Source organism: Rana temporaria, chromosome 9 (assembly GCF_905171775.1).
Source record: "Rana temporaria chromosome 9, aRanTem1.1, whole genome shotgun sequence".
Lineage (NCBI taxonomy): Eukaryota > Metazoa > Chordata > Amphibia > Anura > Ranidae > Rana > Rana temporaria.
Window position 1 is genome coordinate 40,111,889 of NC_053497.1, and position 72,089 is coordinate 40,183,977.

General features: G+C 43.6%; 2 protein-coding genes and 1 long non-coding RNA gene across 5 annotated transcripts in view; all 3 read left to right on the forward strand.

Annotated features, from left to right (window-relative positions):
* LOC120913373 (olfactomedin) overlaps nt 1-14,086 on the forward strand; it is a 27,307-nt gene extending 13,221 nt beyond the window's left edge. The window contains exons 2-5 of the mRNA XM_040323253.1: nt 7,018-7,170; nt 10,274-10,489; nt 10,610-10,760; nt 13,122-14,086. Of these exons, the coding sequence (XP_040179187.1) occupies nt 7,018-7,170; nt 10,274-10,489; nt 10,610-10,760; nt 13,122-13,945 (1,344 nt within the window). The 3' untranslated portion in view covers nt 13,946-14,086. The remainder of the gene's footprint in view (nt 1-7,017; nt 7,171-10,273; nt 10,490-10,609; nt 10,761-13,121) is intronic.
* Nucleotides 14,087-26,783: 12,697 nt separating this feature from the next.
* HNRNPUL1 (heterogeneous nuclear ribonucleoprotein U like 1) lies at nt 26,784-58,667 on the forward strand. Of its 3 annotated transcripts, none has more exons than XM_040323255.1 (15): nt 26,784-26,975; nt 35,004-35,144; nt 39,202-39,346; nt 40,110-40,201; nt 41,453-41,592; nt 41,709-41,808; nt 43,010-43,122; nt 51,057-51,323; nt 51,415-51,537; nt 52,272-52,400; nt 52,500-52,668; nt 53,644-53,961; nt 54,620-54,801; nt 54,891-55,448; nt 57,769-58,667. In XM_040323255.1, exons 1-15 carry the CDS (start codon nt 26,906-26,908, stop codon nt 57,946-57,948), a joined length of 2,727 nt encoding a protein of 908 aa, XP_040179189.1. In that variant the 5' UTR covers nt 26,784-26,905; the 3' UTR covers nt 57,949-58,667. The 3 variants fall into 3 exon arrangements, with proteins under 3 accessions (XP_040179189.1, XP_040179188.1, XP_040179190.1); XM_040323254.1 differs by having other exon boundaries at nt 26,785-26,975; nt 54,888-55,448; XM_040323256.1 differs by having other exon boundaries at nt 26,785-26,975; nt 35,004-35,138; nt 54,888-55,448.
* Nucleotides 43,129-50,190, forward strand: LOC120913376. The gene is made up of 2 exons (XR_005743507.1): nt 43,129-44,207; nt 49,954-50,190. It is a non-coding gene; the product is annotated as an uncharacterized LOC120913376 (long non-coding RNA).
* Nucleotides 58,668-72,089: the final 13,422 nt, after the last annotated feature.

Consider the following 72,089-nt stretch of genomic DNA (forward strand, 5'->3'; position numbering starts at 1 on the left):
TTATTGATGAAAGGATGGCGTCACCATGCCATAAAAGACCAAGAGGAGTCTGGCTCTGGACAAGACATTGAGATGTCCGGTGATGAAGATATTCCAGTGATGAAGGAATGTGTGTGGCTGGTGAGAAGACCATCCTACAGTAGAAGGGATCTGGTTCTGTCTTCTGCTGTGTTGTGTCCATGTTCTGTTCAACTGAGTGTACAAAAGTCAAGAATTTCTCTTTGAAGATTGAATACAGTGCAAATTTTCTATGCAATATAAAATAATGCCTGTTGTACAAACGCACTTAAAAAGAAGTCCAAAAATGCTTAAGAAAGCTCAAGCATGAACCTAGAAGTAAGGGAGAGGTGGCACTATGTCTAATTGTTGCAGTTTTGCCAGCCAGCTGACATCATGTTAATAGCACATGTACAACACTCTCATAACAGAGGTTGATTTACTAAAGCTGGAGAGTGCAAAATCTGGTGCAGCTGTGAATGGTAGCCAATCGGCTTATAACTTCATCTTGTTCAATAAAAGGGGTTGTAAAGGTAAAAAAAAAAATCCCTAAATAGCTTCCTTTACCTCAATGCAGTCCTCCTTCACTTACCTCATCCTTCCATTTTACTTTTAAATGTCCTTATTTCTTCTGATGGTGTGGAGAAAGCCTCTTGAGGGGGCGAGCAGGAGAGTCAGGACACTCTCTACTTTGCAGATAAAGAAAGGAGCTGTGTGTTAGTGGGGCGTCCTGACCCTCCTGCTAGCCCCCTCCCCCCTCAAGAGGCTTTCTCCACACCAGGGAGAAAGCCTTGCATTACGGTGTTGAGTTACAGACAGAAGAACAGGAAGTGAGGATTTTTCAGAAGAAATAAGGACATTTAAAAGCAAAATCGAAGGATGAGGTAAGTAAAGGAGGACTGCGCTAAGGTAAAGGAAAAAGTTTACCTTCACAACCCCTTTAAGCTTTGACAAAAAAGATGGAAGCTGATTGGTTTCTATGTAGAGCTGCACCAGATTTTGCACTCTCCAGTTTTAATAAATCAACCCCACAGAGTATGTAGTTGATATGTATGTAACCAACTATACGGCTCTGTGTTCCCACTGTTATGGTTACTTAAAAGTTGGAAGGCACCACGTGTTATCAACAGTACATTGGTCTGCAAACATCAGATCACAGCGGGGTCTTCAACCTCTTAGCTCCAAGATCTAATGCCTCGTACACAGGGTGAGATAATTGAATGAAAATAGCCGCATTCAAAGCGATTATTTGATAATCTATTCGTTAGTACATAGCTTACAACAGCTGATCACGACAGTTCAGACAAAAGTTTCCGAAGGGACATGATTTAAAAATGTTCTCATTAGATAACAGAATTGACAATTTGTGTGTAATTGGTATAGTATTCATACATAAAAATTTAAGTGATCAATACCAAGCATGATCGGAAACAAAAGAACGACCCGGAAGAAAAAAAAGGGCAATGAAAACAAATGCTCTCAAACATGAGAAAAACCATACTCTGTATATCATTTTACCTTCTAATAAAGGTTGATACCTCCTTGGAACATGTATCGCTCTAGGCGTGGCTAGAATAGGGATCACGCGTACATTATAGCACTTCCAATTCCATGCTGCAACGTAGCCACGTATGCGGGAAGTTGTTATGCTGTCGTATGAGAATTTTCATGCATTTAGTAACCCTCTCAATTTCGATATGAGACAGGCATGCAAAAAAAAAAGAAAGGACAATCTTTTGTCTGATTTTCTCATCGTGTGTACTAGGCATAAGCTCTAAAAGCCATTCTAAGTGAAAAAACAAAGTTAGCAGTTATAGGTAATCCTGCATGATCATAATAATGCCATACTACTACTACTATTTTGATTACTAGAGCTGACCATAGGGTAGATAATGATTAATTGTCTTAACAAAATCAGGTTGTAAGCAAGCAGGCTCAGATTACCTGAATGTGGGTGTTCATGTCTTTGGAATCAGGAGGAGGAGAGTAGCACCCAGGCTTAGTTCCTGAGTTACCCCTGAAAAATGTTACGTGACCCATTGGAAATTGTCTTCCAAACCTGGCTAAATTAAGTCACCATTACTTAGGGAGCTTACAGTGGCAGTTTTAACTGAGCCCAGGCACAGTTCATCCTCTTGGTCTAGTTCAGTTGTGTAGTGTGAGTTCTCTGAACCATGCCCAGGAATGGTTAAGTGTTCAGTGCCCCAGACCACTTGGAAGTGGTGGTTCCAGGCATGGTTGACTTGTGGTCCAGTGTGGTTCTCTTTAATGTGAGTGCAAACCGTGCCTGAACACAGAACTCTCTATAGATGACTTAGCACGGAATCAGGGGTCACTGTGGTCTGGTTGGTAGAAGAGATGCAGTAAGTATGCCCGGGAACACTTGCTTATGACACAGTGAGAGGTCTGACCACTGAGGGAAGTGGGGGGGCAATCGAACTCAGTCATGGTTTAGTTCAACCGTGCCCAGCATTAATTCCGCCCCAATGTTCATGTGTATACTTACTAACTGTAGCACAATTTCTGTATAGCATGGATAAAAAATGTATGATGAGCAACTTACAAAGTAAGAATTTATGTTTTTATAATTACCATTGTTACATGTGTTTGCATTTTGCTGTGTCTTTGTGTTGTGTCTCACACATGTGTAAGCACAATTAAAATGACGACCAATAAAGTGTACAGTATGATTATTTCCTACCAGTAGTGCATGCTAATTTTTATTACATTTTTGGTGATTTTGAAGTTCTTGGCTTATCCTAGACTGAAGATGTTTGTGGTTTATCCAAGCCACTTCTTCAGTTCCGATGAATATCAGGAAGATACCCCAGCACTTAAATCCAAACCTTAACGCACCTTAAAGTGATTGTAAAGGTAATATAAAATAAAAAAAAACATGTCTATACTTGCCTGCTGTGTGCAATGGAGTTGCACAGAGTGGCAGCGAACCTTCTCTTTTCGGGTCCCCCGCCGATGCTCCTGGCCCCTGACTTAGAGACTGCTCTATCATCCACAAAAATGCCACCGTAATGTAGGACTTGCCTGACCTTCAAAAGACGCCACATCAACTATCTGCATTATGAATGTTTTGTCCTTTGCATCTAGAAATCAATGTTATTTGCAGGGTCTTTTAGACCACTTTTACACTGAGGCGCTTTTCAGACGCTTTCACGCTAAAAAAATTGCTCACGAAAACCTATTTCCATTAAAATCAATGAATGCTTTCACACTGGGGCAGTTTGCTGGCAGGGTGGTGAAAAAAACTCCCCTCTCCATTGAAATGAATGGAAATCTCTTCAAAAGCGCCTGAAAAGCTCTTCAAAAGCGCTCAGTGTTTTTACAGGCAGTTTAGACGCGCCTCGGTTTGAAATGGGCCTTATAGAGTAGTCTGCTACCTATGATGATCAGAAAGCAAAATAACACTTAATGCTACGTTTGTTAACAAGGTAATGTTTATGAGTGGAATGTTAATCATACAATAGACAAATTTGTGTCAATCTCAATTATAAGCAGGTTTCAATTTTGAAAAGAATCAAACTACTTAGGGCAATGTACCACTAGCCAGTAATAGAAGTTTTCCCATCTCCATTTGGTTGGCAATGCAATTTAAAACCCCAAAACTAAAAGGTAAAAAAATAATGCTACACCTCACCTCTTGAACCTGGCTATGGGTCTTAGGCCTCGTACACACGACCGTTTTCCTCGACAAAATCCATCAAGAAACTTGGTGGCAGAGCTTTTTTGCCGGTCATGTGTATGTTTTTCGTCGGGAAAACTGTTGTGGATCTTGACGAGAAAAAAAGAGTTCTCTTTTTTCTCGTCGGGAGTCTCAATTTCCTCGTCGTGTTTCTCGTCGGGAAACATGTTTGTGTGTATGCTTAGAAACCTGCACATGCTCAGAATAAAGTATGAGACGGGAGCGCACCTTCGGTAAAAGTAGCGTTCGTAATGGAGATAGCACATTCGTCACGCTGTAACAGACTGAAAATCGCGAATCGTCTCTTACCAAACTCTTACTTAACACGCAGTAACATGAGATTAGTAAAAGCAGCCCCAATGGTGGAGCCAGTGGAATCAAACTTCCCCTTTATAGTGCCGTCGTACGTGTTGTACGTCACCGCGTTTGAGAACGACGAGATTTTGTCTTGACAGTGTGTACGCAAAGAAAGCTTGACAAGATTCTCCACAAGCCTGACAAGGAACTCGTCGAGGAAAACGATGTTTCTTTTACGGCGAGTTTCTCGATCGTGTGTACGAGGCCTAATACTTAGTCTTTGGAAAAGTGAGATATATCCTACCATTTTAGATTGGAAGTGGATAAGATTAGGGAGGCAGAATGGTGAGTTTATAAATGTAAAGGAGAAGAGGAAAAATATAAAATATGATACACATGTCTTTCTTACTTCCCTTGGATTTATTCATAGGGGCATTATACAGGAGGTGTATGTATTCTTGTATAGAGGAGGAATCCTATATTTAAAGTTACAGGGCTCTTGTTAAGGAATGAAGGCCTAAATTATTTTACTGTATGATATTCCCTTTTTTTAATTTAAGGGAATATTTATGAAAATCCTGAGCCCCATAATATGAATAACATTATATGAATATTTATAACTGTCATGCTATAAAAATATTAGTTACATTATTATTTTTACTTTTTATTATTTTTCTTTTTTTTATTATTTTTGTTTATGTTATATCTTTAAGGATAAAGCACCAGTGCTGATATCACAGTAGAAGTTATAAAATACATTATATAATACTTGGAGCTATCCATTGTTAGGATTTGATATTTGAAAGAGGTTGCACTATGGCTGTGTTATTTTTTTTTTAATTATTATTATTATTATTATTATTATTATTATTATTATTAGATTTTAAATAATATTAAAATAAAATAAACAATAATTACAAAAAGAATACAAAATCATCAATAAAACCCCAAAACTGCATAATGGCGAACAGTGCTACAAAAGTACCCAAGTGTATTTTACCTGTAGCCATTGTGAGATGTATGGTCGGACATCAGTCAGCAGTTATTGTTACATGCATTCGATTGTTTGCTGTAAATTACGCATAGCAAAATGCATTTGGCTAAAATGTCTCCTCCACATTCTTTAGTGAATTAAAGTAATTGGTAAATCAGACCTATAAGAAGTAATTTTTATTTTCTATTTTTATTTTCTATTTTATTATAAAGTCTCAAATTAATGCAGCTCTGAAAGCACTTATAAATCATCATCATTATACATCATTAAATATATTTTTAAAGCAAGCATTTTAAGTACTTGAATGTGACTTAGTATTATATTATATAGTGGAAAGAAAATGCTACAGTGCTCATGTACTAATAAGAAACATGCTGATAAGAGGAGAGAGCAAAGTGACAAAGAGATGAGCTCATCAGTCTGCTGCTTCGCTTTTCACTGTCCAATCACAGGCAGAGGGAGGGACAAAACCCTTATGTGTTACTTGAATGCAGCTGGGAAAAGTTAGGTCTCCTGACCTGCCAGACAGGACTATGCTGTGTAGTACAGTCATGTCAATTTGTGAAATAAAAATCCTTTGCCAGGTAAATAAAGTCATATAAATGTATATCATTACTGTCTTTATCAGTTTTCCTGGAGTTAAAGTGATATTAAAGGCTTGTTTTGCACAAAGTAGTTTGGATCCTCCTCTGCTCGGGTTCCCTGCCGGCTCTTCAGGCCCCTCCCTCCTGCCAAGTGCCCCCAGAGCAAGTAGCTTTCTGTGGGGCACCCAAGTAGAGCCACTGTTTTGCTCGTCTATTCACAAACATTGGCTGACTGGCTGTAAATTACTTAACCAATGAGAAATGGGTATCCCCAGAGAGCTGAGGCTGTTGTGCACATAGCTGGATCAATAGGGGGCTCAGGTAAGTATAATATGGGGCTGCTGCACAGAGAAGGTTTTTTACCTTCATGCATAGAATACATGAAGTTAAAGCGGTGTTCCGCCCAAAAAAATAAATAATGAAAAGTCAGCAGCTACACATACTGCAGCTGCTGGCTTTTAATAATAGGACACTTACCTGTCCTGGAGTCCAGCGATGTCGGCACCCGCAGCTGATGTTTCCATCAGCTGTCGAGTGCTGCTGCCACCATTGCGGGTAAGGGAACCCGGTAGTGTAGCCTTTCGGCAAGGCCCGCTTCTGGCCTGGGGGCATCACTGCCATCACTGCCATCTCCTACAGGCCCGGACTCCTGGAAGTGGGACAGGTATCATGCCCCCCCCCCCCCCGAAAGGTGCTAATTGTGGCACCGGAAGGGGTGAGGAATCAGATGAGCGGAAGTTCCACTTTTGGGTGGAACTCCATTTTAAAAAAAACTTGAGCCTTTATGACTGTTTTAAGCGTTAATAAATTACTTTTGATTGAGGCAAAGAAAAACATAGGAGTACACACCAATCAACATAAGGCTAGAAAATTATACTTTCTTGTAAGTGTGATCATGCCCGAGTGGGCTATACTAGGTGTAAGATAAATGCATTGTATTGGTTGTTTGGCCAAGACCAGCTTTTTAACTTGGAGAACCCCTTGAAATAACTTTCCAGGCTCAGGGAACCCCTGCTAATATACAATATCTGCTGTTCACTGCAGTGTGATGGTCACTGGGAAAAATGCTCCTTACATTGGTGGCCATTGGTAAGAATCCTCCTCCTTTTATTGATAGCTAAAAAGGTGACTGGTGTTGGTGGTTACTCAGCTGAGAGGCAGAAGTTGTTCAATGCTCTAGGAACCCCTAGAAAACCCTGGAAGAACTCTACGGTTCCATGGAACCTGGTTGAGAAAGGCTGGAATAAACAAATGCACTTCATTGTAGAAGAGCCTAGATCGCTTTCAATAGCAGACTTTATTGGAGAAGAGTGCTCAATGGTGTGATAAAACAAGACTGAAAGAAAATTGTATTTTTGCATCATATTGTGATCTTCCCATGCTATATCATGATGTGAGGAACAAGACAAGTGTGCAGTGCTTCTAAAACTGTCTCTCTCCTTTTACAGGTGGCCCAAAATGCTACTGGCAAGCTAGCTGGGAAAGATCATTGTGTCTGCGAGGTGCTTCTGCCAGACAGTTCCTTCCCTGCCAAGCGGGTGGGGGCTCTGGAGGATGAAACTATCCGGCTGAGCAACAGAGTTGAAGATGAAATGCAGAAGGTTATCTTATTTAGGCTTATATTAAAACATTGCTTAAAGACTAATGATGTATAGTAGATAGGAGGGCCTTTATAGAACAAAGGTTTGTGTGCAGAGCAAGGTTATTATCAACAGAAGTCCCTGCTGTTATACCTGCAAGTCAGTTGTCATTACTGGACCGATCAGCTGTGGGCGGGAGATTCCCTGCCCCAAAGCTGCATGCATACACAGGGGCTGATGGTCGTGACATCTTTACCTAATACGACCTAATATCTGAGAGTATTGGATGCCTGGTTCCCAATCTAGGGTTGTGGTCCCTTCCACAAACCTCTACGTCCCTACAGGATACAGGGCCACCGGAAAGAAACCACAGCGCTTGGTCAAATAATAGACATTGAGTCTTAGGCTCGGTTTCCATTAGTGCGACTAGTAATGCGACTTGGGACTGCAAAGTCGCATGACAAGTCGTACACCATGATCTCCAATGAGTACCGTTCATATCTGTGCGACTTCAAGTCGCAGCAACTTCAAAGAAGTCCCTGCACTACTTTGGTCCCACTTTAATGCAACTTGAGGTCCATAGACCTCAAGAATACACAGGCATTGCTTCAAGTCACATCAAAATTGTGGCAAAAAATTGTGGTAAAATCGCGGCAAAATCGCGCAACTTTGGGGTTGCAATAGTGGAAACCTAGCCTTAAAATGGTTGTAAACCGCTGGTGGTAAAAAAGAATTCCTGCAAGGCAATGTGATAATGTGCTAGTATGCATTGCATACTAGCACATTATGAGAAACGTACCTTAGAACAAAGTCCTCCAGCACTGCGATGTCAGCGATGAGAAGGCTGAAATCTTCCCCGGACTTCCTTCCGGGTTCACGGCCTCTGGCTTCATAAGTGGCTGCGGTGTAATGATGGGAGCCGCCGTTTTCAGTGCATGAGCTGATAATGTGCAAGTTTAGGAGATATTCATAGTACCTACAGGTAAGCCTTATTATAGGCTTGCCTGTAGGTACAAGTGTAACAGAGGTTTAAATAGTTCTACTGTGCTAAGGCGCATGAAGGGTTTAGGATAAATTTCATTTTGAAGTCCTTGCTGCAGGACACCTTTTGCTGCACTATGTTCTGGTTACACATGGTGCGTTGGTGACTATAGCACAAGGCACTTTATTGAGACTGGTATGCACGCTGCAATTCATTGGAGTGATCTTATTATGGACACACCATAGAACACAACAAATGGGGAACAATGTTTCCACAAATATATCTTGAGTTCTTCCAGGCCAGCTTACAACAGCTGTAGTTTAATGTAAAACTAGCAACTAAACTGTTGGAAAAGCGGCTACAGATATGACTATTACCAGTCAAGGAGCTGGACACAAGGCGTTCCAGGAAATTACATCATAACTAGTGTTGCTCACGAATATTCGCATTGCGAATATTCGACTCGAATATAGCATATTCGAGAAATCGCGCTATATTTCGAATTTCGCAGTGAATATTCGCAATTCCGAATATTCGCATTTTTTCAATTTGATTTTTAAAACAGATCACATCCTATCGACGTCTAAAAGCATTGCTGGTATGATTAGAGACCCTGGGCCGAGTAGCTAAGCTGAGGCGATCCTTTTATGTTGCCAAATTAAAAAAAAAAAAATTGCGATTTTTCGCTATTGCGAATGCGAAAATGATTGCGAATTTTCGATAACTGTGGTAGGAGAACTCTGATTGTCTCTGATGCAAAAGGGGGGGGCTTTGTGTATGTTTCTGTTATGAATATTTGTATGTTTGATATTATTTTTTTTTGTAAGAAGGAAAAAATTGCGCATACCTTAAAAAAAGGGGAGAATACAGCAGCAACTCAAAAATGTTATACAACATAATTTAATACAAGACAGAAAATGGAGTCGCTCTACAAGAATAAAAAATATGTCTAGTGACAAGACATGTGGGCAAATTATAAAATAAGCAAGCGCAAATAACTTGTGAAATACACAGTGAAACAAATATATAAAGAAATATAGTCCCAATAATAGAAAAATAATCTTTCATAAAAATGTCTTTGATATGTGAAGTGAAAAAAAGTCCAAAGCATGCAGCATGAACGTGTTCAATCTTCAAGGTGTTTGATTGACAAATGGCTGTGACAGATGGATAGAGTAAAGAATCACCACCAATGCAAAACACTTTTTATTTTCTATTGTAAAATATCAAGAATATTCTGAGCCAATCAGAGTGCTCCTTCTGCATTTGCCGAATATTCGCAATTATTTTGTATTGTAAAATATCAAGAATATTCTGAGCCAATCAGAGTGCTCCTTCTGCATTTGCCGAATATTCGCAATTATTTTGTATTGTAAAATATCAAGAATATTCTGAGCCAATCAGAGTGCTCCTTCCGCATTTGCCGAATATTCGCAATTATTTTGTATTGTAAAATATCAAGAATATTCTGAGCCAATCAGAGTGCTCCTTCCGCATTTGCCGAATATTCGCAATTATTTTGTATTGTAAAATATCACGAATATTCTGAGCCAATCAGAGTGCTCCTACAGCATTTGTCGAAATTGCGCAGTAAATATCGCATTCGCATGTTGCGATATTTCGATAAAATATCACGAATATTCTGAGCCAATCAGAGCGCTCCTCCAGCATTTCTCGAAATTGCGCAATAAATATCGCATTCGCATGTTGCGATATTTCGATAAAATATCACGAATATTCTGAGCCAATCAGAGTGCTCCTACCGCAGTTATCAAAAAATCGCAATTATTTTCGCATTCGCAATAGCGAAAAATCGCAATCATTTAATTTCGATAAAATATCACGAATATTCGAATTTAGCGAATATATCTCGAATATTCGAATATATATTCGAGATATATCGCGAAATCGAATATGGCATATTCTGCTCAACACTAATCATAACCACATAGTTAACCGTGTAGCTCCACAAAAGGGAACAATACATTACACATAATACTGACACCTAGTGCTACAACTAGCAATCGACATTATATTATATGAGAATGGTTGTTGTACCTATGTTTGTATAAACAGCATGCTTACATAAACCACTGTACCTGTGTCACTTTTTACCTAAAACTTGCACCATTTTTCCAACAGTTAGAAGAACAGGACATCATACTGGACACATACTTGGAAAAAATTAATAATCTGACCAGAAGAGTGGAAAATCTGGAGAAGTTGCGTCCTGAAAGCTTAATGGAAATAAGCTTTGAAGTTCTGAAAAGGGAGATCAGGGAACTGGAAACGTACATCTCAGCAATGAGGGTCAAACCTAATGGAAACACTGTACAGGTGGAAACCCTTTATAATGAGGTATGTCCGTTCAAATATCAAAAAGAGACTTTTAGTTAGGACAGCAACAGGCATATGGAAAACCTAATACCAGCCTATATGCAGCCATACTCCAAGATTTAATAAATCTTATGTCCTTAGGTCAAGAATATGTCTAAGACTGTCGGACAACTAGAAACTCTTGACAAGAACAATGTTCTAAAAGCAAAGAGAGAAATTGTGAATTTGAAGAAACGTCTTGTGGACTGTGAAAAGAATATCAAACCAAAACCTTCAACGATGGTGCCCTTAGGTAAGGTATCTGGGAAGTCAGAAATATCTTTACAATAAAATGTAGACAGTATAGACAGCCACAAGCACATGCAATGATATACACTATTACAAGAAAAAAAGATTGCCAAGGAACCCAACTTGGAGCTTTAAAGCTGATCTCCGGGTTTGTATCTGGTTTCAAAAAATCTAAATGCCCATCTTATTTACCTAAAACTACAATCACGTGACACTGCTGGCCCAATTCTCTCTTCTTATATTTACTTCCTGTGGGGTCCTCCTTTAGGTGTCCATGTCACTGCCTGCATGACGTGAACATTTCCTATTGGTTGTCCACTGGCAGGGTCCTCTCATAACCGAAAGGAGACTGGTGTCATCTGTGAGGTGATGGCAGGGCACTGGTGGTCTCAGTCAAGTATGTAGCACTGGATCAATGGTCTCAAGCACCTGGAAACAGTGGTGGCAAGGGACCTGGACGGGGGACTATAGTATGAGTATGGGGGACTATAGCGTCAGTATCTCTTACTTCACCAGTTAAGAAAAGTAAAAAGCCTAGCAGGATTGATTACAGGGGGTAGGGAGGAAGGAATGGAAAGGGTCATATTTATTTCAGCATGGGGCTTTAATCGTACCCAAGGAAGACATTTTTTCACAATGTAATTTTCAGCATCATACATAATTTAAGAGTCAATCACTGTAACCTACGATCTGGATATGTTTTAAAGAAACAAGAAATAGCAAAAAAAAAGTTAAGCAGCAACAAGGCTGCGACCATGATTAAACGTAGAAAGAGGACCTCAATAGAGGTATATTAATTCATCTTTAGGTGATTATATTTACAGGTGTAGTGTTACCCCTGAAGGAGTTGCTTGGTATGATGGGCCCCCTGTTCTCTTCCTCGACTCCTAAAACCACTCGGTCCCAACCAACACACCTGGTTACTCATACCTGTGTAGCTTAAGCGTTAATATTCTACTGCTCTATGATAGTACGCAGTAAATACACCCCAAGCAAATTGAGGATTGTTAAGATGAATGTATTATTGAAGGGTTAGGAAATGCAATGCATAGAACAAATAAATAGGACAATAGAATACGTTAGATTAACTGATTGGCAGTTTAGCCTCACCTACATCCATTAACTAAGAATAAGCCCCATTACACTAGTTTACACTGTATCAGTAAGAATAGCGTCAACTGTGAAAGCATGAATGGCACAAAAAGAGACCTCACAGTAACTCTCAGGAATAGCTACCCAAAAAGTCTCCTTGAGTGCACTCTGCACACACAGTCCCAATAATGAGTGGGTGTATGCGTTACTGGCAAAGAGGTATCCCTGGTTGTGGCTAAAGTAGATGTTGCCTAACTGTCAGTGTTGGAGGTTTTTATTTTGGCCCTTCTGTAGGTGGTGCACATGTAGCTGTCCTGTTAAGACTGCACACAGGGGATGGTTGATGGGCTTTTAAGTAAGAGACATTCTCAGTTGGCATTAACTGTGGGCAAAAAGGGGTTAAACTAAATGGTGCCGCTCACCACACCCGGTATGCAATGGATCAGATCTAGTGTGCTTGGGGATCAGTTGTCCCAAAAATCCTCATGATCAGGTCTTCACAAGGCTCAGTCTTTTACTGGTGTAGCAACAAGTCTCTCCAGCTCCGGTCTCAGTTCAGGGAAAGGCTCTCTCTTTCTCAGGTCCAGTCTCTTAGCTCGACAGAGCACAGACCCCAAGAGGAAAACTTCACTGTCCTGTTCCCTGTGCTGGTCTGCCTCGATCTCCCCAAATTTGCCTGGGAAAACACTTTATCTCCCCTCCTTTGTGGTGCAAGGAATATTGGTCCTTGTAGTTTGTGGCTTTATTCCCTTCTGTAGAGCAGAGCTCCCCATGGCTACAATTCCCAGGTTACATTGTGGCTGCATTATCAGTCCTCTTGTTTCGGGGAGAAAAAAAGCCAGTAGCTATGTTACAGTTCAGCATAATAGGAATGTGAGAGGAGAGAGGCCTGTTGGAAACTACGCAGCCTGGCACACCTTTTAGAAGCAATACAGTGGCAAGCTTTTTTTGCATAGCAGACTCTCCAGCCAGCAAAGCAGCACCCAGCTACACAGGGTAAAAAAGACATAAGCATGGGTGATTCACTGCATCTGTGACTTGGCATGAAAAGTTCCAGTCCAGAGAATTTGTAAACGTCTTTTTGTTAAGAAGATAGATTTCTTGTTTACGTAATATGGTGAGCAATGTGCAATGTTACATTGCATATCAAATCATACATTTAAGCATTTATGGATTTTTCATAAAGGGATATACCTTCAATATCTTTATAATATATGTTAATATATAATTGTAATGTTTAAATGCTAAATATTTTTTATAAATCTTTCTACAGGATCTTGTCAGCACCAAGGCTTAGCCCATATCAGTAAACCCAACCTTCTGCAACTCAACTGGAAAGGAAATGCATACAAGTCAGGAGCATGGGGCAAAGATGCAGCATGGAACACCACCAAGAAGTCACTGTACTGGGTGGCTCCTCTAAATACTGACGGACGAGTTCTGGAGTCCATACGCATTTACCCTACCATGTCTGACCTGCAGATGTATAAGAATCCCATAGATCTACCCCTTTCTATGCTCATCAAAAACAAATGGAACCATACCTTCGCTGGCCAAGGTGCTGGAATGGTTGTACACAACAACAACTTGTACTACAACTGCTTCAACAGCCATGATATGTGCAGAGTCAGTTTGACCAGTGGAGTCTACCAAAAAAAGCCTCTTCCTAATGCATTTTTTAACAACCACTCCTCTTATGCTGGAACAATGTTCCAAGACATGGACTTTTCTACAGATGAGAAGGGTCTCTGGGTTCTGTTTACCACTGAGGAAAGTGCTGGCAAAATTGTGGTGGGTAAGATCAACGTTGCCACTTTCACAGTTGATAATATCTGGATTACCACACAGAAAAAAACTGATGCAAGCAATGCTTTCATGATCTGTGGAGTCCTCTATGTCACTCATTCACTCGGTCCAAAAATGGAAGAAGTCTTCTACATGTTTGACACGAAAACAGGAAAAGAGGGTCATCTAAGCATCATGATGGAAAAGATGTCTGAGAAAGTGCATAGTCTTAGTTACAATTCAAATGAACGCAAGCTTTACATGTATAGTGATGGTTACCTGTTACATTATGATATTGCTTTGAAACCTTGAGGTTTCCTATCTACCTACATTTTCTCTTATTAGGGCCTTTATATTTTCTACTGTCTGTCCCTGTTACCTACATGGCCTAAATGCCCATCACTGTTCAATCATAATAAAACCCTCAGAATAGATTGCAGATATTTAGATGTATACTCTGTTTTATATTTTCTTAGTATGTGTTCTATACCATCTTACATAAACTTGTCAAGTGATGAAGCTGACAAAGCTGATATCGAAACTCAATGGCCTGGATTCACGTAACACTTACGCGGTGTATCTCGAGATACGCCGCGTAAGTGTCAATGTGCGCCGTCGTATCTATGCGCCGTGCCCATAGAACTAGATACGCCTGAAAATAGGCTTCCTCCGACCGACGTAACTTTCCTACGCCGGCGTATCTTGGGCGCATATTTACGCTGGCCGCCTCATTGCAAATATGCAAATGAGGAAGATACGGCGATTCAAAAACGTGGTTGCGCCCGGCGCATCATACACGCGGTTTGCGTAAGGCTTACGTCCGGCGTAAAGTTAAGCCTCATAAAGCAGGTGTAAGTCATGTTAAGGTATGGACCGACGTGATTCTGAGCATGCGCATTGGGAAGCGTCCACGGGACGGCGCATGTTCGTTCGGCCCATCATTTGCATGGGGTCACGGTTCATTTAAATGGATCACGCCCACCTCCACCTACTTTGAATTAGGCCGGCTTACGCCAAAGAATTTACGTTACGCTGACGCAACGTTGGGAGCAAGTGCTTTGTGAATACTGTGCTCGCCGCTCTTTGCTACGTCAGCGTAGCGTATATTCGATACGCTACGCCGGCATAACTATGCGCCGAGGTACGTGAATCCAGGCCAATGAGTGCAAAAGCATGTTTCTTTTTATATGTTCCTGATCAGATAGGTCGGTTGCACACATAATCCTTATTCATCATTCTCTGATTTCCATGCATTTTGTTATCTATTTTACCTTACTTCATCAATTAATCTGGACATTTTGAGGAAGAGGGGTGTTAATTAACCTTGATATGTTCAAATACAAATTACCTAGGATTGAATTTAACAAAATCAAATTGTGAATTCAAGTGAAAAATAAAGTAACTAAAATGTAAATGATGTGTTTGGTCATTAGGTGTGAATAGACTTTTGTGTGGGTAATAATTCCGTGCTGCCCTAATTGTAAGCAGCTAACACAAGTGAAGCACTACCCCCGAAGGAGCTGCTGGTTAGTTTTGGGCGGCATGTTACCTCTATTCCTCCGCCGTCTAGGGTACACGATGAGAGCTGAGAAGAAACTGCAATGTCCACACTTTACATGTCTTTTTCTGTGCTTTATTACCCAACGGGGTAAAATGATAAAAGTGGTAGTAGTTGAAGAAGTAGAAGGGATAGTAAGTAGTAGGTTCAGGCATATAACTTGGATTGGAAACAATTCTGCTTTCAGTGATAAACTCTCGTCGCTACTCTAGCCAGAGTGGGTATAGTGCACCTGGATAGGCCTCTCTCACCAGCCTAGCAGCCAGAGTGTCACACGGAACTTTAGTAAAGTCTCTGCTACAGACCTTCCCAAAGATGGAGATATTCTCGGTCCAGAATCTTTCTCAACACAGGATTAAGCACCCGAATCTCTCTTAAATAAACTTTAGTAAATTCAGGACTGACAGGCGACTATCATCCAGCCTCTCAGTAATGGTGCGTAATTCGATGAAGTCTAAGGCCTCTCCTGAGATACCAGCCTCGTGCTCGGTACTCCCCCAGACAGGTTCTTCATCGGGCAGCTTCCTCCCTCAGGACGGACAGCACAGGACCACTCTGCAACTGTAGACCCAGTCTACAAGGTAGAATACAACTCTGGACCAACGTGGTCCCAGAGCCTGGAACGCTTGAACACTCACCCGCGGCCATGAGGGCCACACACGGGGGGTGGTGGGACGACAGCCACCGACGGCTTCAACACAACGTCGACCCAGAACTAATGACCTCTCCCTCAGCATGCACAGTGGGGCGACCAACCCCCACTGATTGGCTGCTGAGGAAAAACACCCAATACACCCTGACCTGACTGCTGCCACCCTTGGACTGGGGTGGTACAGGCACCCCAGGCAACAATAGTGGTCACTCACAGTACAGCCATGGCTGGAACAGAGGCCCAAATTTGTCCAAAATAACATTGTCAGAGGTAACTAAATCTCTGACTATCCTCTAAATTTAAAGCAGCACCAGCTATGAAAGTAGCAGGGCGCTACACAAGCAAATAGACAAATAGCAGAAACAAGTTTTTTTTCATCACATAAAGTGATGGTGTGTACGCGGCATGAGGAAAAAGTGATCCCACCACCACATAAATTGCTCGCTCACCTCCTTAAAGTGACCCCAAAAAGGGTCAAACACGCCTTACACTCCGTGCGTACATCCCCTACAAGGGATCGTCAGAAAAAAGGGGGAATCAACAGCAGGTAAGTACTCCTTCCGCAATAATGACTCCAAACTTTAGATCCACAGTGACTATCGGCAATGCAGCAATACATGTAAAATACGAGAAAAAAGTGCCTTCTATAGTGCAGTATCCAAGGGATTACCAATAAACAAATCTATTTATGGCAACCTCCCACAACACAAACTTCAGGCTGTTTTGAATAGAGATAAGAAATCACTGCAGATATACTGTATGTGCCCAGCTTAAATATCATGAATTGGGTTTACATCCACTACAGAGCATACCTCCCCACTTTTGAACTTCAGAATAAGAGACATTTAAAGCAGGAGCTGACCTGCGAGGCGCCACAGTAAAATGTGGGTGTGGCCAAGGTCTTACCACTGAGAGTAGCTTAAGGGGCGTGGTTAAACAAAACAAAGTTGAGAGGTGTGCTACATACAGAGTGCAGGATTGAAGTGGACGCTACAAACAGCATACAGGGTTGAGGAGTGTACTACATACAGATTGCAAAGTTGGGGTTGTGCTGTGTACAGAGTGCAGTCTTGAGGAGTGCTCTACACACAAAATACAGGGTTAAGGAGCATGCTACATACAGAGTGCGGGGTTGAGGAGCATGTTGTGTACAGAGTGGAGGGTTGTTTTTTTTCTTTGGCTAGAGTGCAGAGTAGGGTTGCCACTTTTTCTTCAAGTCAAACCCGAACACTTTAGCGGCACAAAGCAACATTTTTTATAGAATAAACTATACATAAATTTTGCTATTAAATAACATTCCTAATCATATGAAGTTAATAACAAGAGTTCACCTTTACATCAGAGTCCACAGAGTTCCTCTTTTACATCTGACCTCGCAGAGTTCCCCTTTTACATCTGACCTCGCAGAGTTCCCTTACACTGTAAGGGGGGACTCTGCAGACTCTCATGTAAGGGAGAACTCTGGGGACTCTGACATAAGGGATGCTCTGGGAACCCTTTAAGGGAGAACACTGAGAACTCTGATGTACGGAGAAGACTCTGATGTAAGGGGGAACACTGGCCTCTGGTGTTAAGAGGAACTCTGATGTAAGGGGTGCTCTGAGGACCCTAATTTACCTTGGTGTACTCACTCAGAGGCAGGAGAGAGAGGGGGGGGAAACTTCAGTCATAGACAGGGATGGATGGATAGTGAGCTCACTTACCCCTTGGCAGTCAGCACCTCTCATGCAGATGTATCTGAGACTGCTAGACTTCAAATTTCCGGTCCCCATATTCCTTTTCTGAGGCACAGCGCCAGGGATTGGAGTGTGGGCAGACACAGAGCGGTAGGGGGGAGGAATACACTCTCAGCTTAGACAACTGCAGCCAGCAACCCTGCTTGGAAGCCATATTCCAGTCTGAATAATGTGTCCGGGTTTCAGGCAGTCTGAAACCCGGACACATGATTCCAAACCTGAACTGTCCGGGTGAATCCTGGACAGGTGGCAACCCTAGTTCAGAGGGATTAGAACACATGTCAGTTTTTATTGCTGTCTGTGTCCCCATTAGGGAGAGTCACCCTCTCTATTTGTCCTGTTTACCATTCTCATCAGGGGTCAAGTCCTGGGAAAAAAAGTGTGGGAACTCCCACCCAAGATCCACTCCACCGCCAAAAAACAAAAATGATACGCTCATATGCATAAAAATGGGGGGGGGGAACTAATGCGTAAAACCAACCTACCAAGGGCACATGAAACTAAATAAAATAACAATAACTCAGCAGCAGTTGATTTGATTATTGGTTTAATTATTGGAACAATATCTTTATGCTAACCCAGTTTTACCTCACCAACATTGTGCTGCTATTGGCACGTTTGTTCACCTGATTTTATTATTTATTATTTATTCACTCTCATTATCCTCCACATTATGTCATTAATGCTGGGTGGTATTCTTGGCTAAAACCCAGAGTGGAACATATCTAGATCATCAACAGGGGACGGAGTTATTCACAGTTGATTTCTGGATATTTAATAGTATTGCTATAGTCACTTTTATATTTGCAAGCGCCATTACACCCCCCCATTCTTTAGCTTATATGCATAATTACTAAACCACATGTTTTTTTTTTTTTTTGATCCACTGTACCTTAGTATTTTTTTATGTTACTGGCCGCTTCCTGTATATGGATTAATCGGGTAGTGTGCGGGTATTCCGTCACTTCCTCGATGCCGCAATGTCTCCTGGGAACTTGCTTAAAGTTCTTTCTAAATCCCGCGATAACTCGCGGCAGACCTCCGCAATGTCTTCTGGGAACAATGACAAAAGCTCCCAGGAGACATTGCGGCATCGAGGAAGTGACGGAATATCCGCACACTACCCGATGAATCCATATACAGGAAGCGGCCAGTAACATAAAGGATTACTAAGGTTCGCCTGCCCTTGACAGCGACTCGAGCTGGGCATCGCTGCTTACTGAAGGATTGGCACGGGCGGCTCGGCTGCTCTAGTCCTGCAAAGGGAACTGAGTTCCTGCTGTGAAAAAAGTGCAGGAACTCCGCTCCCACGCGTTCCCGCAGGACTTGAGCCCTGATTATCATTGAAAGTGAAAGTAAAAGACAATCCCAAATGTTGGGTTGTGCCCAGAAAAGTATTAGAGGGAAATCTTCCAATGGAGACACTGGTTCTGGTGACCTGGGGTCTCCAAGGAAGTCCCTTAATTTGTAGGAATTTCCTCTCACATCCCCTGTTAGCTATGGGACAGGAAGGGAAGATTAATCTCCCCAATGGTGCTACAATGTAAAAAAATAACCCCACAGGGTTATAACTTTCCTATACGCTATCCAAAATGAAAAAAAGAAAAATTGAAAATTGTATCATACTTACAATAATTTTCCTTTCCTGGTGAAATTAATTTAAGGAAAAGGAAAAATGGCGCTGTTCATTAGTAAGGTGCCTCCAGGGAAAGGACACCCCGTATGTGCAAATAAAGGAATATATATGTGTAATATACAATCTATAATTAGTTAAGTATACTCATGAGTGTTCACAAATGGTTAATTCAAAATAAAGTGACGTGTGCCTTCAAATAAATATTAGTAGCAAACATGATACAGTTTGTAAAACAATCCCAAAAATTTAATTAACTCGACTATAAAAAAGTCCATAAGAAATCCAAAGTGACAAGTGCTTCATCCAAGTATTTCTGTGACAGTCTATGCAAACATTTGTGACAGAAAAAACTGCTTGTAGTGACTTTACGTGCTCCCCTTATGTGCTCCCACTCACCAGAGTGCTTCACCCCTGCAGGGGTAAGAAGCATTAACAGAAATCCACTCCACCACGTAGAGCTCCACGCATATGATATCCTCCTCACAACCAGGTAAGCAAATGCATCCACGTGTAATGATGCGGCGTGTACTTTGGTCAGGTTTCCACATCTCAGATGACGTCTGGATGACAAAACCTGTGAGGCGGGACCAATTTTTTACGTTATACGTCACTTCCAGGTTTTTGGTTTCGGTTACACCAGCTGTGGAGCGCACGCTCTAAACACAGTGAGCGCGGCTTCCGTCTGTTGTATTACCAGTCGAGCATTGGAGCTCCCCTGGTTTTTTAATTTTAACTTTTTTAATAAATCATAGCCTGTTTCAATATTACGCTATAGAGAACTTTTTACATTAATTTGTATGTGGAAACCTGACCGAAGTACACGCCGCAGAGAAAGAAAAGTGTGTTTTCTCACATCATTACACGTGAATGGATTTGCCTTATGGCACCTTACTAATGAACAGCGCCATTTTTCCCTTTCCTTAAATTCATTTTATTGGTCTTCACTTAGGTGATATCCTCGATAGGAAGGCATCAGTTCAACCATCCTGAGCGCGGATCTGTATACATATATATTTCCTTTCCTGGTGCCTATCTATGGCAGCATACCTGTGATAAGCTCTGCTCCGGACTCCTCCCCATGGGGTAGTGAATATTATAAAAATAAACACAAAACCCCCTAGACCATTCTCTGTTATATTGAATACTGAGGGAGGGCATGTATGCTGCCATGGATAAGCATCAGGAAAGGAAAATGATGGTAAGTATGATACAATTTTCAGTTTTCCTGGTGCCTCCATGGCAGCATACCTGTGATAAATAACTAGCTAAAAACTGGGTGGGTTTATTTAGTAAATGCAAAAGCTGATTCAATTGCCATTCTCCCAAACTCTATCGAAGTGAGTGCTCCTAGATCAATTCTATAATGCTGCATGAAAGTGTTAGGGGAAGACCAAGTACCTGCTCTACAAATTGTTTCCAGTGACAACTTTGGCCTTGCTGCCCAGAATGAGGAAACTGTCCTGGTTGAATGAGCTTTGACTGCTGGAGGAACTATTCCCTTAATTTACAAATCCACAAGGCAATCGTTCTTGAGGCCACTTCCTTCCCTTTATTCTTTCCCCAAGGGAAAACTAATAGTCTGTTTGAATTCCTGAAAGAAGCTGTAGCTTGCAGGTAACATCTTAACACTTTGGAGATGTCCAATTCATGCAAGGACCCCGACTCTGGATCTGGGAAGGTAGGCAGTGCCCATGGCTCAGAGAGAGTGGGCCGAGAAGAAACCTTTGGGACAAAACCTTGAACCATCTGAAGTTCCACACTTTCTGTGAACAAGGAAATATGTTTGTCTTCTGCCCCCAAGGCTTGAAGTTCTGAGGCCCTTTTACCTGAAGTAACAGCAATGAAGTAAGCTATTTTCAGTGTCAGGTTCCATAAAGAAGAGGACTCCAGAGGGGCAAAAGGATGAGCCATTAGAATGTTCAAGATAAAGGATAGATCCCAGGCAGGTGGCCAAATCTTCTCAACTGCTCTGAAGAATTGAATTATAAGCATATCTTCTGCCCATCGGATTGCTGCCACTTGGACTTTTAGGGAACTTAATCCCAGGCCGAGGTTTAGGCCTGCCTGAAAGAAATCCAAGAGAAACGTGGAGGAAGGAACAGCAGGGTCTGTTCCCTAGCCGGGTGCAAAAATCTTGAACTTATTCCAGATTTTAGTGTACACACAATTTGTGGAAGTCAAAATTTGTAGAGTCAAAATTACCTCTGATGAGCAACCTAGAGATTGGAACCTTTGCCTTTCAGCATCCAAACATGAATGTCCAGCTTGTGAGGTGCTGGGTGTACAAATTTCACTTGAGAGAAGATGAGGTAAGAGCGGAATCTTGATAGGATGAAGGATACTGAGATACATTGCCCAGGGAAACCATGGCCACCTCAGCCAGTATGAAAGAATTGCTACTACCATGACATGATTAGAGGCTTGGGGGGAAAAGGCATATGCTGTCCCACATATCCAAGGACTTAAAAGGGTATCTACTGCTTCCGCTTGGGGATGAGGCACCCATGTGAGGAACCTCTGCAACCTGGCATTCACTGCTGAGGCAAAGAGATCAATTTCCAGGGAATCTTGCAGATTCATGATCTAGTTCAGGCATATGCAATCAGCGGACCTCCAGGTGTTGCAAAACTACAAGTCCCATAATGCCTCTGCCTCTGGGTGTCTTGCTTGTGGCTGTCAGAGTCTTGCTATGACTCATGGGATTTGTAGTTCTGCAACAGCTGGAGGTCCGCTAATTGCATATCCCAGATCTAGTTGAATACTGAGGGGTGAAGGAACCCATTCATTGCTTTCCTGAATGTTCAGAAACAGATGGTCTGCTTTCTCGTTCAGGTGGCCCGTAAGGTAGACTACCCTCAGTTCCAGCAGGTTCCTCTCGGCCCACAACATAATGGGCTCCACCTCCCTCAATAAAGGGGTGCTGCGTGTTCCCCCAGTCGCTGGATATAAGACACCGCTGCCCTGTTGTCCATCCGTAGCAAAACTGGTTTGTGTAGCAAATTATCCTCTAGGTTCATCAGGGCTAGATAGGCCACCCGCATCTCCAGTATGTTCAAGACTATCCCTGTAGTGGGAAAATCACATTTCCCTTGGATTGCAAATTGATTGCAGTGTGCTCCCCAGCCTTTTGTGCTTGCGTCTGTAGTAAGTATGGTCCAGGAGAGGCACTGCAGAAATCCACCAAAATCATCCAATCTCCCGGCTTTACCACCTGGATGATTGTTTGCAAAGGTTCCATGTTGAAGGTTTCTAAATGAATGGAACAAATCAGCCTCGGTCTCCACTCGCCTTTTTTCTTTTTTGGACGAGGAAAAGAGTAGAATAGAATCCTGTGAATCACCGCCTGATGATTTTGCAGCAGGAGCAGAAACTGCTGTAGCGCCTCCGCCTTCTGCAGAGAGACTAGGATTCTCATTAGGGCAAAGGAATCTTGCGGAGGATGGCCTGAAAATGTCCAAAGATTTCGAATCGGACGGTGGAGACCACCCAAGGGTCTATGCAATGGTTGGACTAGACCTTTGAAAAGTGTTTTAACCTGGTCCTGACCAGAATCACTTGGGGAGGCCTAACGTCAAAATGCCTTTGTAATATCCAAATGCCTTTGGAAAGACTCTTCTGCTTATTTGATTTTAGAAAAGTGGCTTAAGTTCTTCCCCAGTTCTTCTAATGCCGCGTACACATGGTCGGAAATTCTGATAACAAATGTTCAAGGTGAGCTTTTGGTCGGATATTGCGACCTTGTGTAGGCTCCATCGGACATTTGCTGTTGGAATTTCTGACAACAAATTTTTGAGAGCTGGTTCTCAATTTTTCCGACAACAAGTTCTTGTCGGAAATTCCGATCGTCTGTATGCAATTCCGATGCACAAAAATCCTACGCATGCTCGGAATCAATTCGATGCATGCTCGGAATCATTTAAATTAATTTTTCTCGACTTGTCGTAGTGTTTTACGTGACCACGTTCTTGACGTTCGGAATTTCCGACAACATTTGTGTGACCGTGTGTATGCAAGACAAGTTTGGGCAAACAATCCGTCAGAAAACAATCCACGGTTTTGTTGTTGGAATGTCCGATCGTGTGTACGCGGCATTAGGCTCCCTGTTGACGGAGCTGTGAGAAGATTCTATTTCTTGAAGATTGAAATTTGGAAGAAATCACTCTAGATTGCCTCATCATTTCTTCTGGAAGTAACCCCGACTTTCATCCAGTCACCCTGGAGATCACTTTATCGAGTCTGTCCCCAAACAAAGACTTCTCATTATAGGGGATTTTACACCAGTTCTGCTTAGGGGCTGCATCCGCAGCCCATGGCTTTCACCGACAAAATCAGAGCCTTTATTATGTCGTCCTTTGGCACATCTTCTGTCAAATGGCCACCTCTATGTTATGAGACCAGACCCTAATAGCGTTTGAAACTGAAGTAAACGCAACTGCTGGCCTGCAGGTGCCCCCGGACGATTGGTAGGCCTTTTTAAGATCAGAATCGATGCGTCTATCTAATGGGTCTTTAAAAAATCTTCCATTGGTAATGTGATGTTTTTGGCCATGTGAACTACTGCTGCGTCAACTACCGGTGAGGTGTCCAATAGTGTTGAGTATGATTCTGCTAACAGGTAAAGCTTATTTAGGTGATTCAGGGAAAAACGTTTTTCCATTTTCTTCCACTCATCCTCTATGAGGTCCTTCACTTCCTCCTTAACCCTCTTCCCAGCCTATTGTTTGCTTTACTGCTGAGACAAATGGCTGAACTAAAGAGAAGCTGAATCCTGATGGTTCTGCCTCATCAGAAAAATCTCTGGACATAACCTTGTCTCCTGCAGTTTTAGGAGGGAGGACTGGTGCAGACACTAATGGATCACTGACAGAGGGGCCTGGAAAGATTACATGCGAGGTTTCATCTTGCACACTTGGCGCAGCCTGCTGGGAAGGTGTTGGCCCCAATCAGTTCCCCCAGTGAGTCCTTGACAACATTTTTGATCAAGTCCGCACCTGTTGGGCCTCAGCCTCTCCCTGAGCGACACAGCTTTTGAAATAGTCTTTGCAGACTAACTTATCCACCATAGGGACAGCGCCACAAGCCCGACACCTTCTAGAGCTCTCCCGTCTGGGAGAATTTGAAGATCGGTGCCTCTTAGAGGATGTTCTTCATAGTGATCAGAGTGATGTCGAGATCTAGATAATCGACTGCATTCAGGGCTTGGATGAGAATGATCTGCATGTTGGCCAGAAGTCTTCTGAGGTCGCGTACACATGGTCGATCCATCCGATGAGAATGGTCCGCGCTCCTGCACGCCCCCTGGGGCGCGCACACGGGAGTCTCCGTGACCGCCGGGTCCAGAGGACACGGCGCATCACGGATTGCGGTAAATTGCCGCTGATAGCGGCCGTTTACTACGTGAACTCTCTGTCCAATGACAGAGCAATCAAAACACATTTGATGACGCCAGTTCCTCCCTCCCCTCTCTGTACTGATCAGTACAGTGTGAGAGGGATAGAGCGGGTGTTAGCCACGCTGTGGGCTGGATCTGTGACAATTGCAGTCACAGATCCAGCCATCCATGCTCAGCCATCCCTACAATACTGTACAATACCCCTGCCAATACTCTGCAATACCCCTGCCAGTACCCTGCAATACCCCTGCCAATATTCTGTAATACCCCTGCCAGTACTCTGCAATACCACTGCCAATACTCTGCAATACCCCTGCCAGTACTCTGCAATACCCCTGCCAGTACTCTGCAATACCCCTGCCAATATTCTGCAATACCCCGGCCAATACTCCACAATACCCCGGCCAATACTCTGCAATACCCCGGCCAATACTCCACAATACCCCGGCCAATTCTCCGCAATACCCCGGCCAATACTCCGCAATACCCCGGCCAATACTCTGCAATACCCCAGCCAATACTCTGCAATATCCCGGCCAATTCTCTGCAATACTCTGAAATACTCTGCAATACCCTGCCAATACTCTGCAATACCCTGCCAATACTCTGAAATACTCTTAAATACCCTGCTAATACTCTGCAATACCCTTCCAATACTCTGCAATACCCTGCTAATACTCTGCAATACTCTGAAATACCCTGAAATATCTGGCCAATACTCTGAAATACCCGGCCAATACTGTGCAATACCCGGCCAATACTGTGCAATACCTGGCAAATACTCTGCAATACCCGGAAAATACTCTGCAATACCCTGAAATATCTGGCCAATACTCTGAAATACCCGGCCAATACTGTGCAATACCCGGCCAATACTGTGCAATACCTGGCAAATACTCTGCAATACCCGGAAAATACTCTGCAATACCCAGAAAATACTCTGGAAAAAAAATGTGTTTTAACCACTTCCCGCCCACCGGCTGTCATATGACGTCCTTGACTTTGTGCAGGGATATCTGAATGATACCTGCAGCTACAGGCATCATTCAGATATCAGCTTTTTCAGCCGGTGATTCTGTACATCTCTACATTATGACGTCATGTCTGGGCCGTCGGAAGTAAACAATGCCGGGGACTCGCCTGGAGAGCCTGAGATCGTAATTTTTTAATTTTATCTCATGCTTTTCAGCCTGGAGGAGAGATAAAAGAGGACCTATCACACACTATTCCGGAATGTTTACATCCCTTGTAATAGGAATAAAAGTGATAAAAAATAAATGTAAAAGGGAAAGTGTAAAAAAAATGTAAGTAAAATAAACAATAACATTTACAAAAAATACACGTGTGAGGTATCACCGCGAAGGGGTCTAAGCCCCGTTTCAAACTAAGGTGGTTTCCTGGTGTTTTAACTCTATAAATAGCAACTGTAAAGCGCCTAAAAACTACCTCTCATTCATTTCAGTGTGACCTTTCACACTGGGGCAGTGCGTTTGCTGGACGTTAGGAAAATTCCTGCGAGCAGCATCTTTGGGGCGGTTTTGGAGCACTGTATACACGGCCCCCATAACGCACTGCCCATTGGAACGAATGGGCATCGCTTCGGAAGTGGTCCAACATGGGTGTTTTTAACCCCTTCTTTGGGGTTAAAAGGCCCCGCTAGAGGCTGAAAAGCACCACTTAAACAACGCTAAAGTTCCGCTAAAATGAGCAGCACTTTATCGCTAGCGCGGCCGCAGCCCCAGTGTGAAAGGGGTCTAAGTGCCATCCTGTCATGGTTTCCATACTAAGCATGTAAGAGAATGCAATAAACTCCGCCAAGAAGGTGAACAAACCTCACATAAAACCATGGCATGTTAATATAAGAAGCTTTTTGCACACTCCAACTTCTAATTATTTTATTAACATTTAACAGATTCATGAGGCGTAATACAATGCGAGGAGCAAGATGGCGCCTTAAACCTCTCCAATGTGCGACTCCAATGAAACACGCAAGACCCTCGGGTGCAGTAACATGGCCGCCCTTTTTTTAACTCATTCACGCCCCCCTGTTGCCAAGGGAGACGGGTGTCCGCCTATTCCATTGGCGAGCATGGTCTCCGCCCATAGACTGATAGCCAATGCGGAATAGCGCTGGCTAAGAGAGCGAAACCCTATTGGTCTGAAACGCGGTCGTGCCGTATGCTGTCACCAGAGGGCTTCCTTTGCACAGGTCGTCGCTGAGGGGGATAGTCCGGCGTCGCCATTTTGTTCGCCCGCTTGTGATACCCGCGCTGCGTGCCGTGAGCTGGGAAAGAGAGGATGGGGGATCATTACCACCGAGGCGGATACCCACCGGGGCCTCCCAGGGATTTCCGCAGGGATGACCGATGTAAGTGAGGACGGGGGGAGACACAAAGCCATGACTGAGAGAGGGCAGAGGAACAATGGCAGCGCTGGTCACACTGACTGGGCCCCCATAGACAATGAGGGGACACCTGAGGGCTCAGGTGCTGTGACTAGGCCTTGCTGTGAATTAGTAGGACTCCTTATCGCCCAGTAAGGCGCGTGAGGGGCCCGGGAGTGGATGAATGTCTATTGTGGGGGGTGTGGAGGGATTTCTGTCCCATTGCTGGTCTAGCTGATGGTGTTACGGGTCTTTAAAGGGGACCGTCACCCTACAGGGCATGTTGGCATGCCTCCTCCGTCTCACTAATTTTTTTTTTTTTTGTAAGTGCTTTATTTGTGCCACGCTCCGCTCCTAGATTGTAAGCTCTAAAGAGCAGGGCCCTCTGATTCCTCCTGTATTGTAACTGTCCTGTCTGCCCTGTGTTGGTGCTATATAAATCCTGTAGTATTATAATAATAATAATGTGGCCTAGGCAAGGATGTCTACCCATCCCCCTCCCGTGTGTAGATATGCCTAGGGCACATCTACACATGGAGGGTAGACATCCTTGCCTAGGCCACATCATTATTATTATAATACAGGATTTATATAGTGCCAACAGTTTGCGCAGCGCTTTACACATAGGAGGGGGAGGGTAGACATCCTTGCCTAGGCCACATTATTATTATAATACAGGATCTGTATAGCGCCAACAGTTTGCGCAGAGCTTTACACACTGGAGGGTAGATATCCTTGCCTAGGCCACATCATTTTTTATAAAACAGGATTTATATAGCGCCAGGAGAGAGCCCTGCACCACATCAGCGCCCTTCCCCCCTCCCCCGCCATCTGCACACATGCACTGGGTTTGCATGCACAAAGACCACTACTAAGGATGAGCTCAGTCATGTGCAGAGCCAGCTGATCTCTGCAGCCACGGGTCGGGAAAATGTCTCACTGCCTGCTATTAGCGCATTGCAGCGCCGACTTTCTGTCCGGCTCCGAACGCGCCTGAGCCCATCCTTGCTAGGGAGGTCCGAAACCTTCCCTGTCTATGCGTGTGTACTGACGGGCTCTGCCAGAACCTTATAGGCCAGGCCGAGCCCATGGATACATCTGAGCATGTGCAGTAATGGCAACACCGGGGGAAGCGAATGCGAACGTCACGATGAGGATATTTGCCAGCACACCACGGATTGACAAGTAGCGGCCAGACAAAGAATAATCACATTATAGAGCAGGTAGTGCAATGTTTTGGAGTCACGCAGGACCCCTTCGTTAAAGCGGGAGTTCACCCGAATTTTTTTTTTTAACATTAGATTGAGGCTAATTTTACTAAGCAGAATCGGGTGTTTTTTTTTTTAATGAATGCCGTACTTACCGTTTTAGAGATCGATGTTCTCCGTGGCTTCCGGGTATGATCTTCGGGACTGGGCGTTCCTATTTGATTGACAGCCTTCCGACGGTCGCATACAGTGCGTCACCAGTTGCCGAAAGAAGCCGAACGCCGGTGCGGCTCTATACAGCGCCTGCGCACCGACGTTCGGCTACTTTCGGGAACTCGTGACGCGCTGTATGCGACCGTCGGAAGGCTGTCAATCAAATAGGAACGCCCAATCCCGCAGCCGATACACGGAAGCGGCGGGAGAACATCTATCTCTAAAACGGTAAGTACTGCATTGATTTAAAAAAAACACCCGATTCTGCTTAGTAAAATTAGCCTCAATCTAATGTTAAAAATTGATTTTTTTGGGTGAACCTCCACTTCAAGCCTGTGACTCATGAGTCCTGTATGACCCGTTGCACTACATGCTCTGTGATGTAATTATTCTTCATTTAAAAAAAAAAAAATGTTTAGACGCTACTTGTTGTTCTATACACCATAGAACAACAAGTAGCGTCTAAACATTTTTTTTTTTGGCAAACATCCTCATTGTGACTTTCTGAACCAGTTTCCAGCTGATTGTTGCTGCAGCAATCAGATCCTTAGAGCACAGGTGTCAAACACAAGGCCCGTGGGCCAAATCCGGCCCTCCAGGCCATTTCATGTGGCCCTCACCTCTTCTGCAGCTGCAGGAGAGCTCCAGCCCTTCCCTAGATAGACCCTTACTTTCTGCTTTCAAGCAATGCATCCAGCTTCTTCCCAGCAGCAGCATAAGGAAAGGGGGGTGTACTGTGGTGTAAGGGAGAGTGGGGGACTCAACTTCTGATGGTGGGGGGCTCATGACATCTAATGTAAAGGGGAGGGGATGCGCTGGACATCTAATCTTACAGATTTAACCGGCTCTTTTGAGGACAATAGTAATGCTGATGCGGCTCACAAAGAAATTGAGTTTGACTCCCTTGCTTTAGAGCTTCATCCAAGAACGTTTGATGGGAATATGGAGTATTATTGAATGCGGCGCTCAACCTAAAAGGAGAAGTTATGCTTTAAAGCTGAATTCCATCTTTCCACCCACTTTATAAAGTTAGTTTGGGCCAAGCTGGCCCAAACTATGTCCCTCACTAACCTGAGGCCGCCGGATGTGCTGTATAAACAGTGTGTAGCTGAGGCTCCATACCGCACTGTGTTCCAGGTTCGAGCCGAGACTTCATGTCTCATACCCGGAGCACACTAGAGTCTATCTGATTGGCGTTTAGAGCAAGCAATGTAGTTTGTCAATGAATGCAAAGCTTCTTTGATTGGCTGAGAGGTTGTGACATCATTAGCTCACCTCTCTGACTCGGCCAATCAGAGGAAGCTTTGTATTCATTGATGGAATACATTGCTTGCTCTGAGCGCTGTTCAGACTCATCTGTGTTCTGGGAATGAGACAGGAAGTCTCGGCTCCAACCCGGAAAACACAGTGCATTATGAAGCATCAGCTACATACTGTTTATAACGTACATCTAGCAGTCTCACGGGTTAGTGGGGGCGCCTGCCTTTAGGCTACTCTCACACTAAAGCGTTTTACAGGCATCTGCAGCCCGAGCGCTTGCAGGGTGGGGAAAAAAGTCCTGAGAGCAGCATCTTTGGAGCGGTGTATGCACCGCTCCTGACATTGAAATCAATTAGAGTGGAGACTGTGAGCCAGGCCTTCTCATTCAACATCAGTGCCTGACCTCACAAATGTGCTTCTGGAAGAATGGTTAAACATTCCCATAGACACACTCCTAAACCTTGTGGACATCATTCCCAGAAGAGTTGAAGCTGTTATAGCTGCAAAGAGTGGGCCAACTCGATATTGCATTCTATGGACTAAGACTGGTATGCCATTACAGTTCATGTAAAGCAGTGTTTCTCAATTCCAGTCCTCAGGCCTCCCCAACAGGTCAGGTTTTCAGGATTTCCCTCAGATGAAAAGGCTGTGGTGATTACTAAGGCAGTGAAACTGATCAAATCACCTGTGCAAAATAATGCAAATCCTGAAAACCTGACCTGTTGGGGGGGGGGGGGGGGCTGAGGACTGGAATTGAGAAACACTGATGTAAAGGCAGGTGTCCCAATACTTTTGGTAATTTAGTGTATATTACATTTCTGGATTTTGGTTTAATACCGCTTTAAAGAGGAACTCGGGCCTATCTCCCCATTTCTTTACTTTTGACCCCTAACCTGATGGTGGTATCTGCCCATTTCAGATACCCATCCAGTGTTGTCCCGCTGAGACCATCTCATGCCCAGCCACAGCTCCTTTCCACGCCACCATGTTATCTCTGACGTCATCGAGGGGCCTGCCATCTCTTCTGGGTTTAGCAGTCCTCTTGATGACTCGCTGATAGGCCCGCCCCCTCCTCCTGTTCTTGAATGAAAGGATATGCCTCCTGGTATAGTTGACATACATATCCTGGGAGGCACAGCAGGCAGTATGCGTGTCATTTGCCTAAGGCGATTGACATGTGCGGGGTAGACTTTAAATAAAAAAAAAGAAAAACAAAAGCAGTGCCCTATACCTGCAGAGGAGAGGTGGGATTGTCCTCGGGAGGCTGAAGGTCTGCTTTATTTAGCAAAATTTGGTCTGAATTTATGACAGTGGGGTGAATGTGTATCATTCATTCAGCAAATCTTTATAAATGCAGCCCTTCGTGTGAAATCTACCATTTAGAATCATTCCATTGCACATGTATGCTTGTAGAAAAATCTTATAAACAAGTATATCATTTTCAGTGTGAATGAGGCCTTGGTTGTGGACTGCATGGTCTGCCTTGATGTAAATCACGTGTTTGGGGCGAAGAATGCTCCGTGCACAGTGTGATTGGCTCTAAGGCTGGGTTCACACTTATGTGAATTGGATGCGGATTTCCCCGAAATTTACCAAAACTATGTAGTTTAACTCCTTTAAAGCAAGGTTCCAGTCATGTTTTTGTTGAGTCAGCAGCTACAAAAAGTGTAGCGGCTGACTTAATAAACAACCACCACCTGTCCCACGATCCAGCGGTACACTCACCCGCGCTGGGTTTTCCTGGTGTCCTCCCTTGGCGGTGCGGGCATCTCTACTATGGGCACCGGCTGTGACAGGGTGCCCACTGAGCATAAACAATGTGACTGGTCCCGAAGCCTCCTAGGACCTGTCATGTGTCCCAGAAGACTTTGGGAGGGAAAACTTCTGCTTCCGATGGCCTAAGGAGCCACAAACAGGAGTCGGTGGAAGAGGCCTTAAAGCAGAAATTCAACTTTGGGGTGGAACTCCGCTTTAAGAAATCGATAATGTCTATCCAATCAGGCAAGCAGTTGTACTTCATAGTTATGGTTTAAATTTAGGCAATGGTACTGTCAGATTGTAATGTATATGGTCAGATTTGTTTCCTCTAATCCATCTGAAATCACCTAATGCCCTGTACAATTGGAAATTCCGATGGGATAAAATCTAATGGTGTGTATGCAAGCTGTCTTGCATACACACTGTCGGACCAAATTCCGACTGTCCAAAACGCGGTGATGTAAAAGACTACGACGAGCCGTGAAAAATTAAGTTCAATGCTTCCGAATATGCGTCGACTTGATTTGTTTTTTTCTCCGTCGGTGTTCCACACAGACGATCGGAACAGTGACGCCCTGTGTTGCTGTTACAGTCAGTGCTTTGAAAATCCGACGCCCATCTTGGTACACCCTGCACTCGGCCACAGTATGCTAGCAGCGGGCTGCGTGTAACAAGATGTCCGCTGCTTCTTTGAGGCCGAGTGCAGGGTGTACCAAGATGGGCGTCGCAGAGGCAGCATATAAAAATATATACTCTTGTGCCATCCAGCCAGTACCACTGCCAGCTATCAGTGTGTGCCACCTATCAGTGCTCATCACTCAGTGCCAGCCAGTGAGAGAGAGAGAGAGACTTGTAAAGCGCAACACATGCAAACTGAATCGCCTCTGGGCGCTGTATCCATTTCATGGGTAAGGAACCCCTTGACCTCAGAAGAGATGGGTTTTAATCTTTCTCCTGAAGGCCAAGTGGTCCGACTCCAGTCGGATGGTGGTTGGTAGTGCATTCCACAGGCGAGGTCCCTGGACTACAAATCTTCGATCTCCTTTGGACTTGTATCTGGCCTTGGGTATCTGGAGGAGGTTTTGATTGGTGGATCGCAGAATGCGATTGGGGTTATGGGCTTTTATTTTTTCGCATAGATATTGGGGGGCGTTGCCTTGAATACACTTATGTATTAGGCAGAGTGCCTTGAAAGTGATTCTGTCTTTTACCGGCAACCAATGAAGGGATCTCAGTGAAGGTGAGATTGATTCCCATGGTTTTTTCCAGTCACTAGTCGAGCGGCCGTATTTTGAACGACTTGCAGACGAGTGATTTGGTATTTGGGGAGTCCTAGATAGAGGGCATTTGCGTAGTCGAGTCTGGAATTGATGATTGTTCCCACCACGACTGCAATGTCCTCTTTTGGGATAAAGGAGGTAAGTCGGCGTAGTAGGCGCAGCAGATGGTGGGATCCGCTGACTACTGACCCTATTTGTGCATCCATTGTCATGTAGGTATCGAAAATGACTCCGAGACTCTTGACTTTGGTGCTAGGGGAGATAGTTTTACCCAGAATGGGTGGGGGAGTCCATGTTAACGCGGGGTGATTTTTCCGGTTAGCGTGAAACAGGAGAAGTTCTGTTTTCGAACCATTGAGTTTAAGATAACTGTTTGTCATCCAGTTATCTATTAGAGTAAGGCATTTCTCTAGTCCAAGAGAATGATCCTTTTTGTTGCAGATGCGGAAATACAGTTGTGTGTCGTCTGCATAGGAGTGGTAAAGTAACTTCTGGTTACTGATGATTTCAAAGAGAGGGCGAAGATAGATATTAAACAATACGGGCGATAAGGGAGATCCCTGAGGGACTCCGCATGACACTGTACGTTTTTCAGAAGTGAAAGACCCCAGTTTCACTATTTGTGATCGGTTTTCCAAGAAGGAGGAGAACCAGGGTAAAACACCTTCAGCGACTCCGGCTACTACAGCTAGCTTAGCCAGTAGTAGTCCGTGGTCTACAGTGTCAAAAGCCGCGCTTGGGTCCAGCAGTATCAGGAGACAAGATTCTCCTTCGTCTGCGTCATCCCATATTTTTAGCAGCGCCGTTTCTGTTCCGTGACCCGGACGGAAGCCTGATTGAAACGGATCGAGTAATTTATGGGTGTCTAAATGCTGTTGCAGCTGTTGTACAACTACTTTCTCCATTACCTTGGAGAAGACATTTAGAGCTGTTATGGGCCTCCGGTTGTTTGGGTCTTTGGGGTCGAGGGTAGTTTTTTTTTAGAATTGGTTTTATTGTACCTTGTTTTAGTGCCAGTGCCACCTATCAGTGCCCAGCAATCAGTTTGTGCCACCTATCGGTGCTCATCACTCAGTGCCAGCCATCAGTGCGTGCCACCTAATCCTAACAGTGCTGCATATTAGGGCCTCCTCATCAGTGCCACCTATGAGTAATGCTTAAAGTTTCGGTAATCGGTATCGGCGAGTGGTATCGGGACAACCCTATTTTTTACCCCCATCTTTGTATTGTGCATGATAAACCGCCTAATACTGCAATAGATTTGTGTAGGCACCTTTTTCTTGTGCGTTTCTCACTTGTGGGTCAGCCTATTGAAATTAATTGGCAGCCCTAAATGTGATGTGCGGAAACTGAATGAGTTTGTTACGCCTCCACTGTTTGAAGGAAGCCTTAAAGTGGAGGTCCACACAAAAATGGAACCTGCGCTTTCTGGATTTCTTCCCCCCTCCGGTGTCGCATTTGGCACCTTTTAGAGCAGAGCAGATACCTGTCTAAGACAGGTATTTGCACCCACTTCCGGGCATAGACCCCACATTATCTGCGGAAAACTACGCCAAGTCTGGCGCACACAGGTCCCAGAAAACAGCAGGGACCAGTGGCATTGCACAGCAAGAGCCGACATTGCGCAGTAGGGGACCAGGAAGTGAAGCCGCAAGAACCACACCCAATGGTTGATTTTAGTTTCAGAAGGAAGTAGAATTGAAGTCATGTGACGCCACTGGATACTACAAAATGAAGGTAGAAAAACTGAACCGGACCCCTAACCTTTGTGAACCGGCTCCAATTTGCATGTATATAAACCCAGCCTTAGAGGGGAAAACTTTCAATGAGGGCACTAGATCTGATAACCCTGGTGTCAACCAGGGATTCCCTCACCTTTAAAGGGATTTCCTCCTTTTTTATTTAATTTTTTTTGTTATGGGACAGGAAGTAAACAGAAATCTCCCAAATAGGACACAGTTGGCAATAAAAAATTGCAGGGATTATACTGTATATTTTACCGCAAGGGGAAACCAGCCTTCTCCTTTTAAGCATGTTCCACACATGCCAACATGGACTTTTTCTGCCAGTGGATTACTGTACTGTTTGTTTAAAAAAAAAAAAATTGTTATCCTTGCACATTTTGTATATTACTCTGAAATCTATGTATAGCTGGAACGTCATTCATTCTGGAAATGTTGGTGAGACGAACAAAGCCACATATATAATGGAGGGAAGCTGTCTTGGAGAGGGAGCTTTGTGGTATAATTTGTGTGATGTAAAACAGAATTAAAAGTAATTATTTCCTTTTTCAGATTATGGACATGGACCGGACAATTATGGCCCTCCAGGAGGAGGGTTTCCACCTCACGGCAGACCAGATCCTATTAAGCAGGAGCGAGACCAGTTATATGACAGGAGGCCTTTGGATCCAGGACCTCCTATGCATAGTATGGGTAATTATTGGCAAATTCACCTTTTATACAGTTTGTTCAATGTAGAAATTGCCTCTGGTGGAAGCTTTGTTCATTATACAGTGAAGTCAATTGGGCAGTAAAAATATGAGCATTTTCTCTAGTATTCACTGGGCAAAATAGTATTTGCCCATTTGTCGGACACATAACATGGCAGTGTGTCTCTCTTTTGCTGTATCACATACCTGGTACGTGATCGGCACTTCTGGTAGGGATTACACACAGCACAAGCCAATCAGCAGGTACTGACCAATGGATGACTGCTGGCACCCGCTGATCAGGGAGGACAGAGCTCTGCATATGTAAACAATAGAGACCTCTATCATTTCGGCAAGGCTGTGCTGGATTTTGTTTTCTTGCAAAGCAGAGATTAAAAACCAGTACAGTACACACCTAAACATTGGTTAGGCACACATTTAACCCATAATGAAACCGCTTCTGAATTAACTCCCCCATCACTCTTCTACGCAGCAATCTTAAAATACCTGCATGTGCACAGATGTGCTACTGGTCTCTTCCAGGCATTGGGAGCAGAAAGAGACTGGCAGCACATCTGCGCACATGTAGTGGATATCCTCACATTTGTGCACATCCACAATAATCTGCCGGAAATATGTTGCAACGTTACGGCTTAACCCACTGCCTCCGGGGGATAACTGACGTAGCAGGGCCCAGTCTAACCCCCGATCGGGTTGCATAGAATGCATTAAGGTGAAAAACCTTGAGGGCTTACAACACCTTTAAGTATCTGTTGGAGGCAAAGACCATCATTTATTTGTGGCAATTTTTTTTGCAAGCCTGCAGGTAGAGCTGCACAATTAATCGTTAATTGTGATCTTGATTCATCCTCCCTGACATCTCCAATGCAGAGCTTGGAGAGACTTATCGGCTGTCAAAAGAAAATATCAGGCAGTCTGCCAAGTTTTTAACAGGAAACATTACTAACGCTTCCTTCTTAGATCAAAGGGATAAACTTCTGGGTGTGTGTGTGTGTGTGTGATAAATATCTGGGCAGTCTGACAAGTTTTTAACAACCTAAAACATTGTAAACTAACTTCCTTCTTAGATCAAACTGATCAAATGCAGGAAGTTTAACCACTTAGTCTAAATCTTTTTCTGACACTTGTTACTTCAGTTAAAATCTATTTTTTGCTAGAAAATTACTTGGAACCCCCAAACATTATATATATTTTAGCAGAGACACTAGGAAATACAATGGCAATTGCTGCAATATTTTACGTCACACTGTATTTGCCCAGCAGTCTTTCAAATGCAATTTTTTGGGAAAAAATAAACTTCAATGAATAATAAAAAAAAAAAAATTAAACAGTAAAGTTTTTTGTTTTAATGTGAAAGATGATGTTACGCCCCGAGAATCGTGATCTATCTTCTAAGCAAAAAAAATCGTGATTCTCGTTTTTGCCAGAATTGTGCAGCTCTACCTGCAGGACTTGTGAATGAAATAAAAAGGCGCTTGTCAGTGCCCTCACACTTCGTTTGGGGGGCAGGGGTCAGGGGGAGAGGAGGCATGATACATGTTCCGTCCTAAATATGGGTAACATTTTCCAAAAGGTGAACTTTTTCCTTTAATTTGAGAAGCAGTAACCCACAGCCATTGATAATGAAGTAAGATTGGGGCCATTTCATAGACAGGTTACTTTGTAGGGAGCCCCAAATACTAGAGTACTCTGGTAAGCAAAAAGCAGCTTTAATGGTAACTGCCTCTGACCCACAACCACAATTGATTAGTGAGGCCAGCACTCCCAGTAATAGATCAGTATTGAAGAGGGGGATGGGGAGGCCAGAGTCAGAAACTTGAAAGACAGATGCTAATTGCTTAACAGAGCTTCCTGGTGTTCTTTGCTTTCTTTGGGCATTCATCAACAAATCTGGGAGTCACCAGTGCCACCACAACTAGTGCTCCCATTGGAAGATTCTCCCTTTATTCCTGTCCTGGCAACCACCCAAAATTTGTGATAACAGTCACTAGACAAAGAGAGCGAATCTCCCCAACGTGTGTTCCAGTACATTTATGTGCAATAAAAAATGCAGCATGCTGTACTTTTTTAGTACATGAAAGCATAGGAATGATGTAAACTAGACTTATTGAAATTCCTTAATTTTTCTTGCATATGGGTTTGTGCTGCGTTTAACACGTGACTAATTCTGGTGTAAACAAGCCTGAGTGTCTTTGAGACAGCGGCAGTGATTAGCAGAGAATGTATTGGTGAGGTTGGACAATTTTAGTCTCACATAACCTTCTATAGAACACTTGTTCCTCCAGGCCGTTGTGCGAAGGTTCATTTGGAAGATTTCTGATACTCTCCACAGGCAGAGCTAGTCAGTGCAAGACTTTAAGATGAACAGATGGGCAGAAATGACTAGTCAAGGACATTGCATTTACCGACAGATGTGCAGTGGTGTGGCTGCATGCAGTGTCCAGCCTTAAGGCTTCATGTTTTTGCTACTGATTCTGTAAAATATTTCATAAATATACTCCAGGCTTCTCCTTGGACCTGTGTGTGTTTTTTTTTTTTTTATAAAAAAATTTGTGTGCTGGTCTGTGTTCTTTATGTAACTTTATGAAAAATGGAAGGAGGTTGGCTATTCATCACGTCAGCTAGAGATGTATACTTGCATAAGGCGTGCATTCTTTGTACTGAGAAATGCCTCAGCTTGTAAGGGATTCTGTCGGAGGTCGCAAAACGGCAAACTTCCAACATTTTCTACCTCCAAACTCTTTATGATCTTGGGCAGTTTTAAGCACGTGATTTAAAAAAATGGACAAACCCGAGAATACCTTCAGTAGAAGTCGCACATCAAAACAATCAGTAGATCCAGAAATATTGGCTACGTGTGTATGCAAATCTTAACAATTTTTTGAAGGCATTGATCTTGGCTTATCCTTTATTCCAATAACATGGGCACATTGGAGGGTGATAAAAGGGAAAACGCTGCCTTCAGGTTTAAAAATTAAGGAAAGGCTGCCAGCACTGAAAATTCATATCCTAGAGTTAACAATTAAAGAAAAAAGTGCAGCGTTACAAATCAATGAATAACATAATATGTGACGGTAAAGTGCAAAAAAAACTACAAAAGATGCATCTAAATAATAATAAAAGTTATGTGTAAAAGGATTAATACAGTCCACAGAGTAATCTCAAAGGTCCGCAAATGTAAAATAATGGGTGAGCTGAAGTGAAAAGACACTCTGTGAAAAGTTCATATAGACACTCTGAAACGTGCTTCACAGTGCACTCCAACCATAAGTGCAATAGAGCTCCTTACCAGAACTTGTTGACCTCTGCTACAGATGGTCATAAAGCGCTTTAGAGGATTTGGGTCTCCCTCAAACCAAACTGCATCTTTCTTCAGAGCCAATATGTAATGTGTCGCCAACATCGCTCAAAGATGAGACGTAATAGAAGTTTAAAATGCGCACTCATGTGTTGATAAATCAAAACCTGGCTTTACAAGCATTTGTGGCTCCGAATGGCATTTTTACGAGCTTGTAAGCTAGCAGTCTTGACCATCCAATTGGGTCCGCATGCGAGATGACGTCACTGTCATAGCTCCTACCCTACGTGTTTTGTCGGGTGAGGGTGGCGTGCCCGATGACGAAAGCGTAGGGTGGGCCTATGACTTTGGCGTCATCGCATACGCTGAGCTCATTGGATGATCGGCACTGTTAGTTTACAAGTCCATAGGATTGTAAGCTATTCGGGAAGCCACGAACACTTGTAAAGCCGGTTTTTATTTATGTGATTGCGCATTTTAGTGTTTTCAATATAACTTTAGTTATGTCACTTTTAATTATGCTGTTGTGTCTTCAGCTCAGTTTGATTGCTCAGGTCTGTAACTAGATTTGGTTATTTTTTTCTGTTGAGTCTCAGATATATTTTTTTATTTTAGACGTGATGTTTTTCAGACATTTCCTACAAGTACTGTGACCAGTCCTAACACGCGTTGTCTGGTTTCATTACACTAAACAAATTAATGGTTAAAATAATTTAATATATATAACTATATTTTTTTTCAGGTCTAAAGACAGAGTTTAAACAGGAGGAACCTGACCCTGGTTACCGGAGCCCAACTGGATCTGGTCCTCCACCGTCCTTGCAGAACCGCAAAAGACCATTTGAGGAAAAAGGGAAGGGATTCTATGAACACCGCGATGACCGAAGGTGTGTACATTTAGGGATTGCTCATTCTAGATAGGAAGTTACAGATTGGTTTGGAACTTCTGACTCCCAGCTTGTTGTAAAAACTTTGTTCAGAAATGTGTAAAGATTTTAATTAAAGCACTGTGCTGAGACAGACCTGTCAGAGTCCCCCTTTCCTCTATGGGGAGATCAGATGAACACAGACCGCCTGTCCGTTTTTAATTTGATCCCATCCAATCTGCTGGACGGATGGCAAACGTATCGCCACACGTCTGTTTTAAGCAGATCTTATCGGATGGCAAGCCGGTGTCTGTGGGGGGGGCGGGGGGGACAAATCTGGTGACAACCTCCTCCCCATAGAGGTTAATGGGTGACCCGCTCGGATCCGCCTGAAAAACGGACAGGCTGACCGATCGTGTGAAAAGGCCTTAAATTTACAAGTAAAAGAGCATATGCAATCCACATCTCTTCATTGTGTGTATGTATGTGTGTGTATATGTGTGTGTGTATATATATCTCTATATATATCTCTATATATATCTCCTCATAGATAGATAGAGATATAGATATATATATAATCTCTCTCTCTATATATATATATATATATATATATATAGAGAGAGATTATATATATATATATATATCTATATCTCTCCCCTCATTTCTTGTGACAATGGTATTGGTGGTGTAAATTTCAGCAACATTGGCCCTATGTATTGGTAAATCTTTATCACTACTGTTGGTTAGAAATAAAACTTTGATGTTTTTTTGTTTGTTTTTGTAGCGGTAGCGGTAGCAGAGCACGGTCCCCACCAGGTCGTGGAGGGGATGATGAAGATGATCCCTTTGATGAGAGCATTGTTGTCTTGGATAATTGTAAGTTAAAATTTGTTCATCTTACAGCCCACTTGTAGAAATGTTCATATCCTTGTGAGATGTGATTTAGTAAGCAATACATTAATCTAACCTAGTGGGCATCTGGCTTTAACCACACCTGAGCGGTGGTATCATGGGAGCATTCTCAGGAATATGTGTAAGGCTCCATTCACATCTAGGCGTATGGAGGAATAAATCGTGCAAACAGAACTGCAGGACGCCCGTCAGCCAAAAGAAGCTTGTGTACTTATTTTGGGCTGCAGGCATCCTGCGATTCTGTCTTTATCACAATTGCACCCGACGAATCGTGGAAAAATCGCTCTGTGTTGGGGTGCTAATGAAATTGACAGGCAATGCACCGGGAACGAACAGTGATTTGCTATTGTGAATCGCGTTGATTCCAACCACGGTTCGGAACGCAGAGATGTGAACGGAGCCTTAAATGTGCTGTACACTTGATGTGGCCAGGCTGCTACTCAGGGCATGGAAGTGTCGGGAGCTGAATACTTTGAATCAGAGCTGTGATGGTTGTCGCTTGATAGTGATCACCAGACCAACCAGAAATACTGTTGAGGCAAAAAATATCAGAACTACTACACTGTGAACACTTTGTAGCCGGCCAAAGGGAAAAACTCTAGCAGTGAATCCTGTGGCTTAGGAGCCCGATGTCAGACTGCTAGGAGTTGCTCCAAAATATTCTGAATCCATTGACCTTCACGATGAGCTACAAGGGAAAACAATTAAAACTTTTCTACCTCTTGGGATCATTAAGCTTAAACTGAGCTTTTACCTCTATGCAGGGGGCAGAGCAGGGCCCTTGTATTTTGTGTTTGTGTCTGTTATCTTAATGAATGGGCCCATATCACATGGTCTGCTGTTTTCCATAGGGCCCTTTTACACTTGGGAGTTTTTCAATTGCTTTTTTTATTTTATTTTTCTTTAACACAAAGAAAAGCTTGAGGAAAAATGCTTCCCTTTGAAATGAATTCTGTTTACACTGGGCGGTGCACTTCTACTGCAATGAAAAAAATCCTGCTTGCAGTATCTTTGGAGCATGTTTGGGGAGCTAAAAAAAAAAAAAACTTGCCTTCCTATTGAGAGCGATAGAGAATGGCCATATTGAACATTTAAAGACATTTTGACCTTCTTGCTAGAATCACATTCGTCATGAATGTACTAATTATTCTTTACAGGAAGGGGTTACATTTTATTTCCATGTTGGTAGTAATAAAAAGCATTTTCCTATTTCAGATAACAGTGATCTGCACTTCAAACTCAGCAAAGACCGCACAACAGGTTTCCCACTTACCATGCAAGGGTTTGCTTACCTGTGGTCTGGAGCTCGGGCGACACATGGGGTCAGCAGGGGTCGGGTGTGCTTTGAGATGAAGGTAAGGCTTTGTGAGTTCTGACTGGATGCTATGGGGTTATTTACCACATTGATATTTGCCTTTAATGAATGCATAAAAACTTGCTGGGTTTCACATTGCATTTCTGTCCCATAAAGGTTAAGGAAGAAATTGCAGTCGGGGACCTTCCATCCAATGAGCCAGATCCCCATGTAGTACGTGTTGGGTGGTCTCTGGATTCCTGCAGTACTCAGTTAGGTATGAAGTTATTCTCTGTACTTCACAGCAGACACGTTTGAGTGCCAGTTGATATTTATTGCGTGTATGTGACATGTATAAAATACCTTTGTGTTAATAAAATAGAGGGGGGGGTCCGGGGAGTAGAGAGGTAGCGGCTGCTAGTACCGCAAACCCACACCAACTATCGCCCAGACAAAATGTATGAATGGACTTTCTCGGTACTGATAACACAAATCAATGTGGTAAAAAATTCATTTATTATACATAAAATACAGCTTAAAAAAACAGGACTAAGACAATCAACCTTTGTGTTAATATTTTGAGCATAGCTCTACTTTAAAAGAAACCTTCCTAATAAAAACAAGGGCACTACATTGCTGAATTCTCATTCTGTGCATGCTAATGGACTTGCTGTATAATTTTGGGTTAGTGACTTAAAGTGATATTAAAGGTTTTATTTTTTAAATGACAAACATGTCATAGTTGCCTCCACTGTGCAGCTCATTTTGCACAGTGTGGCCCCTGAAAAGCATTTTCTGGGCTCACTCTGCTCCTCCCCACCTCAGATAACCACCTCTGGGAAGCGCTCTCCCAAGGTGGTTACCTTGCGGGCGCGCTTCTGAGTCCTGCATTCGGCGTCCATAGCCACCGAGTGCAGGACTCGGCCCCGACGCCAGCGTCATTGGATTTGATTGACAGCAGTGCGAGCCCATGGCTGCAGGCCCTGGAACCTCTGGCTGTATTTATCAAATTGGTTGACAGTCCAGCAGAACAAAAGTTAACAAGGTTCAAGCTGGAAAGTCTGTATAATAAATTCTAACTTTCATCACCCACTGTAGAATGCCCACGACTTGATCCATCTCACAAAATTATGCCTGCTAGTTTCTTAATTTTAGTTTTGAATGTTTCATTGTTTGCCCAGGCATTCTGATCTGGGCAGGCACTAAAGAGGTCTCTGCCTCAATTTGATACTCTATCCCACCACTCAGACAAGTGAGAGTGAATACAATGACCGGCTTGGATATAAAGATTTCAACCACTGACAACTCTAAATTGTGTTTTAAATGTTGTTGCTTCTTGTTCCCTACCACCCACCTCTATGATTTTGAAAAACACTAGATTGTGATATTGGTTATCCTATAACGGTTTAAATTGGTGTTTTTAAAATATAAATTGTCTATTTGTTTCATAACTTTTTTTTTTTTTTTTTATGTAACAGGAGAAGAACCATTTTCCTATGGTTACGGGGGAACAGCAAAGAAATCTTTGAACAGCAAGTTTGAAAACTATGGGGAAACCTTTGGAGAGAATGATGTCATTGGATGTTTTATTGTACGTGTTTACATTCCTATAGATCTTATTATATGGCTTTTGTCTGTGGGTAAAAAAGTATAATAACAAGAACAGCATTGTTTTTTAAAGTTTTCAGATGCTGTTCGTGGCTCCCCCCGCACTGCTGCATCATTCATTCACAGGGTGTTGTCATTGCACTGTTATAGTCTATGGTTTACTTCCTCCAGCTCTATAACCAAAGGTACCTCCAATATGGAACTGGAGGAACAGTCTGCAGAAGTCTGTAAATATCACCAATGATGCAAAAAAATGCTCTTGGTGTTTATTTGGGGACACCGTAGACAGGTGGCTTATACACTCTGCCATTAGGAGGGTGGACACTATGCAATTAGCAGATGGGAATTGCATGCATCCTTTTTGGCTTCTGGACATAGAGAAGAGTTCAGGTTCAGCTCACAGTCCTACGAAGAAAAATATCTTGGCATTTTTTTTAGATTGATGAGTTCTCCTAGCTGAAAGGTATTTCTACCTGGTCCTAGAGCCCAAACCTAGATATTAACTGTCAGGTACTCAGATCTAGTGAGACATGCTGGCAAATCTACCTTTTTTTAACTGTCTGTACTGGTGCTATACAAGCCATGGACTCGCCAATCTGCTGTGTTCCCCCTTTTTCGCTTTTTTTTAATTGGTTCTTAAATTACATCTTGAAGTGATTGTAAACTCTCCCAGATAACCTTTACCCATTTAAATTGGTAATAAGCACTGTACAAATTGCTCTGTATGAATCAATTCTAGCCTGCTCGGTTTGCTTGTAATCTGCCTTTTTCATTTTTTTGACATCACCAGCGCATGCGCATATTTAGACCGATTCATGGCATGCTTATTATTTAGCTGTCAATCCATTCATTTATATGCATCTCCTCTCTGCGGCACTGCTTCATGATCCCTCAAGATTACAGTGCGATTCACAAGTTCCTGAAACACCCCATGTGACTTGCAATGTCACAGGAGGTATAAACATCACTTTGCATGACACACAGGATCATGCAATTAGCAGACCTCCAGCTGTTGCAGAACTAAAATTCCCATGAGACATAGCAAGACTCTAACAGCCACAAGCAGAGGTGCAAAAGAGATGGGGGTGGTGGCGCTGACTGTTATATACCCTGTGTGACCAGGGTGTGAACCTGTAAGCAATCCTAATGCTAAATAGCAAGGATCAACAGGTTAAGTGAATAGCCAGACTGGATACTCAGTGGTGTAGTAGTGCTAAATATACACTAGATGGCGGTATATGGATAATACCTAAATATGGTAGTAAAATGTGATCAAAATGTGACCAGTGGTATTGTGTTAAACCATAAACAATAATAATTCAGGTAAATACATAGACTCTTCAGTGACATACAGATCTATGCATATTATACACTGTGAACATGATACTACCATCCACAGCTGGAAACAAAAACGTGTACCAGATCAGTGATCAATCAGGTGTGCATTCATCTGGTAATGTGATCAAAGAAATGTATATAAAAAATAATAATCTTTCCAATTTAGTAACTCTAGAGTGTAAACAGTAAATAATAAACAGCAGCAGATATAAAGTTCATTCGGTGGGTGTCATCTTGGTGACTTGCTAGGTGAACAGACAAAATAATTTGAGTGCAGTCGCTGTGGCTCCGGTGCTCCCCCTCATGTATCCCCACTCACCAGAGTTGAACACCCCTGCAGGGGTAACAGGCGTAGGTAGGGATTTCCACCAGATACTCCTCAGCTCGGATCTCCAGGCACTCAATTCTCCCAACGTTCCCTTTAGATTCCACCACGGGGCAAAAAATATAAAGACGGCTGTCTCTATATACCTCCGGAGAAAAAAAGGACAGGGGCTCCCATAGTGTAGTAGTTTTAAAAGGTAGCACTCAGGCTTAAGTTTATTGGCTATGCCAGCACGAAATACAGGTACCAAGAGTACAGGGGTTCAAATATAGTAGAAAAAATATGTCAAATGAAATCAAATAAGATAAAATAAAAAGTCCAGGCTGGTTGGATTTGCCAGCCGTTAGGGTATTAAAAGCAAACAAAAATTAAATTAAAAACTGCTGTGCCAGCAGTGTCCCACTATGCACTTGTAAGCCGGTACTTGTAACAGAGCTGGTTGAGCGGCGTGCGCTCCAGATGCGTCCCAGCTCGTCTCCCGGAAGTGCGTGGGGGTATGCGTGTATCCGCTTGACGATCGTTTCGTCCAATCACGTCTTCTGAAGCGGGTACACGCCTACCTCTTCCTCCAGTTTATATAAGAGACGTCAGCGTGTAACCTCCCGCCCACTTAAGGCATCAACCAATCGGGATTTTATTGCAGGGCTCCCTCCGAATCAGTGGGTTAGCTGAAAGCATTCAATTCCCTTGGGATGTGTTACGGTTACCGCGGACTGAACAATATAACATATTAGGATCTTATAAACACTTCATTAATGTGATTTTATCACCTCTTGCGATTCATACAAAAAACAATGCTTAGACAGGGAAAGCCTCATATATACATATATATATGGAGTGTTAGTAGTGAAAAGTAATAATAATGATAAAAATCAAAATCAAAGCAAGGCTGACATTATGTCCGTGCAGGAGAAATGTTGGGGGTATGTTAATAATATAGTGGATAAGATGGTTCGGAGATGCCTCATTCTGTCCATAATAATTAATAAAACATATATTATAAAAAATGGGTATAGGAGTCCAAGATCTCTCAGATGAATATAGGAAAAATATTTTAGGAGAAATGCAATGTAAATAAAATCAAGGATGGAATAAGTAAAGTCACCACCTAAGCTGGTAGGTGATGGTACCATAACTCATAATATTTTCTAATATATGGGTATAGGTGTAGAGGTAGAACAGTATCGAGAGTATGGTGGACATTCCCATACTATATAGGTATATAGGTCCTACAGAGAAGGAGGGGGGCACAAATGGCACCATATAGGTGGTCCATCAATTAGCATATACACCAGAGGTTATAATGGTCCAATCTAGATAAGCATTTGCCACCACTCCATAAGTACACGTCCTGTCACTCCCCAATACGGGGGTATCGGGGGGTAATAACTCTAATTAGGAGTTCAGTGGGTGGTATACCTCCCTATATGGAAAGTCATTTCTCTTATCATAGCTAGGGGATGTGGGTTGGTATGTGGAGTTGGCAGGTGGCCTATGTACCACTATATGCTGAATATAGAGCAATGGACAGTAATATTAGTAGAGAGCCTAACATCAGTGTGGGGTAAGATCCCCAGTGTCACGGATTAGCCAGGAAGCAGTTCAGATCTATGTCCTTATTAAGGCCATGGGGCACTAGAGTGCCTAATCTATAAATCCAGCTTGTCTCATTCTGTGAGATCGCAACTGTTTTATTACCCCCCCTCCAGTCGTCCTTGACAAGATCGATGCCATAGAAGATGAGCCCCGATGGGTCCTTCTGATGGTATTCCTCGAAGTGACGTGATAGATTGTGTTTAGGGTAGGCACTTTTTATTCTGCTGATATGTTCCTGAATCCTAATCTTTAGGGGTCGGGTAGTTCTACCGACATATTGCAAATGACACGGACACTCAATGACATATGTGACGTGTGTAGTATTGCAAGTTATTAACTCTTTGATTTTATATTCTTTGAAATCGAAGCGTGATTTGAAGCTAGTTTTTCTTCTTGGCTGCTTCTTGCTAACCCGGCATGCTAGGCATTTTTGACATTTATAGAAGCCTTTCAGCTCTGGGCATAATCTGACAGGTTGCGGTGGATCAATAACATTGTGTACCAGATGTTGTCTTAACGATGGAGCCCGTCTGTAAATGAATGTTGGTTTTTTACCTAATATGCTGGTTAAAATTTGGTCTTCTTGAAGAATGGGCCAGTATTTTTTGATGATGTGTTCCAGGTCTCTATACTGAGAGTTGAACCCTGTGATAAAGGCCACATCTGTCATCTTTTGTCTCTTCTTGGCCTTGGGTTCCAGCATTAGGTTCCTATTCATATTCCGCACTTCTTCCTTTTGTCTGGTCAGCTGTTCAGTGTTATATCCTTTTTCTACAAACCTTTTTATTATCACGTCTGCTTGTGTTTCAAAGTCTGAGATTAAATTGCAATTTCTACGGAGTCGCATCATCTGTCCTTTTGGAATATTTGCTTTCCATCTTGGATGGTGACAGCTGGTAGATGGTATATAGCCATTGCGGTCGGTAGATTTGAAGAACGTTTTTGTGTGTAGTTTGGAGCCATATTTGAAGATTAGTAAATCTAGATATTCAATACAGTCTTGGTCACATTTACCAGTAAATGTGAGTCCATATCTATTATCATTAAGGTTTAACAGGAATTTATTAAAGGTGTCTGTTGTTCCGTCCCATAGGATAATGAGATCATCGATGTATCTTCTATACATTTTAATCTGGGGGATATTTTGTCCATACACGTATTCCTCTTCCCAGCAGTCCATTAGTAGGTTGGCGACACTGGGGGCATACCGAGCCCCCATAGCAACCCCTTTTGTTTGCACATAATATTTCTTCTGATACCAAAAATAATTGCACTCCATTGCCATTTGGAGGCCTTCAATGATGAAATTAATTTGTTCTTGCTTGAGTGCAGTTTTTTCGTGTAGGGCTTTTTCTACCCCCATCAATCCATCTACTTGTGAGATGCTGGTGTAGAGTGAATTTACATCGATGGTGGCCAGTAGCAAGCTTTCTGCCCCATCTATATGCTGTAATTCATTAATTAGTTGGCAACTGTCGCGGAGGTATGATTTGCCCTTTTTAACGATGGGATTAAGAAAGGTGTCCAGGTACTCTCCTAATCTAGAGAAAATGGAGTTGATTCCACTGATTATGGGTCTCCCAGGTGGTTTCTCTAGCCTCTTGTGTATTTTTGGGGTATAGTACAGTACCGGTGTTTTGGTTGATTTGGACACTAGATATTCCGCCTCGCTCTTATTCAGTATCCCTAGAATGGTTCCTTTGTTCACAAACTTCTCAAGTCTTTTGGTAAATTGTATTTTGGGGTTGCTTTTCAGTTTTTTATATGTACCCTCAACATTGAGTAGATTTTGCATCTCTTCCTCATAATCAACTTTGTTGAGGATAACCAACCCCCCCCCTTTGTCCGCTGGTCTGATGATTACTTCGTTTCTCTCTCCTATGGCTTTGATGTTCTCCCACACTTTTTTATTTTTTGTTTTCGATTTCTTCTGAAGTTTCCTAAGGTCACTTTCTACCATCTTCTTAAACGCCCCTATACACTGATTGCCTGGTATGATAGGATTGAATGTTGAGTTGTTCCTAAGTTCTGTTTGGACATATTCTGATTGTATAGCTCTCTCTTCGTCAGTACTATTATGGAAATATTTTCGTAAATTGAGTTTTCTCAGAAATTTTTGCAGATCAATGTAAGCTTCAAATTGATCGATAGTTTTCTCTGGCGCATATTTCAGGCCCAAGTCTAATATCTGCATTTCTTCTCTGGATAACTGTACATCACTAAGGTTAAAAATGCCTTTACCTATTGGTGTCTTGGGCGTTTTCTTCTGCCCCCCTCGGCACCCTCTCCTAGTCCTTCTCTTTGGTTTGGTTCTACTTCCCTGTCTTGATACTGGGATCTGTTCCATGGGTTGGAGTGTGTTCCATAATCTTGGTATCCTTGATTTGCCTGATGTTCCCCTCTTCCTGGTGGTCTTCCATGGGTATCCCCTCGGTTGCCATTCCTCCCCCTCCAATTGGGGTTCACATATCCTGTTCGTGGCCTCCAGCGTCCCGGTGGTCTGGTATTTGGGCCGCCCCTGTGAAAACCCCTATTTTCCCTTGTTCCTCTCCCTTGGGAAAGGTGATCGTCACGGGGGTGGTAGTCTCCTGAATAATTTCTATTTCGACTATGTGACCTCCATCTTGGTGGATTTGGGCTTCTATAGTTTTCAGTTTCCTGATAACGTACTCTTCTATTGTCCGGTCTGCCCTGCTGTCTTCTCGGGGTGTGTGTCCTTGCCTGTATCGGTTCCCTTGTATTGGAGGGTAGTTCTTGACTATTGTGGTAACTAGATGTAGCACCGTCATTACCAGTTAGCAATGTTAGTTCACCTTCATCTATGAGGGTATCATCTAACCCTTCTATTGGTTCTTCCATTGAAGCCTGCCATTTGTACACTTGCATGTTTTTGTAATCCAATACGTCTCTTTTGTATTTCTTTTGTTTCTTGGTTTGAATTTCAGTATCATATTTCTTAATTAGGTCCTGCAATTCTCTTGTTTTATCAAGGTAGTCTTGCTGACTAGAGAATGGTGTCAACAATGATTGTATTTCTGTAATGCATTTCTCAATACCTTTGAGTTTAAATTTCCGTCTTTTAACGATCCTAAGTAAGAGTTCATTCTCACTTGTATTGAAGAAGCTATACCACTCATTCATGAGTGCTATATCTTCTATATTGTCATTTGGGTGTACATCCCAACGTAGCCTCCTAGGTGTCATTTTTTCTTTTATATAGGTCTCTAGCGTTGCAATATCCCACCACACTCGTAACTGTTTTTCCATCGTGTGTCTTAATTGTTTCATCAATCCTTGCATGTCCTGCCTATTGATGACTTCTTCCTGGCTGAAAATACCACCAACATCTATATTTCTGCTACTCATGTAGTCAAATAGTGCCATAGCAGCAGGTAAAAGACCACACCAAAGGTGCGGTCCGTAAGAAAAGAGAAAAAGAGGGTGTTGCCTGCGCGTATGTAAAGTAGGTATGAGGAAGGAAAAGAAAAGTGTAACAGACTGCAGCCCCCCCTAAAAAATGTTGTCCAAAGAAAACATAAATAGCCACAAGCAGAGACTTAGAGGCAGAGGCATGATGGGACGCTAATTGCATATCCCTGATCTAGAAGATCCGCTTCATCATATGGATTGTATCAAAAACATATTAAATGATCAATAAATGTGTTGCAAAGCTTGCTCTCCTCTCTATGCTTCAACATGTGGGATATTATTGCCTATACTTATCGGGAATGAAAACAAGGCTTGACTACAACATTACTGAGCATGTGTGAGGTTTACAGCAGAGACAAACAGGGTGGAAGTAAAGTGCTTTTCCGACTCAGAAGACAGTAGCTAAGATGGCGCTGGCTGCAACCAGGAAGTAGGAATTAAATCAACTGCAAAAAAAAGTAAGACACATCCTTAGGGGGGGAAAGAATAATGCAGGATGTTATGGAAAGCTTTATCAGACTGGATTTATTAAGAAGGTGCATTTGAGGGGCTGAGTTTACTTCCTCTTTAATTTCCTGTGCAGACTGACATTGTAGATGCGCTGTACTCTTGTGTAGATATCCTTTGGTGATGGCTGTGTAGTGCCCATGTAGCAAAGGTCAACGCTGCAGCACAGATGCATAGGAATTTGTACAGAGATGTGTGCTGCCATGCTGATCCACGTTGCATAAGGTAAATGCAAGCTGCGTCTCCAGGGTGTTTAAATTGCATCTGCTTGCATTATTTTTTTTATATATATATATATATATATATATATATATATATATATATATATATATATACACACTCTGTAAGCTTGTAAATTGCTCCAAGAACCCAATATTCAAGTTGTGATTTATATTACAAGGGTGGCACTTGACCATGCATTATGTGGGTGTCTGTTAATTGAGGTTGCCCTCAGACTGGCGCAGGTTTAAATGGTGAAATTGAAAATTCCATGTTACAGCAAATAGGGGTACTGGTTACTTATACTTGACACATGTTTTGTGTCTGTTTTTAGTGTAGGAGAGTGCAGATTAACTTTAATGCTCTTATAGAAAAGTTACATGTTCATAATTGTAATGCTCGTGATGCACTAATTACAATGCGTTACGGTTCATAGCACAATATCAAAGCTCTTGTTTTAAAAATCCTTATTTCCTTTGTTTCTTCTCTCTCTATCACTGCAGGATTTTGAAGCACGTGGAGACATAGAGATATCCTTCTCTAAAAATGGACGGCACTTAGGCCCGGCTTTCCGTGTGACCAGAAATACAATAGGCAGCCAAGCCTTATTCCCCCACATACTAGTGAAGAACTGCTGTGTGGAGTTTAACTTTGGGCAGAGAGTGGATCCTTTCTGCAGTATTCCACCAGGCTATACTTTCATCCAGCATCAGCCCCCCTTTGAACTAATACGAGGGACACCAGCCCCCAAGAACAAAGGAGAGTGTGAGGTGAGCTTTCCGCAGAGATCGCAGATGAGTTTTACAATAGCTCTAGTTTGGTATTTACAGTGTCTACATGATGTTGCATTTATCTTTGTAGATTGTGATGATGGTGGGGCTGCCTGGAGCTGGAAAAACAACATGGGCAATGAAGCATGCAGCAGAACACCCCGAAAAGAAATACAATATTCTCGGCACCAATGCCATTATGGAAAAGATGAGGGTAATTTTAATTGTGTAACAGCTTTATAACTGTTCTACCCTTCCCCTGGAAAATTAATGTGGTTATGGTTTGTTTTTATATTTTACTAGAAGAAAATGCATTTTTTATTTTTTTTGTCTTTGTTGCTTGTCGTCAAAGGTTTAATGGTGTAGTTTATTGGCTTTTATCCTGTCTGGATGTGAAGCTGGAGGCATGTATCAAAACTAAATACCAATTTGGGTAGAATGACTTTTTTTCACCCAGGATCAGCTGCGTCAAGTAGATTGACATATGCAAAACATTGTGGTCTTATAGCCAGTTGACCTCAAAGGTGCTTGTGTTCTTTGGGGAGTCCTGTAATAAAGACCTCGGGTACATCTGCTACATGGCCACATTCGTGACTTTGCATACTGTGCGATATGGACCAGTGTAGCCTCAACTGGGAAAATAAGTTGAACTTGTGATAGCAAATTGCTGTTGAGCGTGCAATTCCAAGTGACTGTCCTCCCCTCTCCCATTGCAATGCTGTGAATATTGCTGACATTATTCGGGCTCATTCGAATGCCCTATAAAGGGCAGCAGTGATTGACTAAGATGAGGTTTTATGCATTCAGCTTGTCGCTCTCTCTAGAACTTCAAACTGAAGTAGAATAGTGTAGAGAAAAGTTAATAAAAATTGATAGGTTTCTGCCAGAGCTGAATAGGCTTTCACACAACTCGTACTTTTTTATAATTTTGACTGAACTTCTCCCCAGGTAATGGGTCTCAGAAGACAGCGTAACTATGCCGGTCGCTGGGATGTCCTTATTCAGCAAGCCACAAAGTGTTTAAATCAACTCATCCAGATAGCTTCCCGTAGGAAACGGAACTACATTCTAGATCAGGTAAGACAGAGACTGGAAAGGACAGTGTCAATTTTTTTTTTTTTAATGCCTTGAACACCCCCTCATACACCTTCTTCTTTTTATTTATTTTCTCATTAGACTAATGTCTATGGTACAGCCCAGCGCAGGAAGATGCGACCGTTTGAAGGTTTTCAACGCAAGGCCGTCATAATCTGCCCCACAGATGCTGACCTACTAGATCGTATTGTTAAGCGAACAGATGAGGAAGGCAAAGATGTGCCTGACTCAGCAGTGTTAGAAATGAAAGGTAATTTCTTAATATTGCTCATTCAGGTCTGAATAAAGGGGCACCTTGATTTTTAATCAAGAAACACATGAACAACACTAGTAGATGCGCTGATATTTATATCCCCCCCCCCCCCCCCCAAAAAGCTGGTAAACACTGTGCATGATGGTCCCCCTGGAGCATGGTGATTTGCTGTTCTGAGCCCTGCTATAGCCGCATCATGGGTCGGGGGCATAGAAAATCCCAGCTGCTTAATGTCCAAAATGTCATCCATCAGGAGGTACGTTTAGGAGCATTGTAATTGGTCTGTGCTGTCACATGGGCGTCCCCGTCAGTGGGAAGGAAGGATTTTTCTTTAAAGGTGAACTTGCACTTTAGATAGGGAGCCAAGCCTACATATGAGCATGAATGGCTGCTACCTATACATCTTCTCTTTTTTTTTTTTTTTCATACTCATATGTTAGGCTTGTAAACACACACACTCTCACTAAATGTATAATTTGTTAATATACTGCAGCATCTCTTCCTGTAAAATTCTTATCCCTGCACTCTGCATATTTTTAACTAAAGTAGTTGGTCCCATAGATAGTCCTTGCAAATTTACAACTGCTAAAGGCAGAGTGCAGCAATGGGAAGCATAAGCGTAAACAGTGTGGAGAGCTAGTATTTTGTTGCAGTATGTCTAGTAAAGGATGCCATGCCAGGAAAGTGAATCTGTTGCGCTAATACTTTTTTTTTTTTTTTTTTTTTGCTGTGAGCAAATCACAGGTTCACAGAGAGAAAAAAAAATGGTAATTTATCTAGTTAGAAAATACAAATAAAACTGGTGTTGAAAGTATATGACCGTAATCCTCCAAACTTCTTGTACTTACTAGAGCGCAAAGAGCTTGTCCTTAATTAGCCAGTATCTTGCTCACAGCTTTTTTCAGGGTACTTTAGTAACCAGGGGATATTTTAGGTTAACTTCAACTTTTGATTTTTTTTTTTTTTTTTCAGCTAATTTTAGCTTGCCAGAAGCTGGAGATTTTCTGGATGAGGTCACCTACATTGAGATGCAAAAGGAGGAGGCTGAACAATTAGTCCGCGAGTACAACGCAGAGGGTAAGAAGGCCGGTCCACCTCCAGAAAAGAAGTTCAGGGGCCGTGGCGGAGGACCACCTGGTGGAGGAGGAGGCAGAGGAGACGGAGGCCGAGAAGAATTTCAGCGCTTTGACAACCGCGGCCCTCCTGGAGGGACCAGGGGAGGATTTTCTGGTAGAGGTGGAGGAAGTGGTGGAACTGGGTACAGAGGTGGTGGAGGAGAACGAGGTCGTGGTGAGTACAGATTCCCTCCGATCTTCCTGTATTTTATATCGTGTGAGTAGTATGACCTGGAACATTGTATGTTCGATAGTGGGGGTGAGGCATAACCTTTGTAGGTATGACCTGAGACAGTTGTAACTTAATAAAGTTTAATGCAAAGGATTTATTTTTATTTTTCCTCTCCATGTGATATACAGTAATACCTCGGATTGTGAGTAACGTGGTTAACTAGCATTTTGCAGTACGAGCTATTAAATTACTAAACTTCTTATTTTTTTTTATATCCTAACTCGGTTTGCAGTGCATGTATCTTTTTAGATTACACAGGGTGGTTATATTATATTGCATTGCGTAATGAGCAGAGTGTGTTTGCATCCATTCTGAACTCAGTTACTACATTAGAATATAAACCAGTTTTTTTTATTTAATTTATTTTTTATATATAATATTTGTAAAAAGACAAGTCCATCTAGTTTAGCCAATAGAGAGAAAAAGGAAAAAAATATGAAAGACATTCATATACACAATCCTATAGCCACAGTTGAGGCTAGCAAAAAAAACATTAACGCATGCATGGTCCAGCTTGCTCTTGAAGGGGAAAAAAAGAGTAACAATTGATTAGCATGCCTTTTATGACTGTGTTTTTAATTTGACCCTTTTGTATTTGCAGCCTATGGCCGAGGGGAAAGTCGATGGTCGGGAGGCTCTCAGGATAATGGTTCTGAACATAGAGGAGGCTTTGGCCATAACAGCCAGCAGAACTACAGTCCAGGAGGCAACCAGGGTAGCAGTTATGGCGGTGGCGGGAACTCATCAAGTCTGTCCCAGAATGCACCAAGCAGCTACGGCCAAGTATGTGCTTGCTTGACTGATGTGTACATTTGCCACAACTTTTATAGTGTAACAGTTCTCATTCATTGCTTTCTCTTATTTTTCAGCAGTCAAGCTATGGACAAGGCGGCTATGGCCAGAGTGGTGGAAGTGGATACAGCCAAAGTGGCAGTTATGGCCAGGGTGGAGGAAGCGGTGGTGGATACAGCCAGGGTGGACCAAGCGGTGGTGGATCTAGCAGTGGCACCGGCAGCTACATGCAAGGAGGTGGAAGCAGTGGAGGATATGGTGGTGGAAGTGGTGGAAGCTATGATCAAAGCAGCGGAGGTGGCTATGGCCAGGGAAGTGCAAGCAGCAGCAGCTACAATCAAAGCAGTGGTAGCTACAACCAGGGAAGTGGAGGAAGCTACGGTCAAGGCTCTGGAAGTGGAAGTGGAGGTGGCTATGGCCAGGGTAGCAGCGGTGGCTACAGCCAGGGTACCGGAGGTGGCTACACCCAAAGCAGCGGGAGTGGCTATGGCAGTCAGAGTTATAACAGCAGCAGCAGCCAAAGCTACGGTGGTTCACAAAGTTTAAACCAAGGGTACAGCCAGACTGCTCCACCAAGCTCCTCGTCCGCTCAGTCCTCCTATAATCAGGGAAGCTACAGTCAGCCGTATCAACAGTCCGTAAGTATCAATATCCTGTCATATTAAATGCTCTTGTGTTTTTTTTCTGCCCTTGCTTTTAAGCACATTCATAATAGTCATACTTATGCCTGAAATTCTAAGCACAGTACCCATACATGCAGGCTGCATATGAAAGAGCATGAGGGCTGCAGGGCAAATGGACAAATACCATGTAGAAGTTGAACAGGGCAGACTGTAGAGATCTCATAAATCAGGCTAATAATGAAAGTATCTGTAAAGATTCCACTCCCTTTTTGCTGTAATGTTCAGGTATTGGTGTACAATTTTTATCAAAATAGTGTAAAAGACAAACATAAATAGTTGCCTGTAATGTATATTTGTAGTGGATTGCGGGCAGGTGACACATGTTTGTTGCTGAATGAATAGAGAACTCTGCGCTATGGTAATATAAATATATTAAAAAAGCTGCTCCCCTAAAGTGGTGTGAAAACAACTTTGGCCATGTGGGGGGTGTATAATAAGGGGCGCTAATAGTAAGTGATAAATTCCAAATTGTAGCTTGAAACAATATATTAACTATAAGGTCAACAATATAATGGTGATTTAAAGTGCAAGTGCTTATATAATGACAAAATAGGTGCAAACAGGTCCAAAAAATGCAGCAATGATAAGCATTGGTAAGTCCATGCATCAAATGGTTGACTTGAGAGTAGACCTCATCACCACGGAACAGATATCAAACTGGCGACACCCGCGAAAGATAGAGGTAAGTGCCTACTTACCAGACCACCATGACCCTTCGTATGAAAAAAGGATCAGGTGGAGCTTTAGTACAGTTGGTGGCCTAAGGTCTGTACTGGTACCTGGATGGGACTGGCCAAGAATGGACTCCAACAGAAGAAATTACCATGGATAAAATGAAGAAAAAAGGGCCAATTTATTGTAAAACGGATTAAAAACAAAAGCCAAATGGCCGCTTACTTAAAACCTTGGCACTAAGGAATCAAGCGTATTGCAGCTAGATGTGACGTGGAGCACCAGCTGCACTGTCTCACTCTCGTGGGTAGGTGTAGCGTGCGTTCCACCGCCCCTCTGTGCCAAATCTGGAAGTGGCTGAACGTGACCAGGAATGTTTTTTGCTGTTGGCCAATGTACTGTGCTGTAATTCGTTATCACGTGGGAGGTTATATTGATCATTGGAGAATAATTAAGACCCCTTTCACACTGAGGAGTTTTTCAGGCGGTACAGCGCTAAAAATAGCGCCTAAATGCCGCCTGAAAAACTCCTGCCCAGCCTTCTCATTGTGAAAGCCAGAGGGCTTTCACACTGAGGCGATGCACTGGCAGGAGAGAAAAAAATCTCCTGCAAGCAGCATCTTTGGAGCGGTGAGAGGAGCAGTATGTATACCGCTTCTTCCCATTTAAAACGATGGGAAAACAGCGGCAATACCGCCCGCAATGCGTCTGCAGAGGCGCATTGCGGGCGGTATTAACCTTTTATTGGCCGCTAGCGGGGTTAATACCGCACCGCTAGCGGCCGAATCCCGCGGCAATTCCAATGGCATAGCGGCGCTATACCCCAACGCGCCTCCCGCCCCAGTGTGAAAAGGGCCTTACTGATATAACCACCACGCCCTCCCAAAATAAAAATTACATTGAAAATTTAATGAGTAATGCAGCAAGTCAAAAATTTGTTTTGGGGGGTAGAAGGGAGGGGCTGCTCTTGCATACAAGTTTTAGGTAAAACCCTTTTTGAAGAGGAATAGGATAAAGTAAACAAAGGGGGTACTTCATAAAGCAACTGTATAACTTTAGTAAGGTAAGGTGTGCAAGACTGTTGCTTAAAAAAATAAACTTTCCACATTTAAATATGCACAGCAAGGCGTTTTACAAGTGTGCTAAATGGAAGAAGAATAAAAAGCTGGGGATTGAGCCTCTAATCCATGTGACCTGTCCAAGTCATGTTACCGACTATTCTTCAGTCTTGAGCTGAAAGAACTACCTAGGACCCATAGGCAGTACACCCTGGACCTTCATTTTATAAACTGGCCATAAATGCAGTATGTGGTGCAGACAAAGTTTGCAATTAATAGCCGAGAGCAGATAGTGATATTTGTTCTCCATTATAAATGTAGCCTAAAAAGTTCCCCAGCTTTCATTGAATAAAACAACTTACGGTATTTATTTTACTGCTGGCCTCTTGTTATGTTAAAATAAAATATATATATATATATATATATATATATATATATATATATATATATATATATATATATATATATATATATATATATATATATATATATATATATATATATATATTCATAATATATAATTTTGCCTTATATTTGTCTTCTAGTATGGAGGAGGCCAGCCGTGGAACCAGTATTCGAGCCAAGGACAGGCCCAGAATCCTAGTCAAAGTCAAACACCAGGCCAAGGCCAGTGGAGCCAATATAATTACGGAAGTGGTGGCAGCAGCAGTGGTGGTGGCGGCGGCAGCTATGACCAGTCTGGTCGATATGGAGGAACCCAATGAGATTCTCTAGTGTCCAGTCCCCAGGAATATGACACTGTTTTTGTCTTGCGCCAGGACTGAAAGATCTTAAACCATGTTGGATTATATCGCAATCTTTGTTATCCAAACAAATACAGACACTTGTGCCGAGTCTGATATGGAATAATGGTTTGTTAGCACCAAGACAAAGTACTATGTTATTGATTTTACTGTGTCTGAACAGAAATGCATACAGTGAATAGAATCCCTTTTAGCTAGTAACTGTCCATTTGAAAGTTGTTTCTCTGGAAAAAAAAAAAAAAAAATCCCTTTCTGATGCTTGCATTCCATGCCATGTTAACGATGCAGCCAGCCACATAACTGATTGCACATACTTCAGTTTTATTTTATTTTACTTTATTTTACCCTTTTCAGTCTGTTCTTTGATTTCAGTGTATGATCTGTTCTGGTCTGCATGGATCTCTAATGCGATATCTGTATCATAGGCTACAACTTTCTTTTCTTTAATTCCCTCCATTGAAGACAAGTGACTTTGTTATTTTATTGTAGAATATTAATGTTTTACTGGATTTTCAGCTGTTAAAAAAAAAGACATTTAAGATTTATTTGCGTAACCCAGAGGCTAAATAGGCCACAATGTTCCCTGTATGAGTTTCATTGCACATTATTGTGTTAAAGGCATTTGTATTTTTTTTTTTATTATTTGAAAAGGAGTGAATAATGAAGTTTAAAAAAAAAAAGCATGGTCCTCGTGTGTTTCTTCACTCTTGGCATACTATTTCTTGTCAATTATGTTAAAGCAGAACTCCACCCTAAAGTGGATCTTCCACTCATTGGATTTCCCTCCCCCCCTTCGGTGCCACAACTGGCACCTTTCGGGGGACAGGATACCTTTCCCACTTCGAGGAGTCTGGCCGTGACTTCACCGTGGGGCTCTCTCCTCCTCCCCTGGCCGCCGGGCTAATAGGAGAGAGGTTTGGGCCTCATGCATGCACAGTATTGTTTCCTGGCGTGAAGTCCAAAGGCTACACTTCTGGGTTCCCTTACCCGCAATGGTGACGGCATTGTAGCTTTTCGGCTTCACGCCGGGAACCTTGCTGCCGATGTCGCTGGACTCCAGGACAGGTAAGTTTCCATTTATTAAAAGCCAGCAGCTGCAGTATGTGTAGCTGCTGTCTTTTTAATTTTTTTTATCCCTGGACGCTCTTTTTAAGTGCTCCAGCAGTTTGCTTTGCATTGTACAATTGCTAAAGGAGGGGTTTAAATTGGGGGTCAACCGATATTTTTTTTTCAGGGCTGATACCGGTTTTCTTTTTTTTTTTTTGACGTTCAGGTCGATGGCTGATATCAGGTGCCAATATTCTGTAGATTAAAACTTTTATTTTTTATTTTTATGCTGTCCTTTTTTTGTTTTTCATAAAAAAATGTTTTAGCACTTTTATTGCTGTCAAAATGAATGTAAACATCCCTTGTGACCGTAATGGGCAGTGGCAGGTACTCTTTATGGCGGGATCGGGGGTCTATAAGACCCCAAACCCCTCCCTTTTGCACTTGAAAGTATTTAAAATGTCAAGATCAGCGTTTTTGAATACTTTCTATTTTTTAAAACTGGCGCCTTTTAATCCTAAAAGCGGAAGATGTCATGAAATCGCTTCTGGGTTACTAGATCCAAACAGTCAATCTGGCTTTGTTTCTTCGGGCAGCCGGCGGACATGCTGGCTGGTTGCTCGGGCCTCTAGTGGGATGAGAGGGGGGAGAAGGAGAAGAGTGACAGGTCCCCTCCTGCTGCTTGACATTACCCTGGTACAACTCCTTGAAGCAATATTGGTAAGTTTGTGACCGATGACGATTAATATTGGCCGTACTGATAATCGGACCTCCCCTAGTTAAAATTAAGCTTAACAAAAAAAACACTGGGTAAGATTTACTAAAACTGGTGTACACAGAACCTGGCGCAGCTCTGCATATTAATCAATCGGCTTCCAGATTTTGTTGTCAAAGCTCAATTGAACAAGCTGCAGTTACTACATGGTAACCGATTGGCTTCTATGCACCAGTTTTAGTAAATTTCCCTCACTGTCATCTTTTATGTGACAGTGTTTCGGGACAGGAAATCCTCTGATTTCTATATTCTTGCTCTACCTGCGCTTATTCCTAGCTGGTGGGAATGTCATTACATCAACCATGTGACAGTGCATGAGCCTACTGATTGGTTCCTTAACCCTGGCACCATCACAAGGGAGCAGGCCACCTTCTTCTTACCTAAATGTGCTGGGTATTTTCTCCAGCTCTAGAGAAGCAAGGAGCTATGAGCAAATGCAGGTAAGGCGAGAATATCGGGAGATTTAGAATATCCTTTCCACAGACATTGTAATCTTGGCTTTCGTGGGGTTTTAGCTTTTTCCTAAAAAAAAAAAGCTAATTGGCTGGCTTTTATGCCAACCCCCATATATAGTCCCTAAATCACTGACCCTAGGCAGTCAGTCATGTGGATTCAAAGACTTGATTTGAGCACTTTGCTAGTCTGTGACACAAAGCAGTGGTTATCAACTTGCGAGGTCTGAAGAGCATCAGCTATGGTCTTGGAAATTTCTAAGAGCTGCAGTTCAGTGTACAGTACTGTATATAATGCTAGAGGGGACTGAAGACTTTCTGAAGAAAATGATGGCCACGTTGCAGAAGACCGCGAGAGACTGGGGAGATGTTACAGGTTTAGTAGAGATCATGGTTCTTTTACCCCTTTACAAATCAGTGCTTACACTAATGGACTGCAGGTGTACACAAGTACCAAAAAGCTGCTTATGGCAAAGGCTGCAGGTTGGGCCCTCATGGGTCTCTAGCTATTAAAGTAAGAAGATCAGTAGGGCAACCAGCATTTTCAGAAGAGCTCAGTAATGGCAGCCCCTGCATGTTTTTAGTACATGGTACCATGAACCTGACTTGACAAGTTTTAAGTGTATTTATAGCCAAATGTTTTTGGATAGCTTAAAGCAGGGTTATCAAACTCTTGTTTCATTGCGGGCCACCTAAGCATTATGGGCGAATTGTATCTGTAAGACTAGATGTCCAGAGCATCCCCTGAACATGCACAAGAAATAAAATGTACGGTTTATAAACAGATGTTACTGCAGAGATAAGCAAGCCAATTGCCCATTTGTTCACAGACCAGCAAGTATGACAGTATGCAGATAAACTAGGATTCTGAAAAATAAACCGCAAACACTCAGCGTTACTGTTGCTATAACCGGAGAATAGTTGCATGCAACCACATTGGATTGTGTGGGGGGGGGGGGGGGGAGCTGGTTATATTGGATAAATGGAGATAACTGGAAATGTCCAAACCAGAGGTGTCAAACGCAATTTAATCGCGGGCCGCATCAGCATGGACCCGTATGGCCAGCATGAGCCTCAGTTACACACCTATGCAGTTTGCTTTTGATCTGTTTCTGCAGTGTGTTTTGCTGTGCGTTTTTATTTTTGCGCACGCAATTTTTCTACGATTTGCGCGTTTGCATTTTTTTAAGCTTTTTTGGCCAATTTGTTGGGCAGATTAAAAAAACACATTGCTGCAAAAACGTCTGTGTTCACCCCATCCGATGACGGATGGAAAAATAGGATTTTTCTCCGTCTGCAAAAGCGGACCATTGCGGGGGCCGATGAGATCGGGTGTCAGCGGATGTTCATCTGCTGACACCCGCTATCCTATAGGGCAGGGATATGCAATTAGCGGACCTCCAGCTGTTGCAGAACTACAAGTCCCATGAGGCATAGCAAGACTCTGACAGCCACAAGCATGAAACCCACAGGCAGAGGCATGATGGGACTTGTAGTTTTGCAACAGCTGGAGGTCCGCTAATTGCATATCCCTGCTATAGGGATACATGTATGTCCATATTTCATGGGAAAACGGATGGATGAAATACTGTCTGCATGTGTGAAAGGACTCTTAGACGTTTAGTAACATAATGGAGTAAAAAAAAAAAAAAACTAAAATGAGCCATTTTATAATAAAAAAAAAGCAAATAATTGCTACTGTAAGGAGTTTTTTTTTTTTTTTTTGCTGTGGAACAGTGAAAGTAATATTTACAGTAGTGATTATTTGCTCTTTTTGTACTATAAAGGGCTAATTCGATTTTTTTTTTAACCCCATTATGTTACTGGCCGATTAATCGATTATGAAAATAGTAATCAATTTCATAATCGATTAGTTGTTTCGGCCCTACTTATCAATAATCCTGGTTGTGGGCTTTCAGATTTCTCACCAGTCTGGTTACTTGGCACATGCATATTCATTGATGTGACCAAATTTCTATTCTGCTTCCTTGAACTGTTGGCAGCAGGATGGTGGAGGTTATGAGACGTGCAGATCTTTGCGTTACCATATGCAGATGACATTGGCCAAACTCCATAAACCATGAAAACGGAAAATTGAATACCTACCTTTCTGTAATGTTCCTTTCCTGGTGCCTATCCATGGCAGCATACATATGGTTGGTAGCTCCGCCCCCCATCCAAACCACAGGACCAATTATAACTCTTTAAAAGAGTGCGACAGCCTCCCATCTGACATTCTTGTAACTAGACTCAAACGATTAAGGACTTTAAGAAAAGGGAGGGCATATACTGCCATGGATAGGTACCAGTAAAGGAAAATTACAGAAAGGTAGGTATTCAGTTTTCCTGGTGCCTTCATGGCAGCATACATATGGTAAATAACTCGCTTACAGGGAGGGTGCTGCAAAACTAGTTTAATTTTCAACTGTAAAGTTTTTTCCCCGAAGTCGTGGGAAGTAAGCACAGCCGGGTCCAGACTATAGTGGGTCATGAATGTGGTGAAAGACAACCAACTCGCTGCTCCACAGATAGTTTCTGGAGAGACTCGTGCTAAAGCCGCCCAGGAGGCTGCCATTCCTCGAGTAGAGTGAGCATTTATTGATTTGGGAATTGGCAGACCACTAGCTCGATATGTTTTATGAGTGAGTCATACAATCCAACTTGCTAAAGTTGTTTTTGATGCAGCCAATCCTTTTCTTGCCCCCTTAGGGATTACGAAGAGACGTTGGTCTTTCCGGAAGGCTTGTGTCAGCTTAATATATTGCCTGAGAGATCTTGTCACATCCAGTTCATGCAGTTTTGAGGAAGACGGAACTTCTTCGAAAGCTGGGAGAACCCATTCCTGGTTAAGCTGGTATATGGAAGGAACTTTAGGAACAAACTGGTGGATTGCCTGGAGGACCACTCTGTCTGGAAAGAAAGGACTATAAGGGTCTTCCGCTCCTAGGGCTTGGATTTTTGAGACCCTCCGACCAGAAGTGACCACGATTAGGAATGCTGTTTTGAGGGTAATGTCTTCCAGGGAGCAGTCCTCCGTAGGCGCAAATGGATGTGCCGAGTACCAAAGGCAGATCCCACTTTGGATATAGTGACTTCCTTGGTGGTTTCAGTCTTAGGACGGCTTTCATAAAACGCTCTACTAGGGGGATTTAAGGCCCATCTGGTGTCCGTTAAGGCTAACAAGGCTGAGACCTGAACCTTCAGAGAGTCAAGTCCCAGGCTTAAATCTAAACCCTTCTGAAGAAACAAAAAAACTTCTTGACCTTTTGGATTAAACGGGTTAATATGTTAGCCTCTGAGAACTTTCGCCAGATCCTGTAATAGGTGCTAGTGGTAGAAGCCTTCCTGGCCTGAAGTAATGTTTGGATTACACCATTTGAGCATCCTAATCCTTCCAGCCTCTCCCGCTCAACCTCCAGGCCCTCAAATCCAGAATTTCTGGATGTGGATGGAAGATGTTCCCCTGCGATAACAGGTTGTGTGTGGCTGGAAGTGTTAAGGGTACGCAGAGAGAGAGCTTGGTTAGTAGAGTGAACCATGGTCTTTTCAGCCAGTAAGGGATTATTGCTAAAATGACTTGTTCTTCCGTCAAGCGTTGGAGAAACCTCAAAATAAGAGGGGTTGGGGGAAACGCGTAGCCCAATTGGAATGTCCATGGCTGGACGAGGGCATCCACACCTGCCGACTTGCGAACTGGGAGTCTCGTAAAGAAACTGGGAACTTTGGCATTGAGAGGGGTCGCAAAAAGGACTATTTGAGGGTTTCCCCAATGGCGACAGATCCAATGGAAGACCTTCTGGTCTAAAGACCACTTGTTGTTGCTGACGAAGTTCCTCGACAGGCGATCTGCTAGATGATTCTGGGGAGCTGGAATATAAGCCGCTCTGAGGTTGGTGAGGTTTTTCTCGGCCCAGAGTAATATCGGGGGTACCTCGCTGGACAACGACCTGCTGTGTGTCCCTCCTTGATTTTGGATATAGGCTACAGCTGACCCGTTGTCCATTCGCAATAGGATGGACTTGCCTTTCAGGGAAGATGCCAGATGAGATATCGCCATCCAGGCTGCTCTCACTTCTAGAATGTTGGATACTATATATTGAACTGCCATCTCCCCTGGATCGACTGATCTTCGAAGAGGGTGCCCCAACCCAGACGGCTTGCGTCTGATGTAAGAGTGGTCCAGGAGATGGGACCAAGATGACTGATTTTGGCAGATTTTGGGCTCTTGTCCACCACCACAGACTGGATTTCATTGCAGACGAAATCAAAATCTTCTGAAATAAGGATCGTCTCCTCCACTGGGAGAGAAACCCCTGTTGGAAGACACAGAAATGCCACCGGGCCCATTTCACCATCGGAATGCAAGATGAGAACGTCCCTAGAAGACTCAGACATTCCGCTGCCGACATAGACTTGTTCACCATGGCCTTCCCTACTTTGGCTATAAGTAATGGAATTTTCTTGAGGGACAGACACCGCCCTCCTCGGGGTATCGAATAGTGCCCCAAGATATACCATTTGCTGTGTTGGTAGAAACTGACACTTGGGGAAGTTTATTAACCAGCCGTATCTCATCAAGGTATCAAGAACTTCCTGTAGATGAGACTTGAGCGTTTCTCTGTGCTGAGACAGGATTAATATGTCGTCTAAGTAATGGGGGATACGTATTCCTTTCTCTCGAAGAGGAGCCAGAACTGACACCAGCGACACTGCAGATGAAGGTCCCCGACCTTGAACCGTAGGAAGGGCTGGAAATCTTGATGAATTGGAATATGAAGATATGCGTCTTTGAGGTCTATAGAGACCATCCAATCCTCCGGTTGTACTGCTAAGATTACTGTATGGAGAGATTCCATCTTGAAGCGTTCTATACTGATAAACTTGTTTAGTCGCTTTAAGTCCAGGACCAGCCTCCTGTTTTTTTTTAGGACCAAAAAGATTGGGGAGTAAAACCCCGAAAAAATTTCTGAAGCGGGACTACTGTTACTGCTTGTTGAAGTATTAATGTCTGTATATACTGGAAAAGAGTTTCTCGTTGGAACCCGGAATTCTGGTGGGCAGAAACAAAACACTGGGTGGTTTGTGCTTGAATTTCCAGAAGTGGCCGTGAGGCACCGTAGAAGTGACCCAATGGTCTGTGCAAGATCTCACCCAAATTTGAGCGAAAGCCCTGAGACGGGCCCCCACAGGACCTGTTTGGGTGGGCAAGTAGTCAAAAAGATTTCTGACTTTCCGGAGCAGTGGGTGTGGCCTTCTGCTTCCCCATTCTTAGAAAGGTAGCCTGAGAACCTCTCCAGCCTCTGCTATATTCTCTTCCTGGTCTATATGACCGGGTGTCCTTATTTTTTGTCTGAAAGGACGGGCGTTTATAAATCTTTTCCTTCTGTTCTTATCTTGGGGAATTAGGCCACTCTTTCCGCCTGTTACTCGGTTAATTGCTGTATCCAGCTTCTTGCCAAAGAGGGCTTTACCGTCATAGGGAATGCGGCACCACGTCTGTTTGGAAGTGGGGTCTGCCGACCATGGCTTCAACCAGAGCCCTTCTAGCGGTTACTGAGTATAGCATGGCACGCGCCGAGCATCTCAAGGTATCAATAGCGGCCTCTGCCACAAAGTCTGAGGCTAGCCTCAGCTCATCCAGAGCTTTGATAATTTCCTCTGTTTTTATACCTTGCCTCAAGGCTAGTTCGATATTATCAGTCCATGCCTTAGTAGCTCTGGATACCGAGGTTAACGCCACTGCGGGTTTACACGCTCCGTCAGCTGCTTGATAGGTTTTCCTGAGATCTGTCTTGATTTTACGATCTAACACATCTTTGAAGGAAACTACATCTTCAAGGGGCAGTGTGGTGTTTTTTGCTAGCCTCATAATAGAGGCATCTACTGAAGGTAAGGAGTCAAAGAGCTGTGCATCTGAATCAGCTAGGGCACGGGTCTCAAACTCAAATTACCTGAGGGCCACAAGACAAGTTTTCATATGCCATGGGGGGCCGCATGCAAACTTTCAAACTTCAAAAACAACAGTACTGGTGTCAGCGAACACATTATTAACCCCCAGCACTGGTGTCAGCGAGCGCATTATTACCACCAGCACTGGTGTAAGTCGGGGTTTGACAAATTTGCTTGAAATCTAGGAGCCAGCTAAAAAAGTTAGGAGCCAGAAAACGCACCCCGTCCCGACGAGCTTGCGCACAGAAGCGAACACATACGCGAGCAGCGCCCGCATATGTAAACGGTGTTCAAACCACACATGTGAGGTATCGCCGCGATTGGTAGAGCGAGAGCAATAATTCTAGCACTAGACCTCCTCTGTAACTTAAAACATGCAACCTGTAGATTTTTTTAAACGTCGCCTATGAAGGCGGACGCAATTTTGAAGCGTGACATGTTGGGTATGAATTTACTCGGCGTAACATTATCTTTCATAATATTAAAAAAAATGGGGATAACTTTACTGTTGTCTTATTTTTTAATTAAAAAAAGTGTAATTTTTTCCCAAAAAAGTGCGCTTGTAAGACTGCTGCGCAAATACGGCGTAACAAAGTATTGCAACGATCGCCATTTTATTCTCTAGGGTGTTAGGATAAAAAATATATATAATGTTTGGGGGTTCTAATTAGAGGGAAGAAGATGGCAGTGAAAATAATGTAAAATGACATTAGAATTGCTGTTTAACTTGTAATGCTTAACTTGTAATACCAACGGCCACCACCAGATGGCGCCAGCTCACATCTGGTGGTAATAACTTGTAATACCAACGGCTCACCACCAGATGGCGCCAGCTCACACAGTGTGCCATGGCCGACAGCCACCTCATACAGCTCAGGTGATGGGCCTGTTCGTGGAATGCAGCCAGCAGTCCCCGCAGGAGCGGTAAGTATGGTTCCACCTGGCAGGATGGAGCAGCTGGGCATTCCTGGGGGTGGGGGGGTCGACTAGGGGGTCTCTCATGCTTTGTAAATGGAGGTTTCTGCGGTTTGCAGATGTACCTGGCCGGGGGGGGGGGGGGGGGGCTCCGAGTCCTGACAGAGGGCTGTGTTGGTTGGGGTGGTCCACTCGTTTTGTCCTATTTCTGGGGCCATAATGGGGTGTTTACGGGCTCACTGTGTGGCGCCCTCAGGCGTTTATTTTGCTGAGGCGGCCATTTTGTAGTAGTCTTAGCTCATTTTTGCCTCTAGCGTTGGGGGACTAGTCTCCTGGAACGGCGCAAATTTACTCGGAACACCTCGTGACTGGCACAGGGAAGAGCAGATGGCAGCACAGTGCAGTACCTCGGTCAGGGTGGTGAGTCCTACAGGGGGACCCTCAGTCTGTGGCAGCTAGGAAGGTGACTTGCCTTCAGTCCCTAACGGAAGTCAGGCGAGTATGGGTCAGCATGGTGTAAGAAGCTGGCGCTTCTTCCCCAGACATCCCTGTTGTGGCAACCGGTTCTCCTGCACCTGCGGTGCCTATGGACGCTTTGTTGACGGTCCTGGAGTGTTGTTGCCAGGGTGGAAGCGGCGTGCGGGCGCAAGGGGGGTAAAAAACACACCCCCCCCCACCATCTTCTGGGGAAAGCTCTGATTCAGACTCAGACTCAGGCCCCGGTTCTAAAGTCTCAGAGGTTGCGGACCAGGACCGTTCGGACAGTGAGGATGACTCCGTCTCCGGGTCAGCGCAGGCAAGCGCTTGTAGGGGCACTTATCATGGCGGTGTGGGATACCCTAAGGATAGAGGATAAGGTGGGGGCATCTACAGAGGTGTCGGTCCCTTTTGGGTTCCACAAGCCGGCCCGCACGGCTAGGGTGTTTCCCTACCTAACTTATTTTGATAACTTTATCTACAAGGAATGGGAGCGCCCGCATTGGGCCTTTTCGGTTCCGAAATGCATGGAAGTGCGTTACCCTTTTGAGGAGAGTTTCATGAAAAATGGACATCTCTGATTGTGGACCCCCAGTTATCCAGGTTGAATAAGGTAACCACGATTCCGGTGGAGGGGACCCCTGCTTTTAAGGACGCTGCTGACAGGAGGGCCGAGGCGGTTGCCTGGTCCATGTTTACGGTGGTGGGGGTCAGCATTGCGGCCAGTGTTAACCGCTGCCCTGGTGTCCCAGGCGCTTACTAAATGGGCTAAATTATTGCACCGTGAGTTGGAGAAGCAACAGGCTTCCCCTGTCTGCATGGAAGTGGCCGACTAGTTGGTTGCATGGTTTTAAGTATAGGCAAAAGAAAAAAGCTGCGCTAGTAAATAAGTGATGATGTGTTGTGCTGAATCCGCACAAAGTGTACAAAAAGTTCCGTGAACTGACAAAAAATCTAACAAATAAATCCTGGTGTATATGATGAGAACAGTCTGACCAATCAACCGTCATCTGTAATCTACCGTATGACATGAACAGTCAATTTTAAATAATCTCCAAAGTCCACGTAGTTCCACACCATCCAGAAAAGGTGATGATAGAAAGTGCCTCCACCCCAGTAACACATTGCCGCTTACCAAAAAAACATGATCTCTTAGTTATAGGAGATCACAAGATGCATATAGTACCATCCACAGGGATGTCTTCACACAGAAAGGTTCAATGTATTAGGTGCCTTGTACGGTATACCGATGCAGGATATGCCATAAAAAAGGGGAGGAAGCTCACATAGCATAAAATCCTTTAGGTTTAATGAATCGTAAAAAATGCGCACTTACATCAATGTAGATAGATGCAGGCATAAAAACATCTACAATCGAGCCGGCCGGCCATAGGCAAGGGCCCTCATTTTCCACTCAGAAGGTTTTTTTCGTCTGCCCCGGGCCAATATGAAAGCGTCCCCAGACCGACAAGGTGCCTGCTGAGGGACAAAAGCGTCCCTGGTTTCGCAAGCCTGCGAGCAAATCTGGGGCAGCATGAAGGTTTGCCCCCGCCCGACTCTTGAGTGGGGGGTCGCCTTCGGGAGTTTGCAGCTCGGTGGACCTCCCTACTCTCCGACCAGTGGGTCTGCAAACTGGTTTCATCAGGATACAAAATGAGTTTCTTTCTTGTCCGCCAAACAGGTTTTTTCCTTCAAACCTTCCTCATCTTCCGGCGCGTCGGGAAGCCTTGTTCGGGGCAGTACAGGACCTGCTGCTGCGCCGGGTAATAGTGCCTGTGCCGTCGCCGGAAAGGTTTCAGGGATTCTACTCCAATCTGTTTGTAGTTCCAAAGAAGGAAGGGGTCCGTCCGATCTGGATCTCAAGGCCCTCAACAGCTTTGTGAAAGTACGAAGGTTCAGGATGGAATCAATTCGCTCTGTGATTGCTGCGCTCCATCAGGGGATTTTCTGGCGTCCATGGACACATACTTTCATATCCTCATTTGCATCAGGCATCAGAGGTTTCTGCAGTTTGCGGTCGGGGAAGAGCATTATCAATTTGTAGCCCTCCCTTTTGGCCTGGCGTCGGCACCAAGGGTTTTCACCAACGTGCTCGCCCCGATTCTAGCCTTGCTGAGGCAGCGAGCAATCGCAATCGTGGGATACCTGAATGACCTCCTTCTGAGAGCAACTTCCGCCTCAGAATTAAGGGAGGATGTGGTGATCACCAGGCAGACTCTTCGGGAGTTTGGGTGGGTACTGAACCTCCAGAAGTCGGTGTTGGTGCCGACTCAACGCCTGGAGTACCTGGGCCTTATTCTGTATTCCTCAGTGGCGAGAGTCTTTCTCCCTTCGGACAAGCTGCAGACTCTTCTTGCGGCGGTGAAGCTGTTGGCGTCCCGCAGGTGGTCGTCGTTGCGGTTTTGCATGCGAGTCCTGGGTCTCATGGTAGCCACTTTAGAGGCGGTACCGTATGCTCACTTCCACACTCGAGTCTTGCAAAAAGAGATCCTGTCGAAATGGGACAAATCTCCATTGTCTCTGGATTGTCTAATTCGTGTGAGCCGGCTAGTCAGGCATTCCCTGATCTGGTGGCTGAGGTCCCTGGCCCTTTGGTCCGGGAAATCGTTTCTTCCTCTTCATTGAAAGGGGATCACGATGGACGTCAGCCTGACCGGTTGGGGGGAGTTTGGGGCGTACAGTCGGCACAGGGTCGCTGGATGCAGGAAGAATCCCGCCTGCCGATCAATGTGCTGGAACTTCGGGCAATCAGGCAGTGCCTCTCCGCATGGTCACAGAGGCTGCAGGGACGCCCAGTCAGGATCCAGTCGGACAACGCCATGTCGGTGGCGTATATCAACCATCAAGGAGGAACAAGGAGTCCGGCTACAGCACAGCATCAGAGGTCGCTCACATGCTGCGGTGGGCACAGCGGTGCCTGCCGACTCAATCGGCCGTGTACATTCCGGGCATAGAACACTGGAAATCGGACTACCTAAGTTGTCAGCTGCTGGACCAAGGGGAATGGTCGCTACATCCGGATGTATTTCGACTCCTTTGCCTGAGATGGGGCACACCAGATGTGGATCTCCTGGCTTCTCGACTCAATCGGAAGGTACTGAGGTTTGTGGCCAGGTCCAAGGATCCCTGGGCGGACATGGCAGGCGCGCTAGTGGCTCCATGGGGGCGTTATCGCATTATTTATGCCTTCCCTCCGCTCAAGCTTCTCGCTCGTCTGCTGGTCCACTTCCATACAGGGCACTTGTACACCTTCCTGCCCAGACCAATTTTCAGCTTTCAGCGCTGTTGCACTTTGAATGACAATTGCGCGGTCATGCTACACTGTATCCAAACAAATTTTTTATCATTTTGTTCCCACAAATAGAGCTTCCTTTTGATGGTATTTGATCACCTCTGAGATTTTTATTAAAAAAATTACCGAAAATTTAGAAAAATAAAACGTTTTTTTTTTTGTTTCAGTTACAAAACATTGTAAATAAGTAAGGTTTCTTCTTCACTGATTGGCACTGATGGTACTGCACTGACAGGCACTGATGGGCACAGCGGCTCAATATCCTGAGGACGTCATATGACGTCCAGTCAGGATATTGAAACCACTTTGCCGCTGTCATTTTGCTATATGGCGGCCGACAAGTGGTTAAAGGTGCTGTGTCCATCAGTGAACTTCAGAGAAAGGGATTTTATGGTACAAAAAAATCCTATTTTCCCTATGCCCCCTACTCGTAGAATCTTCCCATGTGAGCTGTGACAGGCACTCATCAATATTGTCTGACTGTGCCCCCCTTTCCACCCAGCATCTCCATTGAGTGTGGGACTGGTAGATGATTGAAAGGGTCCGTCCCCTTCATTCATAAATCCTGTTTTAATCTATAGAAGTTCTAATTTAGCTTCTATGAATGCGGAAGCTGGATGGGCATAGGTGGGAACTCTTGATGAGTGCCTTTTTATAGCTCCCATAATCTGTTAACTCTTTTGTTGAGAAAAAAACATTACCCTCTGGGTGATCTATGTACATTGAATGGATTTTAACCACTTGACACCCGCACGCCGTCATATGACGTCCAAAACGGGTACCTGTTATCCTGGGTGGACGTCATATGACGTGATGGGCTTTGCGGGGGGGATATCTCAATGATGCCTGCACCCGGAGGCATCATTGAGATATCATTTTTTAGCGGCGGCGATCCTGCGCACCGTAAGAACGATCATAGCGGCGGTTCCGCCGCTAGATCGTTCTTACAGGCGGCGGGAGGGGACATCCCCCCCCTCCCGCCGCCATCCGGTGCTTCTCCGGGCTCTCCCGTCCCACCGGGGGCCCGGAGAGATGATCGCCGTCCGCCGGATGTTTGCCATAGAGAAGACTGGTGACCATCTGGTCACCAGTCATCTCTATGACCGTCGGAGGCCCGGGCGCGATGTGATGACGTCACGCCCGGGTCCCCGTAAGTAAACAAACCGCAATTGCGGCTAGTTTGAATGAGATCTGT

Bases quoted from the DNA above. Each gene is read 5' to 3' on its own strand.
- HNRNPUL1 (XM_040323254.1), top strand. From the start codon at position 26,906: ATGGGGGATCATTACCACCGAGGCGGATACCCACCGGGGCCTCCCAGG. The intron at 26,976-35,003 runs GTAAGTGAGGAC...TTCCTTTTTCAG, and splicing joins TTTCCGCAGGGATGACCGAT to ATTATGGACATGGACCGGAC. The intron at 51,324-51,414 runs GTGAGCTTTCCG...TTATCTTTGTAG, and splicing joins AGAACAAAGGAGAGTGTGAG to ATTGTGATGATGGTGGGGCT.